General features: G+C 46.0%; 1 protein-coding gene and 4 non-coding genes across 5 annotated transcripts; 3 read left to right on the plus strand and 2 right to left on the minus strand.

Annotated features, from left to right (window-relative positions):
* Positions 1–12,357: 12,357 nt before the first annotated feature.
* Positions 12,358–12,446, plus strand: trnap-ugg (transfer RNA proline (anticodon UGG)). The gene is given in 2 exon segments: positions 12,358–12,393; positions 12,411–12,446. It is a non-coding gene; the product is annotated as a tRNA-Pro (tRNA).
* Positions 12,447–24,923: 12,477 nt separating this feature from the next.
* Positions 24,924–25,006, minus strand: trnal-cag (transfer RNA leucine (anticodon CAG)). The gene has a single exon. It is a non-coding gene; the product is annotated as a tRNA-Leu (tRNA).
* Positions 25,007–25,077: 71 nt separating this feature from the next.
* LOC137360606 (histone H2A type 1-C-like) lies at positions 25,078–25,434 on the plus strand (the record flags this gene model as incomplete). The annotated part of the gene is made up of 1 exon (XM_068025998.1): positions 25,078–25,434. A coding segment is annotated over exon 1 (357 nt), but the record flags the coding sequence as incomplete, so codon positions are not given.
* A 3,924-nt stretch (positions 25,435–29,358) lies between these two features.
* On the minus strand, positions 29,359–29,441 carry trnal-uaa (transfer RNA leucine (anticodon UAA)). Its single transcript has one exon. It is a non-coding gene; the product is annotated as a tRNA-Leu (tRNA).
* Positions 29,442–63,241: 33,800 nt separating this feature from the next.
* Positions 63,242–63,314, plus strand: trnaf-gaa (transfer RNA phenylalanine (anticodon GAA)). The gene has a single exon. It is a non-coding gene; the product is annotated as a tRNA-Phe (tRNA).
* The last annotated feature ends 8,775 nt before the right edge of the window (positions 63,315–72,089 follow it).

A 72,089-nucleotide genomic window follows, 5' to 3' on the forward strand; every position in this document is an offset into this window, starting at 1 on the left:
CCATCTCTTAATTATCCATTATTAATTCCCCAGACACACTTTCCATAGGACCAACACTCACTTTGTTAACTCTTTTCTTTTTAAAATATCTATCCAAACTCTTACTAGTTGTCTTTATATTTCTTGCTAGCTTTCTCTCGTATTCTAATATTACCTTCCTTATCAATCTTTTAGTCATTCTTTGCTGTTTTTTATATTCTGTCCAATCTTCTGACCTGCCTCCCACCTTTGCACAATTATAGGCTTTTTCTTTAAGTTTGATAGTATCTTTAACTGTTTTCATTAAACATGGATGGTGAGTCCCACCTTTGGAATTTTTCTTTCTCGTTGAAATGTATCTATTCTGTGTATTCTGAAATTTTCCTTAAATGTCTGCCACTGCATCTCTGTTGACCTATCCCTTAACCTAATTTGCCAGTTCACTTTAGCTAGCTCTGCTTTCATGCCCTGATAATTGCCCTTATTTAAGTTTAAATACTAGTCTGGGACCCACTCTTCTCTCCCTCAAACTGAATGTAAAATTCAATCATATTATGATCGCTATTACCTAGGGGCACCTTAACTCTGAGGTCATTAATTAATCCTATCTCATTGCACAATGCCAGGTCTAGTATAACCTGCTCTCAGGTTGGCTCCAGAACTTATTTTTCCAAGAAATTATCCCAAAAACATTCTGTGGACTCCTCATCTAGGCTACCTCTGCCCATCAGAATTTTCCAGTCTATATGGATATCAAAATCCACCATAATTATTGCTGTACCTTTCTGACAAGCTGCCATTATTTCTTTTTTTATACCCCATCCTGCAGTGTGGTTAATGTTAGGTGGCCTGTACACCACTCCCACAAGTGACTTCTTGCCTGTATTATTTCTCATCTCAACTCAAACTGCTTAGACATCGTGATCTCCTGAACTTAGGTCATCCCTCTCTATTACGCTAATACCATCATTAATTAACAGAGTTACCCCACCACCTTTTCCAAGCTTCCTGTCCTTCCGAAATGCCATGGAACCTCCAATATTCACATCCCAATCGATGACGCCCTGCAGCCAGATCTCTGTAATGACTATCAGATCGCACTTATTTATTCTATTTGTGCTCTCAGTTCATCTGTTTTGTTTCGAATGATCCTTGCATTCAGATACAGAGCATTTAGTTTTGTCCTTTTATTATTTTTGTCACCTCTAGCCTTATCTGTTGATTTACTCTTAGATTTGTCTGCTCTGTCCCTTCCTGTCACAGTCTGTTTATCATTTCCCATATTTATACCTTTCTCTCTTGCCTTGTCTCTCCTCCTTGGTTCACCATATCTTCCCAAATTTGATCCCTTGCCCCCACTATTCAGTTTAAAACTGTCTCTACTTCCCTCGTTATGTGGCTCGCTGGAACACCGGCACCAGCACGGTTCAGGTGCAGAGCGTCCCAACGGTACAGCCACCACTTTCCCCAGTACTGGTGCCAATGTCCCACGAACCAGAATCCACTACTACCACACCAGTCTTTGAGCCACGCATTAATTTCTCTAATCTTATTTGTCCTATGCCAATTTGCACATGGCTCAGGTAATAATCCAGAGATTATTAACTTTGAGGTTCTGCTACTTAATTTGCTGCCTAGTTCCTCATACTGACTTTGCAGAACCTCTAACCTTGTCCTGCCTATGTCATTGGTACCGACATGGACCACGACGACTGGATCCTCCCCCTCCCATTGGATGTTTCTCTCCAGCCCTGAGCAGACGTCCTGAATCCTGGCACCAGCAGGCAACACAGCCGTCTGGACTCTTGCGCTTTGCTGCAGAGAACAGAGTCAATCCACCTGACTATACTGTCCCCTACTACCACTACATTCCTTTTTTCTCACTCTTTGAGCCGCAAACTTTTTTTTTTATTTCCAAAATATACTTTATTCATAAAAACCTGTAACAATTACATTGCCAAACAGTTTAATACAGCATCAAAAAATACAAACATTTCAAGGGAGATCAGTTTCCTTCAATGCTGTCATGAGTTTCTTCCCAACCCTTCCGTTTCACAATTGTCATGTCAATTACAGTTTTACATTTACAGCAATTGAGAATATTAACGATACTGTTCGAGGGGTTTCCCATGGATCCAGCCCCTCAGTCCAGTTTGGTGGGGGAACCTTGCACTGTGGTCTTTCCCCATTGAGCCTTTGCTGCGGCTGCCCCAAGCTTTAGTGCGTCCCTCAGCACGTAGTCCTGGACCTTGCAATGTGCCAGTCTGCAACATTCGGTGGTGGACAACTCTTTGCACTGGAAGACCAGCAAGTTTCGGGCAGACCAAAGGGCGTCTTTCACCGAATTGATAGTCCTCCAGCAGCAGTTGATGTTTGTCTCGGTGTGCGTCCCTGGGAACAGCCCGTCGAGCACAGACTCCTGTGTTACAGAGCTGCTTGGGATGAACCTTGACAAAAACCACTGCATCTCTTTCCACACCTGCTTTGCAAAGGCACATTCCAGGAGGAGGTGGGCGACCGTCTCTTCCCCACCACAGCCAACGCGGGGGCACTGTGCGGAGGGGGCGAGACTTCGGGTGTGCGTGAAGGATCTGACGGGGAGGGCCCTTCTCACCACCAGCCAAGCTACGTCTTGGTGCTTGTTTGAAAGTTCTGGTGATGAGGCATTCCACCAAATGACTTTGACGGTCTGCTCGGGGAACCATCCGACATGATCCACCGTTTCCTTTTCCCGTAGGGCCTTGAGGACATTCCGTGCAGACCACTGCCTGATGGACCGGTGGTCAAAGGTGTTTTCCCGCAGAAACTGCTCCACGAAGGATAGGTGGTACGGCACCGCCCAACTCCATGGAGCGTTCCGCGGCAATGTGACCGGGCCCATCCTTCGCAACACCGGGGACAGATAGTTCCTCAGCACGTAGTGACACTTGGAGTTTGCGTACTGGGGATCTACACACAGCTTGATGCAGCCGCACACGAAGGTGGTCATCAGGATGAGGGCCACGTTGGGTACATTTTTCCCGCCCTTGTCCAGAGATTTGAACATCGTGTCCCTCCGGACCCGGTCCATTTTAGATCCCCAGATGAAGCGGAAAATGGCTCGGGTGACTGCCACAGCGCAGGAGTGGGGTATGGGCCAGACCTGCGCCACGTAGAGCAACAACGTGAGCGCCACGCACCCGATGACCAGGTTCTTACCCACATTGGAGAGAGATCGCTGCCCCCACATGCCCAAATTTTGTTGTACCTTGGCTGCTAGCTCCTCCCATGTTTTGGTGCACGCCCCGGCCCTTCCGAACCATATCCCCAGCACCTTCAGGTAGTCTGACCTGACGGTGAAGGGGACAAAGGATCAGTCAGCCCAGTTGCCAAAGAACATGGCCTCGCTCTTGCCGTGGTTAACTTTGGCTCCCGAGGCCAGTTCGAACTGGTCGCAGATACTCATCAGTCTGCGCACGGACAGCGGATCCGAGCAGAAAACGGCGACGTCATCCATGTACAGGGAGGTTTTGACCTGAGTGCCTCCGCTGCCTGGGATTGTCACCCCTCTTCTGCTCGCATCCTTCCTAATATACTCAGCAAAGGGTTCAATACAGCAAACAAACAAGACCGGGGACAGAGGGCAGCCCTGTCTGACTCCAGATTTGATCGGGAAACTTTCAGATTCCCACCCGTTGATTGAGACTGCGCTACTGATGCCTGTGAAGAGCAGTTGGATCCAATTGCAGATTCCCTCCCAAAACCCCATTTTGGAAAGCACGTCCATCATGTAAGTGTGCGATATCCTGTCAAAAGCCTTCTCCTGGTCCAGGCTGATGAGGCAGGTGTCCACCCTCCTGTCCCGTACGTCGGCGATCGTATGCTTGAGGAGCGCGAGACTATCAGAGATCTTCCTGCCGGGTGCAGTACAGGTCTGATCGGGGTGAATCACCAACTCCAGAGCAGAATTGACTCGACTTGCTATGACTTTGGACAGAATCTTGTAATCAACATTAAGCAGTGAGATGGGCCGCCAATTTCTGATTTCTGCCCTCTCCCCCTTCTGCTTGCAAATGAGGGTGATGATGCCTTTTCTCATGGATTCTGACATGCTGCCGGCCAGGAGCATACTCTCGTATACTTCCAGCAGGTCCGGGCCGACCCAGTCCCACAGGGCCGAGTACAACTCGACCGGTAAGCCCCGGGAGTTTTACTCGTCTCGAAAGACTGGACGGCCTTTGTCAGCTCGTCCAGAGTTAGCGGCTTGTCCAGTCTCTCCCTCCTGCTGTCATCTAAGACCTCTGTGATAGATGACAGGAAGGACTGGGAGGCTCTGCTGTCTGTGGGCTTCGCGTCATACAGCCCAGCATAAAAGGATTTGCTGATCCTTAGTATGTCGGACTGCGAAGACGTTAGCGAGCCATCTTCTTCCTTCAGGCTGCTGATAACAGAGCTCTCTCTGTGTACCTTTTGGAAGAAGTAACGCGAGCACGTCTCATCCTGCTCGATGGAGCGGACTGTGGACCGGAAGATGATCTTGGAGGCCTCCTTGGCAAAGAACGAGGCCTGCTGGCTCTTCACCTCTTGGAGGTCCTCCTTGACCTCGATCCCCATTGACTGCAACCGGAGTAGATTTTGCATAATTTTCTGGAGTCGGGACACTTCCCTCTGTCTCCCTCTCGCCTTCTGAACACCTTTGTGGATGAAGAACCTCTTGATGTTCTCCTTAATCGCTTCCCACCAGTGAAATGGAGACTCAAAGAGGGGTTTCACGGTCCTCCAACCTTTGTAATCCCTTTTGAGTTCCTCAACGTTCTCTGGGGTCAGCAGTGTCGCATTGAGCTTCCACGTCCCTCTGCCAACCCGCTGGTCGTCCTGTAAGTGACAGTCGGCCAGTAAGAGGCAGTGGTCGGAGAAGAACACTGGCTTGACGTCGGTGGATCCGACCGTGACAGCACGAGACACAAACAGGAAGTCAATCCTGGAACGGGCAGACCCGTCCGATCTTGACCATGTGTATCTGCGCTGCGCTCCGTCTGCAGGTTTGCTGAAGACGTCGTGCAGTTTGGCATCTTTAACTGTTTCTATTAGGAATCTGGACGTAGCGTCCAGTTTGCTGTCGTCACTGCCGGATCGTCCAGCCGCATCGATGATGCAGTTGAAGTCACCGCCTAGGATGACCGGCCTGGACGTCGCCAGCAGCAGTGGGAGCTGCTGGAAGACGGTCAGCCGCTCGCTGCGTTGTACCGGGGCGTACACGTTGATCAACCGGAGCAGAGCGTTGTTGTCCATCACGTCTGCTACGAGGAGGCGGCCGCCCACCACCTCCTTAACTTCGGAGATGGTGAAGTTACCTCCCCGCAGCAGAATACCCGGGCCGGAGGAACGGCAGTCATTACCCCCCGACCAGATCGATGGCCCGTGGGACCACCATCGCGACCACTGCCTGTAGGTGCTGAGGTGTGGTATTCCACACTCCTGCAGAAACAGTAGGTCAGCTTTGACCTTGGCAAGGTAATCCAAGGTTGAACCACATCGCGTAGTAGATTTAATGCTACGCACATTAATGGAAGCAATTCTAACACCCATTTTTTACTAAAGATTAGTTGTTGCTTCCCATACCATTTGTCCTCGCTAGTCCCAGTCCTTCCCCTTCGGGATGTTCCTGCATACCCATCGTATGCGCAAGCAGTTTCACGTTGATTGGGCTCAGAAACCCCTCCTGATTTTTCATGCAGGGTTTGTGCCGCTCGGGTGACATCGGGTGGGGGTCTTGTAGGCAGAGAGGATTGGGTTGTCCTCAGCTGCTTCCATCTGTTCCTCCTCGAAAACATCACAGCTCCCGGTCTCCAGGAGCTCAGGTGCGCCAGACGTGTCTTTGCTCCCGGTGTCCCGGAGCTGAGATGCGTTGGCCACGTCGTTACGTGTGGTGCATTGATGTTGGGGCACGCCGGGCCCATCACAGCTTCCAGTGCTCGGGGGCTGGGATGCTCCATCATCCATCTCGGAGTTCTGCCGCCTCTTTTGAAGGGGCTGTCGCTCCAGCATTTCCCCGTCCAGTGAAGAGGAGTTGTTGCAGTCTGATTCAGAAGAGAGCCTCCTCTTGCCACTGGTTTGGGTGGTGGCTTTGGGATGTTTTTTCTTTGTGGTTTTCCTCTGGACCACTTGCGACTGAGCTGTTTGTCCATCTGCTGCCTCCTCCTCCATTGATTCTGTCTGTGGAGGAGGGGTTTCCGGGCGCTGGATTGGTGCTGGGTCGTTGGTTTCAGCTGCCTCCCCTTCCTTCTCAGGTTGAAGTTCCTCGCTGCGGAGAAGGTTGCGTTTCTCCTTTCGAACAGCGGACGCCTTCGTCGAAACTTCTCCCGGCCTTTCCTTGGACCTTGCCGCCTGAGCATAGCTGAGGCAACGTTTGGGGCAGGTCTTGTAGAGATGGCCTGCCGCACCGCACAAGTTGCAACACTTAGTCTGCTTACAGTCCTTGGTCTGATGGCCTTCCTCCTTGCAGTTCTTGCAAACAACCGTGCTGCAGTTGGCTGCCATGTGACCAGATTTGCCACAGGTGCGGCAAACTCTGGGCTGCCCAGCGTAGACCAAGAAGCCTCGACTTCCCCCGATAGCGAAGCTGGAGGGAGGGTGGATGATGGCTCCACTGGGATCAACCTTCAAGGTCACCTTGACCTGCCGCTTGCTGGTCCAGATCCCAAAGGGGTCCTTGACATCAGTGCTGCTGCCGGCCACCTCGACGCACCTGGCGAGAAAGGTGAGTACATCCACCACCGGAACATGGGGGTTGTAGAGGTGAATCGTCACCACCCGGTCCCGTTGTGACGGAAGCGTGAAGAGCGGCTCCGCTGTGAGGATCGACAGTGGCGCCCGGTCCCCTTTCTCCTTGAACGCCTTCAGAAACTTGATGCATCCCGCCACGTTCCGGAACGTCACGTCGAAGTATCCACTGCTGGGGAAATCCTGCAGGCAGAAGACGTCCGTCGCTTGAAATCCGCAGCAATCGAAGAGAATTTTCTTGATGAAGAAGGTGCGATCGACCGGTGCATCTCCTTTCTTGTCCTTCACGACCACCCGAACAGTGTTGCGCACTCGCTGGCCCGAAACTCGAAAATTGGTTATAGCCATTTTACTCAAAGTTCCCCCAGGATCAAAAGGCAATGATCATGGTCTCTTCTCAATCAAATAAGCACTGATAAGAACAGATACTACACTTGCTGCAGATGTGTTTGCTCTGGATCACACTGGCATCCAGGAGCTCCCACATGCTGCAGCTGTGACACATCACCTGTCCTGTCATCCTTAACGTGTTTCAATTAACTACTTAATTATTTTGTTCAATTGTTTATTTTACTGTATATTTTATTAAGCTTACTACTAGTTTGTTTACTATTTTAAACATTAGGACTAAAATGGACCTTAATCACTTACCAGATACTCATCAAACATGCAGCTTTTTCCAAACCAATCAACTACCTGCTTGCCTGTGATGTCACAGCTTACCAGATCCTCACCAAACAGCTCCTTCCACTGCACCGAAGCAAGAACCAAATCCTGTAAACTCACCCCAGCGGCTCTCTGTTTCCCTGCTCTCACTCTCCATTGTGATGTCACTCCTTGATTTTTTTCCCCCTGCTCCGCTCCTGCTGTGCTCCTCTCTCTCTCGCTCTGTCTCTGAGTCGGTGCTTTTGACACACTTGTTAACTCTCTTTTCCGTTGTGCTCTTCTGCCTCTGGTCCAAAATCTGACGCTGGTGGGATTTGAATCCACAACCTTTCAATGCCTTCTTTATCATTATTTAGCAGTCCAACACACTATCCATTGCGTCACAGAGCCACACATATTTTGAATGATATCACCAAGGCCTTTGATCTTGTCAGCAGAGACTGAATCTTCAAACTGCGATGGAAACTCGGCTGCCCTCCTGAACTCTTGGGCATCATCTCTTCTTTCCACGAGAACATGCACAGTTCCATCAGTTACAATGGAGCAACATCAGACACTTTCAAGATCAGCAGTGGGGTAAAGCAGGGCTGCGCGCTGGCGCCAAATCTCTTAGGAACAGAGGAACATAGGAGTAGGCCATTCAGCCCGTCGAGCCTGATGATCATGGCTGATCATCTACCTCTATCTGCCCCTTTCCCGTGCTATCCCCATATCCCTTGATGTCATGAGTATCAAGATTTCTAACAATTTCTGTCTTGAACATGCTCAATGATTGAACTGCCACAGCTCTCTGGGGCAGTGAATTCCAATGATTCACCACCGTCTGAGTGTAGAAATTCAACCCTATCTCAGTTTTAAATGGCCTACTCCTTATTCTGAGACTTGGTCCCCTGATTTTAGACTCACCAACTAGGGCAAACATCCTATCTACATCCACACTGTCACACCGTGTAAGAATTTTATCAGTTTCAATGAGATCACCTCTCATTCTTCGAAACTTTAAGGAATACAGGCCCAGTTTCAGTCCCACCATCCCAGGGATTAGTCTGGTGACCCTCTGTTTCACTCCCTCTATGGCAAGTATATCCTTCCTTAGATGAGGAGACCAAACTATACACAATACTCCAGCGCGGTTTCACCAAGGCTCTATACAATTGCAACAAGACATCTTTACTCCCGTACTCAAGACCCCTCGTGTGAAGGCCAACATACCATTTGCCTTCCTAATTGATTGCTGCACCTGCACAAGAGCTTTTAGTGTCTCATGAACAAGGACACGCAGGTCCCTTTGGACATCAACACTTCCCAACCTCTCACCATTTAAGAAATACTCTGTCTTTCTGTTTATTCCACCAAAGTGGAAGTGGAGGGTTTTCCGGTATCGAGGCTTCTTGGTCTACGCTGGGCAGCCCAGAGTTTGCCGCACCTGTCGCAAATCTGGTCACATGGCAGCCAACTGCACTTATTCACACTTATTCACATTATATTCCATCTGCCATGTTCTTTCCCATTCACTTAGCCTCTCCAGGTTCCCTGGAAGCCTCTCTGCATCCTTCTCACAGCTCACACTTCACCTAGCTTTGTGCCATCTGCAAACTTGGAAATATTACATTTAATCCCCACATCCAAATCATTTATTTCGGTTGTTAACAGCTGTGGCTCCAACACTGATCCTTGCAGTACCCCAATAGTAACAGCCTGCCATCCTGAGGAGGACGCGTTATTCCTGCTCTCTGTTTTCGGTTTGTTAACCAATTCTCAATCCACACCAGTATATTATCCCCAATCCTATGTGCTCTAATTTTGTTTACTCACCTCCTGTGTGGGACATTACCAAAGCATCCACTGGTTCTCCTTTATCTGTTCTACAGGTAACATCCTCAAAAAACTCAACGGGTTTTTTCAAGCCTGTTTTCCTTTTCATAAATCTATGTTGACTCTGCCCAATCATATCATTATTTTCTAACTGTCTAGTTATCACATCCTTTATAATTGGTGTATTCTTCTCCATGCTGCCATTGTACACTTTCAGTGACTCAGATGGGGGTGTTCACCTGTATATCAGAGCTGACGACAAGCTGTTCATCTTTTGGCAAGACTCCACTTGGACGTAGAGATTTGGACGTAGAGACTCCACTTTCCATCAACATTGACAACCTCACTTTGGAGGTTGTCAACAGTTCACATACCTTGGATCAACAATCACCAGCAATCTGTCCCTTGATGCTGAAATCAGCACCAGGATTGCCAATGCTGCAGCTGTCATGTCAAAGTTGAGAAGACGGGTGTGAACCGACAGCAAACTGACCGAAAATACAAAACTCCATGTGTACCAGGCTTGTGTTCTCAGCACCCTCCTTTATAGTAGAGAAGCATCAACAACTGATACAAGCCAAGAAAAGCAGCTGAACAGCTTCCACCTCCACTGCCTCAGATGGATATTGGGCATCTCCTGGCAGGACAGAGTGCCGAATGAGGAAGTACACCAGCGTGCAGGGATCCGCAGCATGTTTGCCCTCTTGAGTCAGAGGCGGCTCTGTTGACTGGGCCAAATGAATGACAGTCACATTGCCAAATACATGCTCTGTGGTGAGCTTGCTATAAGCACAAGACCAACAGGTCAGGGAAAAAAATCAAGTCATTTGGAGAGGTTTGAGTTAATTAAGGAGAGTGGGCATGGATTTATAAATGGAAGTTCATGCTTGATGAATCTAACTGCATTTTTTGATAAACTATCTGAGAAAGTTGATGAAGGGAATGCAGTGGATGTTGTTTATGTGGATTTTACAAAAGCATTTTATAAAGTACCACATAAAAGGGTGGTTAACAAAATTGAGGTTCATGGATTAGGAGGGTCAGTGTCCATTTGGATAGGAAATTGGTTTAAGGACAGAAAACAGCGAGTCATATGAAATGGTTCTTGGTCAGACCGGAGGATAGTCGACAGTGGTGTTCCCCAAGGGTCAGTGCTAGAACCATTGCTTTTTTTTGCTACAGATTAATGACTTGGATCTTGGAATATCGAGTCGAATCTCAAAATATGCCGATGACACCAAACTTGGAGGAGTGGCAAACAGTGAGGATGATATGAACTGCCTGAAACAGGATAGTTATCGGCTAGTAGGATCGGCAGATAGGTGGCAGATGGAATTTAATAGTGACAAGTGTGAGGTGATGCTTTTTAGCAGAAGAAATAGGGAGAGGCAATATATACTCAATGCTACAGTTCTGAAGAGTGTGCTGGAATAGAGGGACCTGGAGTACATGTCCATCATTCTTTGAAGTTGGCAAGACATATTGCGAGAGTGGTTAGCAAAGCATGTGGGATCTTGGGCTTTATAAATAGAGACATTGAGTACAAAAGCAGGGTTGTTATGCTGAACTCTGGTTAGGCCCCAATTGGAGTGTTGCATCCAGATCTGCTCACCAATCTTTAGAAAGGATGTGCGGATTCTTGAGAGGATGCAGAGGAGATTTACCAGAATAGTTCCAGGGATGGAGGGTTTTAGTTTCAAGGTTAGGTTAGAAAAACAGGGTTTTTTCTGCCTGTATCAAAGGAGATTGAGGGGAGAATGGATAGAGGTGTCGAAGGCTATGACAGTTTTAGATAAGTTGGCAAGGAAAAATTGTTCTCATTAACTATTGGTACAAGGACTAGGGGATTCAGATTGAAGGTTTTGGACAAGAGACGCAGGGGGAATGTGCGGAAGAGCTTTTTTACACAGTGATTGGTAATGATCTGTAACTCGCTGCCCCCGAGGGCGGAGGAAGTGGAGACAATCGTTGGTTACAAAAGGAATTTCGATGGGCATTTGAAGGAAATAGATTTACAGGGCTAGGGGGATCGAGCAGACGAGTGGGACTGACTGGATCGCTCCATGGAGAGCTGGCCTGTACTCGATGGGGCGAATGGCCTCCTTCTATACCACAAATGACCCAATGACTCGATGAGTCTATGTCACTCTCAGAATCAAGACAACAGAGTGACAGATTTAACACAACATTATAACATATGTTTGGTTTGACAAATTCAATAATAACTCGTCTCCACTCCTAGTATTTCTAAATCCCACACATTCACTATAATGTGAACAATTATTTCCTGTTGTGTCTCTCTCACATTTGTGAACTTCACTATATTGGAGAGAGGTGACATCTACTGGCGGGAAGCAAGAACTGCAATCAAGCAGCAGAAACTCCACAGTCTGTCAGGGTTAAAGAAACATTGCAATATGAGGAAATAGTGAAGGGGTTTGATCGGGTTGATGGAAACATGATTGCACTTGTGGTATCGTATGAAGCAAGGGCCGGAAATATAAAATTGTCATTAATAAAAGAAATGAGGAATTCATGAAAAATGCATTTGCTTCGAGAATGGTTAAAGAGATATACAGCACTGATATAGGCCCTTTGGCCCACTGAGTCTGCACTGACCATCAACCACCCATTTATACTAATTCTATGTTGACCCAGAATTTCCTACCACATCCCCACATTTCTCCTATCACCTACCCTGGGGCCAATTTACAACAGTCAATTTATCTATCAACCCACAAGTCTTTCGTTGTGGGAGGAAACCAGAGTACCTTGTGGAAGCCCACATAAACAACTTGCAAACGCCACACAGGCAGTATAGAGAACTGAATCGGGGTCATTGAAGTTGTGAAGCTACAGTGCTCACAACTGCACCACCCTTAGAATGTGGATAGAGGAAAAAGTGAGATTGGATGGACAGAAGCAGTCTGAAAAGATGGCTCAAACAAAAGGTGAAAACCCTGAAATGTTAACTCTGTTTCTCTCTCCACAGATGCTAAGAGGTGCTGAGTATTTCCAGCACTTTCTGTTTTTATTTCAGCTTTGTAGGATATTGTTTTGATCTGAAAAAAATGCATGATCGGCTGTGGGTGCCAGTGAAATTCCACAGGAGCGAATAAAAACTATGCCAACGGTGGCTCGTTGGTCTAGGGGTATGATTCTCGCTTTGGGTATATAAGTGATTAATATGTGAGAGGTCCTGGGTTCAAATCCCAGACGAGCCGTTCTCTGTTGCCATTTTTAGTTGAAGGTCATCGATTGCTTTCAGCCTTCCAGAAAGCGGAATCGATTTCCAAACTGAGCCTGCTTGAGGACAGGGGAACTGGATTCAAAGAGCTTGTCGACAAAATTGAAATGAACAAAATATACAGATTGTCAAGTGGGAATATAAGGTTGCAACAGTAACTAAAGGCCTGCTCGGGTTAGCAAATGAAACCCGACCCAAGCCTGACAGCACCACATCCGACCTGGTCCGAGTCCTTTCATTTTTTTCCCGTGCCCGAACTGACCACCAGAATGTTCAGTTAAACTTGCTTCCATTTTTCACTTTTTAAGCTTGTGCAGGTAAGGCAACAAAAACTGTAACTGGACTTGAAAGGTTATTTAAATGTGCATTAAGATTAGAGCTACGTACCGGATGTGATGAGCTGAAGATTGTTACAATAGAAGTTAGTGATTGTGAGGTCACTAGTTAAAGAGAAAGTCATGGAGTTGAGCCCAGACAGGTTGTCCCACACTGTATTGATTAAAATATTGCCCGAAGGCGAGAAAATATCATTATACATTCCCTAGACTCCTGCTTTACAGGTTGAAATACTTTCTGCAAGTTTATCCAGAGAACAGGTGAGATGCAGAGACCAGGAAGGTCTTGAGTGATTAATTATTATAAAATATACATTCTTATATTAAAGAGATTGTGCTCTACCTTCGATGGAATCGCTCACTGCAGACTAGTGCGGAGTGTTTCCCGCCTTGACGTCCTGGCTGTCACTGGATCTTGAGTCCAGGCCTCTGGATTACTGGTCCAGTAATCTTTGAAATTTCTCCCTTGATCGAATATTTTAATCTGGTAAGTTAGATTTTACAAAAAAAAATTAAATGATTTAAGACTGCTTCATGTTCAGCAGTGCCAAATGAACAAAGAAATTCAAATATATTCTAAATTATATATGAACTATTAAATACTAATGCCCAGCTTTGAATAAAAAAATGCCTCCAATTGTGTTCTGGTCTGGAATGGAATTCTTCAGTGTTTCTGTTTAGCTTGGATTGACTCATCGATTTTCTTGTTTTTCACTTTGTCGATGCCTTTGAATAATTGTGGATCCTTCTTCAGGGAGTCTTCTTTCACCAGGTAGTTCTGACCTCTGATGATGTTGATCGTAATCAGCTTCAATTTGCTGATAGCTTTGGAAGTGAGCAGATTTCCTTTGCTTGAGTTTACAACATGGAACCTAGTCTGACGTGTGGACCCATGGGAGGATTTGAAAGCTGCCCTTGCATTGGAGCATACAGTTGCATCCATCCAAACAGAGGTACAGTAGAAGTGACATATTCAGTTCAGTCTGTCGATCATGGGACTTTTAATCTCAGGGTTGTGAGTTTGAGCGCCATTTAGTTTTTCCATTTTTTAGGCTTCATTAGCAGAGAGTACAAGGAGTGTTTGAAATGAAATTCAACAACAGTATGAGAAACGCTCTCTTTCATTCGGGACTCTTAACTCTCTGCAGCATCTCGCTGTGAAAGATTGAACTTTATCTCATTTCTTTTTCAGCTGGGGGTCAGTGCAGCTCAGTGGGACTTCTGGCTGTCTCCCACCTCACAATTCATCAGTGCTGAGAAAGCAATGGGAAATATTACCCATGGCTGAGTAAGCAGAGGACACCGATTTAAGGTGAATGGGAAAAGAACCAAAGGCAACATGAGGAAAAACCTTTTTTATGCAGCAAATGGTTAAGATCTGATACTTACTGCCTGAGAGTGTGACGGAGGAAGATTCAACCATAGCTTTCAAAAGGATATATGATAATTATCTGAAGGGAAAAAAAATTCAGGTTTTCATGGAATACATGAGGATGTGGCATGAACTGAGTTGCTTGTGCAGAGAGGCAGCACAAGCACGATGAGCTGAATCCCTCCTTTTGTGCTGTAAGTATTCTGTGATCTATGATTCTATACAAAGTGAAACCAACACTCACATATGAGAAACTGACAGGTACAGTGTAAACCCCACACTAACAAACCAGCAAATGCCAGCGACAGAGTAAAACCAACAGTCCTAGACAAGAAACTGACAGATACTGTGTGAAACCCAAAAATCACTTATCAGGATTTGGCAGTTAATGTGTAAAAACCTCTCTTCAATATCCATCCTGCAAGGTACAAAGAAAATTAGGTACAAACCCAGGCTCATACTTCGAAGACTGAGAGATGAAGAGCAAAACACAGACTCACCTACAAGAGGCTGACAAGTACAGAGAATAAAACAGAGGGGGTGCAGATTAAAAACACATGCATGTAACGGATACTGATAGGGATAGAATCAAACCCTTTCTCACACATGACATGAAAATTGGTGGTGTCGTAAATAGTGAGGAGGAAAGCCTTAGATTACAGGCCAATATAAATCGTCCGAGGCAGAGAATATAAGAGCAGGGAGGTAATGACGGAGCTGTATAAAATGCTAGTTAGGCCACAGCTGGAGTACTGTGTACTGTTCTGGGCACCACACTATAGGAAGGATGTGATTGCACTGGAGAGGGTACAGAAGAGAGTCACCAGGATGTTGCCTGGGCTGGAGCATTTCAGCTATGAAGAGAGACTGAAAAGGCTAGCGTTGTTTTCCTTAGAGCAGAGAAGGCTGAGGGGAGATAAGATTGAGGTTTACAAAATTCTGAGGGGCATTGATGGGTTAGATAGGAAGAAACATTTTACCTTAGCGGAGGGGTCAATAACCAGGTGGCATAGATTTAAGGTAAGGGGCAGGAGGTTTAGATGGGATTTGAGGAAAAAAAATTTACCCAGAGGGTGGTTGGAATCTGGAACGCACACCCTGAAGAGGTGGTAGAGGCCGGAACCCTCACAACATTTAAGAAGTATTTACATGAGCACTTGAAATGCTATAGCATACAAGGCTACGGGCCAAATACTGGAAAATGGGATTAGAATAGTAAGGTGCTTGATGGCCAGCACAGACTCAATGGGCTGAAGGGCCTGTTGCTGTGCTGTATAACTCTATGACTCTATATCAGAAACTGATAGATCTGGACAAAAGCTGATGTTCACATACAAGTAGTTGAAAGATATGTGGTGAAACTCACATTTTTTTTTTATTTCCAAAATATACTTTGTTTATAAAAATCTGTAAAAATTACATTCCCAAACAGTTTAAAACAGCATCAAGTCAAAAAATACAAACAGTGCAAAGGTGATCAGTTACCTTCTGTACAATCATGAGTTGCCTCACAACCCTTCCATTTCATTGTCATGCCATATACATTTTTACATTTACAGCGCACAAAATTTCTCCGATACAGTTCGAGGGATTTCCCATGGATCCAGCCCCTCAGTTCAGCTTGGTGGGGGGACCTTACACTGTGGTCTTTCCCCATTGAGCCTTTGCTGCGGCTGCCCCAAGCTTTAGTGCGTCCCTCAGCACGTAGTCCTGGACCTTGGAATGTGCCAGTCTGCAACATTCGGTGGTGGGCAACTCTTTTCGCTGGAAGACCAGCAAGTTTCAGGCAGACCAAAGGGCGTCTTTCACCGAATTGATAGTCCTCCAGCAGCAGTTGATGTTTGTCTCGGTGTGCGTCCCTGGGAATAGCCCGTAGAGCACAGACCCCTGTGTTACCGAGCTGCTTGGGATGAAGATCGACAAAAACCACTGCATCTCTTTCCACAAAGTTAACTCACATAGCAATAGCAGAAACTGTCACAAACCAAAAACTGAAACATACAGAGTAAAAACCCACATTCTCACACCAGAAATTCACGGCTACAAAGTGAAGCTGACTCTCTCCTCCCAGGCACTGACAGGTACAAAAGAAAACACGCACTAACATACCAGGAAATGAAATGTAGGAAATAAAACCTGATTATCATGTCAGAGATTGGCATTAATGACAGTTGTGGTACGCAGAATGCTCTGCGCTCCAGAATTTGCCTTGTCTCTGATAAGGAGCAGGCGCGGTAGTGGCTGAGCTCCATCTGCAGCTGGAGCGGAATATTCACCAAGTGCAGGGAGACCGCGCCCGTAGCGGGTGCACACAGTTGGAGCAGGGCGTCAAGGCCACAATAGGATGGAACAATCCCGTTTGTGTCCCTGCGGGTGGCGGTGAAGCTTTTCCCTGTGAGGCTTCCCGAAACTGCCCGCCAGCAAGGTATTTGGTCAGAGAGCGTCTGTAAATGGATAGGAATTGGGGATTGGGCAGGGAGCGTCTCTAAATGAATAAGATTTGGGGACTGGGCAAGGAGCGTCTGTAAATGGATAAGAATTGGGGATTTGTCAGGGAGCGTTTTTTTATCCGTTCGTGGGATGTGGGCGTCGCTGGCTCGATCTCAGCTACAGTAATGTGTCCAGTTCTGGGCACCAGGTTTGAGAAAGGACATCAAAGCTTTTGAGACAGTTCGGAGGAGATTTACGAGAATGATACCAGAGATGAGGGGTTTCAGTTCTCTGGACAGGGTGGTGAAGCTGGGATTGTTGGCCAAAAATGTCAAGGGGAGGTGAGGAGAGATCTTTTTACCCAGTAACTGATTCGGATTTGGAATGAATTGTTAGACAGGGTGGTGGAAACAGATTCAATTATAACTTTCATAAAGGAATTGGACAAATATTTCAAAGTGAATTTCTCCAGGACTATGGGGAAATAGGCAAGGGGTTGGATTAATTGCATCATTTTTTCACAGATTCAGCACAGGCACAAAAGACCGATTGGCCTCCTTCTGGGCTGTATGATTCTATGAAATAGTGACAGTCAGGGCAAGTCTGTATAAGAAGGAGAAATGGAGACAGGTCAGGGAGAGCACATCACCAAAACTGGGAGATACTACATTGGACAGGGAGGGTCGGAGGGGGAGAGAGCACGTACATACAGTCAGAATCAGCACCTTCAGGGGAGGAGAGAGAGAGGAACCAGTGAGTGTAGAACTGAACCCAGCCAGAGTCAACCTGCTGAAACACCAGTGAGTTCACACTGGGGAGAGATCATTTACCTGCTCCGTGTGTGGGAAGGGGTTCACTCAGTCATCCAACCTCACTGAACATCAACTTGTTCACACTGATCAGAGACCTTTTCAATGTCCTGACTGTGAGAAGAGCTTGAAAAGCAGTAATGATCTGCTGAAACACCAACACATTCACTCTGGGGAGAGGCCGTTCCCCTGCCATGTGTGTGGGAAGGGATTCACTCAGTCATTCAATCTGCTGCAACATCAGCAAGTTCACATGTAACTGCAGGGGTTGGATTCTGCTGTTGTTGCTGCTATTCATCACTTTCAGAGACAAAGTTGGGTCTTACTTTATAACCAGTGTAGTCCAGAGCAAAAGCGTCTTCTTAATGTTGAGATAAACGGGAGAAGAAACCGGGAAGTGGCGGCGAGGATGGGGGAGGTGCTGCACCATCACTTTAATGGTGCACCCTCCCTCCCCCGGGGTCCTTGCTGCACGCCCGCCAGGCCTGGCGGCTCTGATTGGGGTCGTGAGAGCCCCTGAGACTCGGTGCAGCTGAGGCTGCGCTCACCCCCGCTCAGCTCTGTTGTGATATTTAAAATACGAAAGGCCTGTTGGACTGAGAGCTGATCTGGAATTTAGAAAGCAGCATTACTGGAGGCTCATTGCAGCTCAGCACAATCTCACCCCCGATCCTGGGAATTGTTGATTCTACACCCTGTAGTTCAGTTCTGCAATTAACTAGAGGGGGAGATGTGTGAGCAGAAAAACAGAGCAAATTAAAAAACACAACTGGACAGATGTGCAACAGGTCAACCACTGTTACAATAACTCCATCACTGACTCCCTCCTGACAGTAACCAGCCCTTTCACAGAGACTGTGGGTGGCTCTGAAAAGAGCCTTTGGTTTATTAGATGACATTTTGGCCGCCTTACTTTTTCTGGGAGCTCTGAGCCCTGGTTTTCTTGGGCAGCAGCAAGGCCTGGATATTAGGCAGCACCCCGCCCTGAGCGATGGTCACGTTTCCCAGCAGCTTGATGAGCTCCTCGTTGTTGCGGACGGCCAGCTTCAGGTGTCTGGGGATGATGCGGGTCTTCATGTTGTCCCGGGCCACGTTACCGGCCAGCTCGAGGATTTAAGCGGTCAGATACTCGAGCATTTTGCAGCGCCAACATCATCACATTTCCGCAACAAATCCATCTTCGTGCATGCGTGATAAAGCGTCATTGGGTATCTAGCCACCCCATCCCCCCACCACTTGGCTGGAGGAAGTGGCTGAATGGGAGATTTTGAAGCTGTAGCTCTCCCCCCTCGGCAACTCACTCCAGGCCTCGACGATTCCCCCCCTCAGCCGCTCGCTCCAGACCTCGCTGCTCCCCCACCCCATCACTCCCCTGGCCAGTTGTTCCTCGCTTCGCACCACCCCACTCTCTGGCCACTCGCTCCAGGCCGTGCCGCTTCCCTCCTCTCAGCCACTCACTCCTACGTCGCCCTGTCACTCCTTGCGGCCCTCCTGCTTCTACAGGTGGCGCCTGGTGAAGAAATGTGGGAGCGAGTGTCACGGCCAGAGCTAGCTGCTGTGGGCTGGGCTGGGACAGGGTGGGGGGTGGGGGTGCGGAGAACGAACAGCCAGAGTGCGGAATTTCGCCAGTAGGGAGGAGGGGGAGAAAGCGAGTTGCAGAGGGGGGAGAACGGTCAGTGGGGTGGGAGCTAGTAGCTGCGTTCGGGTGAAGTCAGTCCTGGTCAGTTATATAAACAAATCACAATAACGAATTGGCAGCACATTTTATCCTCTGCCCGATTTTCCTTTCCATCGATCGGGGTGCTAATTCACTATCTTCCAATGGAAATTCAATCATAAAATTCCTTTTGTATTTAATAGGATTACTGAAATGTTAAATGGATCTGAGGATTACAGTTAGCATTAGCAAACGCACCCGAGTGAATTAGCACCCCAATCGATGGAAAGGAAAATCGGGGAATGTAGAGAATGTGCTGCCAATTCGTTATTGAGATTCGTTGAGTAATTCAATTCTGCCCAACACTGAAATTGGCGGCTTTTTTGAATTCAACCTTTCTGCCAGGACGACAATTTAAGACAATGATTTGCTGTATTTTCTAATTCGAGGCTCGGCAATTGGTTAAGACATGCGAATGGGAAGAGGGTGACCAATCAGAAGTGGTCTCTGGATAGCGCGGGCTCAAACTGCGGGAATTCCAGGTCCCTGAATGAATGAGCTGAAACTGATCAGTTTCACAAACCCTGTCAGTTTCAGTGCAGGAAACACCGTCTCGGGGGAAATAACATCACAAGTGGGTCTGGTTCCAGTGACCGATTTAACGGCTGCTGCAAAACTCCCGGCTTCCCTCATTGCAGCAAAATCATTTTGAAATTCGATGAAAACAATGAGTGATTCTGGAGGAGTGATGTGGCTTTTCACTGAGGGTGTGTGTGGACTGGGGAAATAACTAATTGTAGAGCCTCGGGCACTGTTTACACAGCCCGTTTAGAAAATCAAATCCACTGCACATCCTTGCTACAAATGAAATGTCAAATTTGGGGATTCTAGTTTTGTATCTCGAACACAGCACAGATTTATTCCAGACAGTTCTAAACAGCCTATCCCAGCTCCCGTTTCCAGGTCACTGCTCTGTCTGTGAGGCGGTGGGTGGCTCTTAGAAGAGCCTTTGTTGTGTTTGCTGGAAAGGGTCGAGTTGTTCAGCCGCTGAATCCGCAGAGAGTGCGGCCCTGCCGTTTCAGAGCGGACACCATGGCAGTGACCGTCTTGCACTTGGCGTGTTCAGTGTAGGTGACAGCATCCCTGATCACATTCTCCAGGAAAACCTTCAACACCCCGCGAGTCTCCTCATCGATCAAACCCGAGATCCGCTTGATCCCGCCACGGCGAGCCAGGCGGCGGATTGCTGGTTTGGTGATGCCCTGGATATTATCAGGAAGCACTTTCCGGTGCCGCTTTGCTCCGCCTTTGCCCAGTCCTTTCCCTCCTTTACCTCTGCCAGAATTTCTTTTATTAATTTCCAAAATATACTTTATTCATAAAAATCTGTTAAAAAAAATACATTACAAAACAGTTCCAAAAAGCACCAAGTCAAACAATACAAAGAGTGCAAAGGAGATCAGTTTCCTTCAATACAGGAGTGAGTTGCCTCACAACCCTTCCATTTCATTGTCATGCCATGTACATTTTACAGCAAACAAATATTTTCTGGCTACAGTTCGAGTGGTTTCCCATGGATCCAGCTCCTCAGTTCAGCTTGGTGAGGGGACCTTACACTGTGGTCTTTCCACATTGAGCCTTTCATGCGGCTGCCCCAAGTTTTAGTGCGTCCCTCAGCACGTAGTCCTGGACCTTGGAATGTGCCAGTCTGCAACATTCGGTCATGGACAACTCTTTGCGCTGGAAGACCAGCAAGTTTCGGGCAGACCAAAGAGCGTCTTTCAACGAATTGATAGTCCTCCAGCAGCAGTTGATGTTTATCTCGGTGTGCGTCCCTGGGAACAGCCCATAGAGCACAGACTCCTGTGCTACAGAGCTGCTTGGGATGAACCTCGACAAAAACCACTGCATCTCTTCCACACCTGCTTTTCAAAGACACATTCCAGAAAGAGGTGGGCAACGTCTCTTTTCCACCACAGCCACCTCGAGGGCCGCGTGTGGATGGGGTGAGACTTCGGGTGTGCAGGAAGGATCTGACAGGGAGGGCTCTTCTCACCATCAGCCAGGCTACATCTTGGTGCTTGTTTGAAAGTTCTGGTGATGAGGCATTCTGCCAAATGACTTTGGACTTCTGCTCAGGGGACCATCCGACAGGATCCACCATCTCCTTTTCCCGTAGGGCCTTGAGGATATTCCGTGCAGACCACTGCCTGATGGATTGGTGGTCAAAGTTGTTTTTCCACAGAAACTTTTCCATGAAGGATAGGCAGTACGGCACAGTCCAACTTGATGGAGCATTACGCGGCAATATGACCAGGCCCATCCTTTGCAACACTGGGGACAGATAGAACCACAGCACGTAGTGACACTTGAAGTTTGCAAACTGGGGATCTACACACAGCTTGATGCAGCCGCACACAAAGGTAGCCAGAAGGATGAAGGCGACGTTGGGTACATTTTTCCCGCCCTTATCCAGAGGTTTGAACATCGTGTCCCTCCGGACTCGGATCATTTTGGATCCCCAGATGAAGCGGAAAATGGCTCAGGTGATCGCCACTGCGCAGGAATGCGGTATAGGCCAGACCTGCACTACGTACAGCAATGTGAGCGCCTCGCACCTGATGACCAGGTTCTTACCCATAATGGAGAGAGATCGCTGCTCCCACATGCTCAGCTTATGTTGTACCCTGGCTACTCGCTGCTTCCAGGTGTTGGTGCACGTCTCAGCCCTTCCAAACCATATCCCCAGCACATTCAGGTAATCTGACCTAACGGTGAAGGGGACAAAGGATCGGTCAGCCGAGTTCCCAAAGAAAATGGCCTTGCTCTTGCCGTGTTTAACATTGGCTCCCAAGGCCAGTTCGAGCTGGTCGCAGATGCTCATCACTCTGCGCACAGACAGTGGATCCGAGCATAAAACGGCGACGTCATCCATGTAGAGGGAGGTTTTAATCTGAGTGCCTCCGCTGCCTGGGATTGTCACCCCTCTGATGCTCGCATTCTTCCTAATAGACTCAGCAAAGGGTTCAATACTGCAAACAAACAAGACAGGGGAGAGAGGACAGCCCTGTCTGACTCCAGATTGGATCGGGAAACTTTCTGATTCCCACCCATTGATTGAGACTGCACTACTTATGTTTGTGTAGAGTAGTTTGATCCAATTGCAGATTCCCTCCCCAAACCCCATTTTGGAATGCACATCCATCATGTAAGTGTGCGATATCCTGTCAAAAGCCTTCTCCTGGTCCAGGCTGATGAGGCAGGTGTCCACCCTCCTGTCCCGTACATCGGTGATCATATCCCTGAGTTGCGCAAAGCTATCAGAGATTGTCCTGTCTGGTATAGTGTAGGTCTGATCAGGGTGAATCACCAACTCCAGAGCAGAATTGAATCGACTGGCTATGTCTTTTGACAGAATCTTGTAGTCAGCATTAAGCAGAAATTGGGCCACCAATTTCTGATTTCTGTCCTCTCCCCCTTTTGCTTGTCGATGAGGGTGATGATGCCTTTCCTCATGGATTCTAACATGCTGCCAGCCTGGAGCATACTCTTGTTTACTGGCAGACATGTTGATTCTTTCCTCAAATCAGTGCACAATAAAAGAGACTGATTCTGTCAGGCTCCTTTTTATACAGGCCACCTGGACCTGGCTGAGAAAGGCAGAGTGAGAGCAGGGAGGGGAGGAGACAAGAGTGAAGATTAAACAGAGAGCTAGATGGAGGAGACACCCAGAGTGACAGACAGAGAGAGAACGGCCCCTCATCTTTCAGCTCCACCTCCAGTTTCCTCCGGGGTGCCAATTTCAAACCCTTTATTAACAGTAGAACCAAAACCCAGCTCTCCACACAAACCCTTCCAGACTCGGCCTTCATAGTCAAGGCTTTCCAGAAAGCCGGAGCTTTTAAATATGGTCCCGATGCAATTAACACTCAGTAATATTCCCACCTAAACACAGTGCATTCTATACTAAGAAACCTCCTCAGTAACATCACCATTTCCTCACACATCCGCTTCCTGCAGTTTACAAACACCTTACTGCAGCTGTTTGGGGAATCTCCTGTGTTGAGATTGGAGTTGGAAAGCGGCCTTTACCCGGCAGTGTTATCGTCTCACATTGAATCTGCTAGACATCCTGTTCTCTTTATTGTGAGAGAGAAAGCACGGATTTAGGAAATGTTCATTTGAAATGATCTCTATTGAGAACGAGCCCGGCCGTGGGACAGGTATTCCAGTGCAAAGAGCTGTCCATGACCGAGTGTTGCAGACTGGCACATTGCAACGTCCAAGACTATGTGCTGTGGGACGGCATTAAAGCTTAGGGCAGCCACCATGGAGACTCAATGGGGAAAGGCTGCAGTCTGAGGCCCTAGTAGTCCATAGTACAGTGAGGGGCTGGAACCTGTGTAAAACCCCTCGGGCTGTTTGCACCAGAGAATGTTTGATGTGTAATGTAAATACTGTAAATATAACCTGTGCAGGCAGGGATAGTGAGATACATCATGTACATTATTGAAGGAAACTGATCTGTATTGTACCTTATGTAATATTAAATTTGAACTGCTTTGCAATGTAATTGCACAAATTATATGAATAAAATACATATTGTGCAAAAGAAAGCAGCTTTCCTGTCAACACACACCTTGTCTCAGGGCACAACTTTCCTGTGATCTTGTCATACCCAACTTCGCTCTATATCTTCTGACACACACACTTTACAGTCTGTCATTTCCAAAAACAAGCATTCTAAAATCAAAAGACCTTTTGTTTATTTCTCCTTTCTTTTCATTTCTCTTCTATTCTTCTCAATCACTCCCTTCAACAGTCCTATTCAGATCAAGGTGGAATGTGAATAGTGTCACAACTCACCTGACACTATTATTACCCTTCTTTTCTCTTGTCTCATTCAATGGGAAAGTTTTATTCACCAGTCTGTTGCTGTTTTACACTCTTGCCATACCATCTGGTATTGCATCCATCTGAATTCTGTGCTTTCATGGCCTTACATATCTTTTCCTCTTCTGGATGATTTGTTTGCTTCAGTTCCATTCAACCAGGCTGGACCACAGGGAAGCTTAGAACCTTTGCCTTGGACGGGTCCACGTTGATCCATTACATTCAGAATCACCTCCTTGAAATAACTCCATAGTACAACTACAGTAACCACACAGAATCTGCTTCAAACACTCCACATTTTATCTGTTCTGACTGTCAACACCTCCAGCTCTTTTGTTTAAGTGGAACCCATCAGGTGTGTATAGGCTCCTTCTATTCTGAAAGCTGTAGCACTGGTTCAGGGAATTCAGCCCTGTTTCTCTACTCGAAAGGATCAGCCATGCTTGATCTGCCTCGTATTTTGCTTTTCTTGCAACGTTACAAGACCTCCAATCCTCTGGCACCACACCTGTATCCAGTGAGGGATTGGAAAATGATGGTCAGACCTTCCACTATTTCTTCCCTGGCTTCATTCAACAGCCTGGGGTACATTTCATCTGGTCCTGGTGATCTATCCACATTCAAGGATGCTCATCCCATTAAGACTTCCTCTCTCCTTACGTTATCACGTCCAATACTTCACACACCTCCTCCTTCATAACAATATCTGCATCACCCTCTCATTTGAGAAGACAGTAATGTATTCATTAAGGATATTGGCAACATCTTCCACCCCGATACAAAGGTTACATTTTTGAGCTTGTATGTGCCCTGCTGTTTGCTTAGTTGCCTCTTACTCTAATGTTTTGTTGCAACATCTTTGGGTCCATTGTTATTTTGTTCGTCCATGTTCTTTCCTGCTTTTTCTTTGCTTTTTGCCGCTGCTCCCAAATGCCTCCAGTTCAGTCAAAACACAAGGTGTCAGAAGTGGGATTCGAACCCACGCCTCCGATGGAGACTGCGACCTGAACGCAGTGCCGCAGACCGCTCGGCCATCCTGACCGCCTACAAGATATTATTAATGCAAAGGAAATTATTCATTCTTTGTGGAAAGTATTTGTGAGATTGTGGAAATGTCTGGAAGAGGAAAGACCAGCGGGAAAGCTCGGGCCAAGGCCAAGTCTCGCTCCTCCCGGGCTGGACTGCAGTTCCCGGTGGGCCATGTTCACAGGCACCTGAGAAAGGGCAACTATGCTGAGCGTGTGGGTGCCGGAGCCCCGGTCTGTCTGGCTGCTGTGCTCGAGTATCTGACCGCTGAAATCCTCGAGCTAGCCGGTAACGCGGCCCGGGACAACAAGAAGAGCCGCATCATCCCCAGACACCTGCAGCTGGCCGTCCGCAACGACGAGGAGCTCAACAAGTTGCTGGGACGAGTGATCATCGCACAGGGCGGGGTGCTGCCTAATATCCAGGCCGTGCTGCTGCCCAAGAAAACCAGCGTTCAGAGCTCCCAGAAAAAGTAAAGCGGCCAAAATGTCATCTAATAACCCAAAGGCTCTTTTCAGAGCCACCCACAGTCTCTGTGAAAGGGCTGGTTACTGTCAGGAGGGAGTCAGAGATGGAGTTATTGGAACAGTGGATTGACCTGTTTCACATCTGTCCAGGTGTGTTTTCAGTGGGGAAGAGACGGCCGCCCACCTCCTCCTGGAATGTGCCTTTGCAAAGCAGGTGTAAAAAGAGATGCAGTGGGTTTTGTCAAGGTTCATCCCAAGCAGCTCTGTAACCCAGGAGTCTGTGCTCTACGGGCTGTTCCCAGGGACACACACCGAGACAAACATCAACTGCTGCTGGAGGACTATCAATTCGATGAAAGACGCCCTTTGGTCTGCCCGAAACTTGCTGGTCTTCCAGCGCAAAGAGTTGTCCACCACCGAATGTTGCAGACTGGCACATTCCAAGGTCCAGGACTACGTGCTGAGGGACGCACTAAAGCTTGGGGCAGTCGCAGCAAAGGCTCAATGTGGAAAGACCACAGTGTAAAGTTCCCCCACCAAGCTGGACTGAGGGGCTGGATCTATGGGAAATCCCTCGAACTGTATCGTTAATATTCTCAATTGCTGTAAATGTAAAACTGTAATTGACATGACAATTGTGAAACGGAAGGGCTGGGAAGAAACTCATGACAGTATTGAAGGAAACTGATCTCCCTTGCAATGTTTGCATTTTTTGGTGCTGTTTGGAAACTGTTTGGCAATGTAATTTTTACAGATTTTTATGAATAAAGTATATTTTGGAAATAAAAAAAAAGTTTTCAGTTCCCTCTCTGGATTTCGCTCTGTTTCTCTGCTCACACATCTCCCCCTCCAGTTAAGTGAAGAAGTGAACTACAGGGTGTCAGAATCAACAATTTAATAAATCCCGCTGCCTTCGATTTGATAAATCCCGAGATTATCCCGGTACATTAACGGGAACTGGTTCGGAGCTGATGAATTAATTTAATAATGGAAGTGTCCGGGTTAATTCTCTGTTTTTCATTTGGACAGTTTGAATTGTGTTTTTTTTTTCTCTCTGGTGATCTGAGCGCCGCTTCTCAATGAGAATCTGCTCCCGGAACAGAGTAAATGCAGGAAGGAAGAGGCCATTCTCGGGCTGTGTGTTTCTCTCCTAACCTGATCTGCTTCGACCGCACTGTTCCCAGAGGACGGAATCAGTGAGAGTTGTGCACACACAGGAGCTGAGTCCATTGCAGCGCTTTAATATGTGCCTTCCCCCCGGCCCTCCCTATTCTCCGGACACAGAGCTGTCTGTTTCCCCCGGCGGCGGGAGAGAGTCGGGGATTCTCTCCCCGCAGTGTCAGGGTCTGCAACCCCGGGGAACTGGCGGTTTCAGTCAGAGTGACCGAGCTGCCTTACATATCCTGTGTACTGATCTCCAATGGATTCAAATATTAGTGAACTCATTGGGTAATGTCTGTAAATAACCCTCATGTGAACGGACCCGGCTCCATTAATGCCTTCCAAATAAAACTAGGATCCATTTCTTTTCCCCAAATGCCAGCTAACGGATCCCAGGAGCGGGGTTGAGATTGTGCTGAGCAGCAATGAGTCTCCGGTAATGCTGCTTTCTAAATTCCAGATTAGCTCTCAGTCCGACAGGCCTTTCGGGAAAGTGATGTGACAAAACAGAAACCATGTGACCGCCCCTCCAATCTCATGGGTTTGATGATGAACAGAGATGGCAGCTCTTTCCTTTGCTGATTTGGTGGCTCTGAAAAGAGCCCTTGTTACACTTGTTACTGAAGCTGGGTTTTAGGTGCGTTCCCCGCGGATGCGGCGGGCCAGCTGGACGTCTTTGGCCATGATGGACCGGGATCATTCTGGTGAATCTGCTAATTTTCCGACAGAAGCATCAGTCGCTGTTTGAACTGTTTAAAGTCAGTGGTGTATTAGCAGCCAGAAAGTGAAGGGCAGTTCATTGCTCCCTGCAGCATTATCCGCCTCTTTCAGGAGAAAAGATCAGAAACCGCTCGTTTCTGTCAGTCCCCGAGAAGCCTGTGAGAAGCGGTTAGTCGCTAATTTGTTCCTTTTACAGAGAGGAAGCTGATATTTGTACCGTTTTAAATTGCAGAACCGGACCTTCCTCCCGCCGCTTACAGTTAACAGATTGACAAATGAAAACGATTCCTAAAATCGCGTCAGGATTTTGTGACGGTAAATACAGTAAAACAGAACATAAAATGAGAGATTTTAAAATTGTTGCCTGAAAATTGAAATTTTCCATCACTTCAATTCCTTCCTGCTCTGGAATTGCCGGGCTTTTTCCAATTGGAAAATTTCAGCCAATGAGAACTTCTATTTAATTTATGTGACACTCCGATTGGTTAAGAATTGGATTGAGAAGCGGGTGACCAATCAGAGACAGAGTCAAACTGTTGGAATTTCAGGCCCCCAGGAACTGAGCTGAAACTGTTCAGATTGACAAACCCTGGCAGCAGCTTCACACATTGGACACTTCACACTGAGTCATTCAAGGGCTGGTGTGAGAGAAGCTTCAGATCCTGTCATTACTCTCTGACTCATTATTCATCTAGAACCAAACAATTAGTAAATGTGAAGCAGTGAAGAGACTTTTCACTCTCACTGCAGAATGTGTCATCTGGGGAAATATGGAACTATTATTTTCGGAGATTCCAGGTACATTCCTCCCTGAACAAATCCATTCCTAACATTCCCGATCACAGCCTATCCCAGCTCCTGTTGTCACCCGACTCCAGCTGAATTGGAGAAACTCGTGTTGGGGTTTGAGTTGTGAGGTGGGGTTTCTCCGCCAGTGTTACTGTCTTACAGACTCTCCCCCTGAATTTGTGAACTGAGACTGCACCGAACACATCCCCAGTTAGAGTGAGGGCCGGGTATCCCTCTGTTTTATTACAGAGAGTGGGGAAAGGGCTGGGTGGAGGGGAGTCACCAGGGATCCTGGATTTACTCCAAATCATTTCCATGTGGAATCTGCAGGCGGGGCCTGGACAGGGATCATTTGATCAAGGGATCAGCTCTTTCCTGAGAGATGTGGGTGGCTCTGAGAAGAGCCTTTGTGTTCAGATGTTTACACGTTTCCCGCGCTTTCACTTCTTTCCAGACCCTGCTTTCTGAGACTTCGCTGCTTTCGTCTTGACCTTGCTCTTCCATGTCTGCACTTTCTTCAGCGCCTTTCCGCCCGCCGCACTCTTGCCTTTTTTGACCTTCTTCGCAGGAGACTTTTTCTGAAGCACTGCTTTCTTCATCGCCTTATTTGGCGTTGCCGCCGCTTTGCTGCTCGTTTTCTTGGCTGTTACTTTCTTTGTTGTCACTTTCTTGTCTGCTGGTTTCTTCACTAAAGATTTCTTGTCTGCTGGTTTCTTCACTAAAGATTTCTTGGCTGCTGGTTTCTTCACCTTTTTTCCCACTTTTCCCTGGGTTTTCCTTCTTGCTGATTTTGAAGGTGCCGGAGGCGCCCTGTCCCTTGCTCTGCACCAGGGAGCCTTTGTTCACATTCCTCTTGATACTTCGCTTGATCTGGGTCTTGAGCTTCTCCTGAGCGGTGGCAGACCTGCAAGGAATCAACTACCAGCTAGCGTATTAAGCGAGACCAAGGCTCAGGGCCTTCAGTGACCTGGAGGGGAGTCGGAGAGGCAGCGGATCCTGTGAGGAACCACAATCAAGGAAGGATGAGAAGGTCATTGTCAGGGTACAGAGGAGATTAAGTTAAAGATTTACCAGTTTATAAGCAAGCGCAGAGCCAAGGAACGGTGCTGGGGCAGATCAAATAATAGGAAGTTGTGATCAATTGGAAGGCAAGAGTGATTAAATGACAGAAGAGATGATGGTGCAAGGCAAAAGTCAGGGACAGAATAAGTAACATTTTGTAAGCACAGATCCCAGGAGTGGGGTTTGAACCCACGCAGGTACATGTCTATCGGATCTTATGTCCAACGCCTTAACCACTCGGCCATCCTGGGACATTAACCCACCACTAAAAATGAAATTTAATGTGATCTGGGTGCCATCTGGCCTTTTACAATATAAAGTTATGACTCCTCTCCCATGCTAAATTGGACCCTTCATTATTTATGAACCTCAATCGGATCACCCCTCAGTCTACGTTTCTCTAAGGTGTAGCGTCCCAACTCTTTTAGTCTAACTTGATAACCAAGATGTCTTATACTGGGAATTTGTCGAATGTCTCTCCTCTGTACCCTTTCCAAAGCCTCAATATCACCCATCATGTGAGGAGACCAAGACTGGATACAATATTCCAAGTGAGTCCTGACCAAGGTTTCATAAAAGGACAAATTCGGGACATCTCAGATACTGAAGGAGTCCGTGTCCAGAAGCAGCAAGACCTGGACAACATTCAGACTTGGGCTGCTAAGTGGCAAGTAACATTCACACCACGTAAGTACCAGGCAATGACCATCTCCAACAAGAGAGAATGTAACCATCTCCCTTTGACGTTCAACAGCATTACCATCGCTGAATCCCCCCACCATCAACATCCTGGGGGTTACCATTGACAAAAGCTTAACTGGACCATTCATATACATACTCTGGCTGCAAGAGTAAATCAGATAGTGGGAATTCTGTGATGAGTAACTCAGCTCAAGGCACGTGGTGAAATGCTCATTAGGAGAGCTGGAGAAATGGACTGGTCAGGTGGGCAGAAAAGTTGCAAATAGAATTCAACTTGGAGAAGTGTGAGGTGATGCCTTTGATGAGGTCAAACACAGCAAAGGAATACACAATTAATGGGTGAATGCTGAGAGGTGTAGAGGAAGTGAGGGACCTTGAAGTGAATGTCCACAAATCCCTGAAAGTAGCAGGACAGGTTGATAAGTTGGTTGAGAAGGCTTATGGAATCCTTTCCTTTATTAGCCGATGTATAGAATATAAGAACAGGGAGGTTATGCTGGAACTGTATAAATCATTAGTTAGGCCACAACTTGAATTCTGTGTGCAGTTCTGGTCACCTCATTCCAGAAAGGATGTAATTGCACTAGAGAGGTTACAGAGGAGATTTACGAGGATGTTGCCAGGACTGGAAAAATGCAGCTATGAGGAAAGATTGGATAGACTGGGGTTGTTCTCCTTGGAATAGAAAAGGCTGAGGGGAGATTTGATTGAAATGTACAAAATTGTGAGGGGTCTGGATAGAATGGATGGGAAGGGTCTATTTACCTTAGTAGGGAGGTCAGTGACTAGAGGGCATAGATTTAAAGTGATGTGTTGAACAATTAGAGGGGAGATGAGGAAAGGTTTTTTCACCCAGAGGGCTGTGGGAGTCTGGAACTCACTGCCTGCAAGGGTAGCTGAGGCAGAAACCCTCAACTCATTTAAAAGGTGTCTGGATGTGCACCTCAAGTACCTGAACCTGCAGGCTACGGTCCAAATGCTGGGCAATGGGATTCAGCTGGGTGGCTCGTTTTTTGGCCTGCCTGTGCTGTAAACTTTCTATGTTCTATGATTCTATGCAGACACAATGGGCCGAATGGCCTCCTTCTGCACTGTAATAATTTTGTGATTTTTGACTCTCCAAAACCTGTCAACCATCTACAAGGCACAAACCAGGATGAGTGCAGCACCAACAATACTCTAGAAACTCGACACTGTTCAGGACAAAGCAGCCGCCTTGATTGTCACCCCATTCACCACCTAAAACATTCACTCCCTTCACCACTGACGCACAGTGGCAGTAGTGTGTACCATCTACCAGATGCACTGCTGCAACTCACCAAGGCTCCGCAGACAGCACCTTCCAAACCGAAGACCTCCACCACCTTGAAGGACAAGGGCTGCAGATGCATGGAAACACCACCATGTGCAAGCTCCCCTCCAAGTCACACACCATCTGATCTGCAAATTTATCGCTGTTCATTCACTGATGCTGGGTCAAGATCCTGGATCTCCCTTCCTAACAGCACTGTGGGTGTACCTACACCACATGGAGTGCAGCAATTCGAGAAGGGAGCTCACCGCCACCTTGTCAAGGACAATTAGGGATGGGTAACAAATTCTGGACTTGTCAGTGTCGCTCACATCCCATGAAAGAATATGCCTCATCTTATACTCAATTGTCCTCTGAATGCAGCCCAACCCTCTATTTGCTCCAGCTATCACTTCACAGCATTGCTGCTGTACCTTTAGAGATCTGTGCACTAGAACATCCAGATCTCTGCTCAAAATTATTTTCTTTTTTCCACCTACTTTAATGTTTTTCCCTGAAGCGTGTATGAATGTTGAGCATTCGCCCTGTCCACATGAATAACACTGCACTTACCCAAATTAAACATCATTTACCAGTCATGAACCCAATCTCCCAACACATTAAGATCAGCCTGAAACAGTCGAGTATCGTCTGCAGTTTAAACACTCGCACAGATCTTCAAATCATCTGTCAATTTACAGATGGTGCCCCCTCCACCTACATCCAGATCATTAATAAAAATAATAAAGAGCAACAGTCCCAACACCGATCCCTGTGAGATACCATTGGTGACTGGTCTCCAAACAGATCCAGATCCATCTGTAACTACTTTCTGCCTACGTCGTGCCAGTCAGTTCCCAATCCAGATCAATATATTACCACTGATACCAGGGACTTTAATCTTATAGAGCAGCCTCTTGTGTGGAACCTTATCAAAATCTTTTGAATGAGATCAGCTAATTGAACACAGGCTGAGGATTAGGCCTAGGCCTGTCCTGCTCTGTGTATGGGTCGCAGGACCAAACAAGGTGAGATCAGCTCACTGAGCACAGGCCCTTCCTGCTCTATATGGTGCTCAGTCCCTCACCAAATGAGAATAACTAACACACCACAGGCCATAGAGCCTCGGCCCATCCTTCTCTGATTGTGGTTCAGTGCCAACCAGGTAAGATCAGCTAATTCAGCACAGGCCGGAGATGGAAGCTGGACCTTTCCTGCTCTGGGGACTCCGTACCATACCAGGTGCGATGAAGTAAAATACCACAGGCCGGGGATGGAGCCTGAGATTTCTCTGTTCTGTGTGGAACTCTGGACAACAATGTGTGAGAAGAACTATCATCCCTCAGGCTGAGGAAGGAGCCTGGGCCCATTCTGTTCTGTGTGGCTCCTACCACACTGAGTGGGATCAGTTAACTCAACACAAGCCATGAATATAACCAGGCCCTTTCCTGCTCCGTGTGGCTCAGTATCAGACCAGGTGGCATCAGCTAACACAGCACAGGCTGGGGCTGTAGCCTGGGCCCGTCCTGCACTGTGGGTTCAGTAACAACCCGGAAGATGAACTTTTTTCAAAAGACTTCAGTGTATTTAACTCTGTCCAACACTGTGAGGCAGCTTTCAGTGTTTATAAAGAGTGTAATTTATTGACTGGTCTCTTGGATCAAACAGGGTAACAGACAGAGGTCTGTGTGCAGAGGGTTTGGAGGTGAGCTCTGATTCCTAACCCTTGCTGGACTGTGAGGAATAAAGAATGAATGAGAGAGAGAGAATGTGGGAGAAGGGATGATGGAAGAATTTGTCCGTGAACCTGATTAAAAGTGGCTCAAACTCAAGATAATATTAAGATATCAAGAGCAGAACATTAACATAATCTGAGTTCCGCGATCTGGTCGGGTCCCATTCCCCTGAAGTGAGGAATGAACGCGTGGGGAAATTCCGCCTGGAGTTATATTTGTCTCCAATGAAGATGAGTTCACAGTGAGGCCGGAATAGCTCAGTTGGGAGAACACTGGATTGAAGAACCAGGATACAATCCCTGGTTTCATCAGTTTTAATTTGGTGTCTCCATCAGTTTAAGTAGAGAGAATCAGAGGGGAGATTTTCCACTCTTGATCCCATGGGCTGAATTTTAAACTAACGGTGCGGCTCTCGGCAGAGGCACCGGAAGCGGGTGTCGTCACCACACGAGTGAAATGTGGCCGACCGACCCCGATCACGGAGCAGCCGACCAATTAATGAAGGGGAGGCGTGGGGCCCATGTAAACAAGGACCAGAGGCAGGGAACGAGGCACCGATGGCACCGACATCTGACACAACGGCAGGTGCTGGCACCATATTGAAAGGGCTGCCAGACCTGCATTCACTGCTGCCTGGTTTAAAGGAGTGTCTTCCTCGGAGCCCTCTGCTGTCCCAGGACCCGTTCTGCTGCCTCTGCTGTCCCAGAACCCCTTCTGCTGACTCTGCTGCCCCAGGACCCGTTCTGCTGCCTCTGCTGCCCCAGGATCCGTTCTGCTGCCTCTGCTGCCCCAGGACCCGTTCTGCTGCCTCTGCTACCCCAGGATCTGTTCTGCTGCCTCTGCTGCCCCAGGACCCGTTCTGCTGCCCCAGGACCCGTTCTGCTGCCTCTGCTGCCCCAGGACCCATTCTGCTGCCCCAGGATCCGTTGTGCTGCCTCTGCTGCCCCAGGACCCATTCTGCTGTCTCTGCTGCCCCAGGATCCGTTCTGCTGCCCCAGGACCCATTCTGCTGCCCCAGGATCCGTTCTGCTGCCTCTGATGCCCCAAGACCTATTCTGCTGCCTCTGCTGCCCCAGGACCTGTTCTGCTGCATCTGCTGCCCCAGGACCCGTTCTGCTGCCTCTGCTGCCTGATAGGTAAGGAGCTGAATGCGAGCCTGCAGTGACCATGGTCCCACAGTTTAGCGATGCCTTCCTGCAGGTTCGCCTCCAGGTGGCAAGCGATAGGTGGAAGATCCTCTTTCCCAGGGATGGGAGGTGAAGACCTGCCCACCTGACCAAATATAGCTGGCTGGAGATAGTAGGTGAAGTCAGCAGCTGTGGGGTCACCCCCAGGACATGGATCCAGTGCAGGAAGTGGGTCAATGACCTGATCCAGGCTGCTCAGGTGAGAAGTCCAAACACTTTGGACCCTTTGGACATTGCATGTGGCAGAGTGAGAGGGAGTGTTTGGTGGAAAGGGAGTGACCACTCAGTCATGTGTATTGTGGAAGGGCAGCAGGACATGCTGCCTGAGGCTTGGCTGCATCTCGGTGAGAGGTGCACGTCAGTCATTGTATAAACTCACACAGTCCCTCGAGAGGGGGCCACATGCAGGAGGAATACGTGTGTCCCCATCATGGACTGCTGGACTATCACCATCAGAGATGTTGGGCTTGTCCCCGCTGGGAGACTAACTTTGTTCATCATAGTGGCTGCAGGAGAAGACAGCCCACAATCGGAAAGAGCGTGTCAAGACTGGCGGTGGAGTGCCTTATCTCCGTGTCCTCATCCCGATGGAGGAGGAGGCCATGGAACAGGCCGGGCAGCAAGGCAGCTGCTCCATAGCTGATGGAGAGACAGGGTCAGCTACCCAAGAGAGTGACTGAACATCTCCTGGGGCACAAGGGAGCATCCGCTGCAAAGGAACCACACTGCACATCTGTTCACCACTGCATCAATGGAGCTGCACAGTAGGGGTGGTTGGAATGTCGCGATGGGCAGACCCTAACCCTTCAATGTCACTGTTTTTTCATGCAGGCTAGGATGAACGACAAGCATGAAGAGCTGGAGAGACTGGGGGACAGCCGGACACCTCTGAGGAGGAGGTGGGAGCCTCAGAGGGTGCACCGTCACATCATTCCCCTGCACCCTCCACCAGCACAGAAACCCTCACTCGGTGGGAATCCACTCGATGTTAGATTTGGTCACACAAGCTGGTGAGAACGTCACAGACAGGCCCGGGCAGCTGACGGAGGCTGTGACAGCCGAGGCCACTGGCAGTTGGGAGTCTGTGGGAGGCCAGGCCCATGCTGAGTCCCAGGCTGATGACGTGCCTCTGGTGTCACCAGCAACACGGGAAATGCTGCAGCTGCAGCAAGAGGTCAGGCAACATCTGGCAGAGTTGCCGGAGGTTATGTGTACCCAAGCTCGGATGATGGAGGAGTCCATCCAGGCCTTGCATGCTGTACTGTCTCCGATGGGGGTGTGTCTGGCTTCCTTCCTTGAGAGATTGGTGACTCTGATGGAGAGCCAGATCCAGCCGACCAATCAGTGGCTGCCGGAGATGTGCGCAGACCTGCACTCCATCACTTTGTCCATGAGCTCCATCCAGTGGTGACAAGGCGAGAGGGGGGACGAGGCACCTGAACTCTCCACCAGGTCCACGTCCCTCTCAGGTCAGCAGGGAGGGACAAGTGTGTCTTATAACTGGGGAGGAGCAGCTGGCTGCTACATCTGGGGTCTCCTCTCTGGGTGCTCCTGGTGTGGACAGTAGCTCTAAAGCCCCTCTGCCAGTGACACCAGTGATGCCAGTGCCTGCCTCCATCACCCTCGATGACAGAGGGGGGTCTCTGTACCTGTGCAGGAGGCCCTCAGTGTGCCGGGGCCCTCCAGGCCTCAGGCAGCAAGAGGACGGCCACCAATGTCATCCCAAGCAAGGTCAGCAGCTTGTCTCCATCTCAGCTGACAGAGCAGGGAGAGCACCACGTAGGAGCACAAGGAAAAGAATTCAGAAGAGCACCTAGATTCACTTAGGGTTCATGGTGAATGTGCATTCCAGATGGATAGGATTGCGTTTGGTGTCACACGGAAGAAAGAAATGATGTTCTCTCACTATGTCTCCTTCCTATTGTTGATGCCCTTTGGGACTTCATTTAAACCCTTCCTCCCAAGGGGCTGGAAGTGAGGGACCAAGCCCTGAGTTCACAAAGCTTCGGCCTTGTCACTGTGCGATGTGTACCTGGACTCTGCAGTGCAGAAGGAAGGAGGCGACAACAGGGCTGCTTAAAGCTAAGACTTTATTGCTGTGGTTCCAGAAGGTGGTAAGGCTCAAAGGAAACTTGAATGTATAAGGGTGTCTCATGTCTCCCTTGTGTGTATCTCATGGCCCCTTTCCTGCTGTGAGTGAGGTTCTTCATCTGACACTGCTTGGGCAGCATCCTCCTCCACATCCTCATCATCAGAGGAGACATCACACTCCACGATATCCTCACTAGTCAACACCTCGCCCCTCTGTAATGCCAGATTGTGCTGTGCACAGCAAACCACCACGATATGCGAGACCCTCGCCGGGACATACTGAAGGGCTCCACTGGATCGATCTAGGCACCTGAATCTCATCTTCAGGAGACCAATGGCCTCCTTGATGGTCGCTCGGGTTGACCCGCAGCAGGTGTTGTACCTCTCCTCTGCATCCGTGCGTGGGTTCCTCACAGACGTCAGTAGTCATGTCCTCAGTGGGTAGCCCTTGTCTCCAAGGATCCATCTCTGAAAGCGGATGGGGCCGCGGAAAGGTTCTGGCACCTGGGAGTACCTTGGTATGCAGGCGTTGTGGCTGCTTCCCGGGATTTGTGCACACACCTATGGGATCCATTTGCAGTGGTCGCAGACCAATTGCACACTGAGCAAGTGGAAGCCCTTCCTGTTGAAGGCTGCTGGCTGGTCTGCAGGAGCCTTGATGGTCACATGGGTGCAGTCAATGACACCCTACACCTGGTGGAATCCAGCGATGGCCCCAAATCCTATAGCTCTCTCAGCTTGACTGTTTGGATCAATGTGCACATAGTCACCGGCCCTCCTGAACAGGACATTGGTGACCTCCTTGATGCACTGATTCACTACAGACTTTAAGATTCCACACATATCTCCAGTGGATCCCCACAATGATCTGGTGGTGCAGAAGTTCAGTGGCACGGTGACCTTCAGTGACACTGGCATCAGGTGCCCACCAAGTCGCATGGGGCACAGCTGCATCATGGCAGAGAGATCAGTGACGACCTCCGTGGAGAGGTGCAGTCTGCGGAGACACTGTCACTCGGACATCTGCAGGTAGTTGAACCTCGGCTGACGTGTTCCTCTGCCTCCTTCTCCAGACTCCTGTTCGAGGCTGGCCTTCATGTGGGCCCCCAAGCTGCTGTGGTGCCCCTGCTGGTGCCTGCGCCTCCCTCCCTTCCTCTCTACTCCTCCTCCTCCTCCTCAATGGGAGCCTCGAATGAGGCCCATGACAGGTTGCCCCTCCCTGAGTGCAAGGCCTTCACAGTAAACAACACCCAGCCACATTTACCTCATTTGTCATCCTCAATGAAGTGGCACTGCCCCAATGGCACCCTGGTGTTGTTCCCTCTGCAGAGCTGGCACATTGGCCCCCACTCCTGACAGTGTTTCCCGATGCCCTTTCCCCCTCCACCCTTGCTGCCAAGTGACGCTGCCTCACCCGATAGCTTCCCAGTGAAGACAACACTCAGCTCCCACCTCCCAGTCACCTCCTTTAACCAGGCGAGGCTCTGAAGCCCCGTGGTTCCCGTGTTCTATTAGTTCAATTGGATCCAGTGAATAAAATTGCTGACAATTGGATTCATAAATACTTTAAATGCCTTCTTGCCGTGTGGATGTGCGAAGTCTGCCCTCCATGTCAGCCGCCGACAGAAAAATCCGGTCCAACGTCTTCCATCCCTATTTTATACACCCCCCCCCCTCCCCCTCCCCGGCCTCCATTCCCGTCTCCAACGGTCCCTTAAAATTTTGGCCCATGTCTCTAAGACTAATGGGAGTGAAACCACATCTGCTCCTTAGACTGAACAGGGAGAGCTGCTCTCTCTGTGTTTAAAGTGAATGAATCTGATCTTTACCTTGTCTTACTGGAACGTTCACTGTCTGGAAATGTCTGTTTGAAAATGTTTTCCTGTTATATTAATGGAGCAGAGGAGCAGATGTGAGGTACTGTTGAACAAAGAGGTTTGGAAGTGGGTGAAGGGGTGGAGTGACGGTGTGAGTGAGAGGTGCAGTGAGTTGGCCATTCTCAATAGAGTGTCAGGAATGAAGGTTACAGGAACAGACCAGGCAGGAAACACAGAAAGAGCGAGGAGAAGCTGGTGTGAAAAACAGAGATTAAACAACGGGCGTGTTCATTTGGTTTGGGTCTGGTGTTTAGAATACCCGGAATCTGGGTTCACTTCCCTTCCAACTCAGCGAATTGTACCAACATTATGTTCATAAAACCATAGAATGATACCCAAAGAAGGAGACCATTTGGTCCATTGTTTCAGTGCTGTCTCCTGTAATCTGTACATTTTTCCTTCCAGTATTTATCCCAATTGCTTTTCAAAGTTACGACTGAAGCTGCTTTCAAGTCCTGATCAGACAGTGCATTCCAGATCACAACACATCACTGTATAAAAAATCATACCTCATTTCGCCTCTGGTTCTTTTCTCAATCACCTGATAAATACATCCTCTGGTTACTGACCTTTTTGCCACTGGAAACAATTTCTCCTTATTTAACTTATTAAAAACCTTCATGATGATGTCACATACTAGACTGCCAGTAAAACTGAAGCCCATGGAATGAAAGGGACAATGACAGCATGCATATGAAGTTTGCAGACTGATAGGAACATAGGAGCAGGAGTAGGCCATTCAGCCCGTCGAGCCCACCCTGCCATTCAATATGATGATGACTGATCGTCCACTTCAATGCCTTTTTCCCACACTATCTCCATATCCCCTATGTCATTTGTATTTAGAAATCTGTCAATCTCTGCTTTAAACATACTCAATGACTGAGCTTCCACAGCCCTCTGAGGTAGAGAATTCCAAAGATTCACAACCCACTGAGTAAAGAAATTTCTCCTCATCTCTGTCCTAAGTGACTTTCCCCTTACGTTGAAATTGTGTCCCCTGGTTCTAGACTCCTCAACCGGGGGAAACATCTTAGCTTCATCTACCTGTCTATCCCTTTAACTATTTTGTAAGTTTCAATGAGATCACCTCTCATTCTTCAAAGCTCTGGAGAATACAGGCCCAGTTTCTCCAGTCATTTGACAGTCCCGCCATCCCGGGAACAAGTCTGGTGAACCTTCGTTGCACTCCCTCTATGGCAATGATATCCTTCCTAAGGTAAGGGGAACAAAACTTCACACAGTATTCCAAAGTGCAGACCAACCAAGGTTATATACAATTGAAGCAAGGCTTCACTACTCCTGTACACAAATCCTCTTGCGATAGAGGCTAACATATCATTAGCCTTCCTAATTGCTTGCTGCACCTGCATGTTAGCTTTCAGTCACTTATTGACAAGGACACCCAGGCCCCTTTGTACATTCACACTCTTACCATTTAACAAATAATCTGCACATCTGTTTCTCCTACCAAAGTGGATAACCTCACATTTTTACACATTATATTTCATGTGCCACTTTCTTGTCCACTCACTAAGTCTGTCCAAATTCACTTGAAGCCGCTTTGCAACTTCCTCACAACACACATTCCCACCTAGTTTTGTGTCATCTGCAAACTTGGAAATACTACATTTGGTCCCCGCATCCAAATCATGTGAACAGCTGGGTCACAGTGTGGTGGTGAACAGTTGTATTTCTGTCTGGAGGAAGGTTTACAGTGGGTTCCCCATGGTTCCTCATAACTTCAGTTATGTGCAGAGACTGGAAAAGCTGGGGTTGTTCTCCTTGGAGCAGAGCAAGTTCAGAACAACCTTGACAGAGTTAGAATCAAGGAATCAAATGGTTACAGTACAGAAGGAGACCATTCAGTCCATCATGTCCTTGACAGCTCTTTGCAAGAGCAGATCAGCTAATTCCACTCCTCTGCCCTTTCATTGTAGCCCTGCAAATTTTCTCTATTCAGGTGTTTATCCAATTCCCTTTTGAAAGCCACGATTTAATCTGCCTCCAGCACACTCTCAGGCAGTGTATTCCAGATCCGAACCACTCACTCTGTCCCACACCCCTGGTACCATTGCAGAAAATCTTTACTGTTCATTTCATCCCTCATAAATAATTGAAATGAAATGTTTATTAGGAAATGCACAACATAAAACGGAGAGAGAAATAAATGCTGAGCAAAATAGAAGTCAATGTTTGGAAGGTAAAAAGAGCAAAAGATGTAACTTTTATTCTGGATGAGTGAGAGGAATATATCACACTTTGGGGCTTTTGTAAGAGGATTTACTGATAAACCTGGGATTTGAGAGGAAGCTGGTTCATGGTTTACAGAACAAATTCAGCCCCTGGGGTGGAGCCAACAGCTGCACCGTCCAATAACAGACAGGACGGGGACACTGTCTCAGGCCTGGTGAGCTCAGTCGATGAAAGCATGAAACTCTGAATCTCAAGTTTTTGAGTTTGAGCCCACGGTGGGTGTTTTCTATTTCCTTTTTAGGCTGATTTTACAGGCGTTATCCAGCTCTGAATTCCTCGGCAGAGAGTTCAAGGAGTGTTTGAAATGAGATTCAACAGCAGGATGAGAAAGTCTCTCCTTGATTCAGGACTCTTACCTCTCTGTAGCATCTCGCTGCTGAAGATTGAACTTTTTCTCATTTCATTCTCAGCTCATGGTCAGTGTGGATCACTGGGACTTCTGGCTGTCTCCCACTTCACAATCCATCAGTGCTGAGAAATCAATAGGGAATATTACTCACATGTTGTAATGTTTTATAAATACTTGAATGTATTTCACACTGTGTCCAACAATGTGAATCTCCCCTGGTATATCAGCTCACCAACACTTCAACAGAACATTCACATAATGTGAGCTCTGAGATCTGTTCAGATCCCATTCCCAAGACCTGGAAAGTGGGATTGGGCTGGATCGCTCTTTTTCAGCTGGCACAGACACGATTGCTAAATGGTCTCATTCTGTGCCATAAATGTTCTCCATTTTCTATTTTCTATGAAGTGAGGTGTGATTGGGAGGGGCAATTCCACCAGGGTTATATTTTCTCCCAAAACAATGACACAAGGGCTACTTCACTTTTTTATTCATTCATTCATGCGATGTGGGCGTTGCTGGCTAGGCCAGCATTTACTGCCCATCCCTAATTTCCCATGAGAAGGTGGTGGTGAACTGCCTTCTTGAACCGCTGCAGTCCATGTGGGGTAGGTGCACCCACAGTGTTGTGAGAAAGGGAGTTCTAGGAGTTTGACCCAGCGACAGTGAAGGAACGGCGATATAGTTCCAAGTCAGGATGGTGTGTGGCTTGGAGGGGAACTTGCAGGTGGTGGTATCCCCTGCATTTTCTGCCCTTGCCCTTCTCGGTGGTAAAGGTCGCTGGGTTTGGAAGGTGCTGTCTAAGGAGTCTTGGTGCATTGCTGCAGTGCATCTTGTAGACGGTGCACACTGCTGCCACTGTGTGCCAATGGTGGAGGGAGAGAATGTTTGTAGATGGGGTGCCAATCAAGTGGGCTGCTTTGTCCTGGACGGTGTTGAGATTCTTGAGTTGGAATTGCACCCATCCAGGCAAGTGGAGAGTATTCCATCACACTCTTGACTTGTGAATTGCAGATGGTGGACAGGCTTTGGGGAGTCAGGAGTCATGGATGAGTGAGAGGAATATATCACACTTTGGGGCTTTTGTAAGAGGATTTATTGATACACCTGGGATTTGAGAGGAAGCTGCTTCATGGTTTACAAAACAAATTCAGCCCCTGGGGTGGAGCCAACAGCTGCACTGTAATTACTCATCTCAGGATTCCAAGCCTCTGACCTGCTCTTCTAGTCACGTTATTTGTATGGCTACCCATGGTAACCTCCATGATGTTGATGGTGGGGGATTCAGTGATTGTAATGGTATTGAATGTCAAGGGGAGATAGTTAGATTCTCTCTTGTTGGAGATGGTCATTGCCTGGCACTTGTGTGGTGCGAATGTTACTTGCCACTTATCATCCCAAGCCTGTGAGACTGAAATAGCTCAGTTGGGAGTGTGTTAGACTGAAGATCCCTGGTTCAATCTGGGGTTTTGGCAGTTCTCCTTTATTCTGCATCGCCCTTTGGTTTTGACTCTTGAGCTGCACAATTTACACTGAAATTATTTACCCAACTCTGAAGGTTGGATTGGAATAGAGAGATATCAAGGATGGGAAATATTTACATTGTCTGCTTTAGCTTATTCTCTATCTCCTTGTGTCCTTTTCCCCAGTTTTTGAATCTTTCGGGGCCGGGTGAACATTTGATTTGCTGCATATGTCCCAAACTGAAGCCTTTTCCACATCTCTGGGCGGTCAGACTTGCTCTGTCTGTTTTTGCTGCTCGTGACCATTAACGAGAACAGGCCACGAGTTCAACGTTTATCAGCAAACGGAAGATAATTGGAAAGAATTCTGTGTTACTCCAGACCAGTGACAAAGATGCAATGGATGTTATTCAAAATAAATTCCCTTTGACATTTGATGTAAACTTGTTTGCATCTAAAAGTTGGATTTTAAGTGTTACAAAAATGTGTCAAATTAATGACTGACCATGTGACAGCACACATGGGGATCAAATCCACAGCCTTGTTGTTCTCAACACTGCGTCCTCACCAACTGAACTAAGCGGCCTATAGACAGAGCCAGGTATGGGTTTGAGCCGCACGCTGTGCGGTTTGTGTTTTATTTCTCACACTGGGTGACAGAGCGATTGCACAAACAATGGACACATCTCAACCCTGAAACATTGTTCTGATATAAAACAGTGTGAAATAAGAACTGAGCATGGAAATGGAACGGAACCAGAAATCAGGACTTTAATCTATTAAAGTTGATCTTGAAATTCTACCATGCACGAACATTCCAAGAGAACGAACTCTCTTCTGATTTCAAATCCAGGAACTTGAACTGCTGTAAAATATAACTGAGCCTGACGTGATTTGAACACACAACCTTCGGATCTGTAGTCAGACGCGCTACCGTTGCGCCACAACCTCACAGATAAAGCAAAATCTTCCATTCCTGGCAGATTTACTTCTTGTTTAGATTGAGTGATTGAATTTAATTCAATCCTCATCTGACCTCCGCTCTGGAAAGGCCTGCCACCCGACCTGAACCCAACGGGACCCGACGACCTGTGTCGGGTCCGGGTCGTGTTGGGTCGCTCTTCCGGGTCTGGCTTTCGGGCTCGGGTCAGGTCGGGCCAGGTTCGGGTCGGGCTGGGTCCAGGTCGGGCTGAGTCCGTGTCGGACACACACAGTAAGTATTACATTTAATTCTGCTGGGAAGTTGAGTTTAATAAGTGTCAAAAGTTGAAAAGCCAACCAAAGCGGGGAGTCCGGGTCATTAAGGAGGGAAACTCTGAGTCTGCTCAGTGAGCAATTGAGCATCTCTATGACGTCATTGCGCTCATGCTGCAGCTTCCTGTCGATTCGGAATCGGGAGGTAGATAAAGTGAACATTCCGGTGGTCGGGTAAGGGTCGGTTCGGGCGCGGGAATAAATGGAGATACTCGGGCCGGCTCGGGCTCGGGTCCAATGTAGTTCTGTCAGGTTCGTGTCGGGTTTTTTTTCCTGACCTGAGCAGGCCTTTGCCGCTCTGTCAGTTCAGTGCCTTATTTAAACTATTACTTGGAGTTCTGTTTTACAGGGTCTCGGCTGTTTAAGTGTTTCCCAGACCCACTACTCTGATTAATCAGACATTTTGCTGCTAACTGCTGCTGCTACAATTTAAATGTAAAAAAGAATTTCCAGTGACCTGCAACCAATGGACAAATACATTTCAGAAAGATAAAACTCATTCACCAATCCACAAATGTGTCTTTCTGCTTATATTTATAAACAACTCCTTCTCTCCACTATGAGAACTATACAATCACTACAGTTATTTGAAAGTTAGTATAAGATGTTCCAGTTCATCAATTTTAAAACTGCAGCAGGTATTTTCCAGAAAACTTCTCTGTTGGAACCTCAGTCCCATTTAGATTGAAAGTGGACAATTAATGTATTCACTTGTTCATTGTGGACAGGTGTCTGACTTAGAATAAATCTCATTAACTTTCAATGAGGTGGCAGTATTTCTGTGCTCCCATTTTACACAGTCTGTCCTGTTCATGCACCATGTTTTTATTCTCCTCTCCCATTCTCCACAGGATACAGATTACAAGCATCATCAATCGAGCTGTTGAAAAGCATTGGAAGAATCTGGTCACACAGGTATTGAAACATTCATTATCTTCCATTTTACAAGTTGGTTGCTTTAAACACAGTACGATGTGTAATCATCTTGAAAATAGATTCTCTTCAATATCCAATACAAATTGAATTACAAACCTGACAGACAAACACAGGAGAACAAGTGACTAGTGAACACAAACCTCGTGGTGCTCATTTCAGATTTATTGCAGTCATCCGACAAAACAAGTGAAAGAATATTCCAATGAAATGATTTGGAAAGTAGGCGTGACTTTTGTTGGTGCCTTTCTTTGCTCTGTTGGTGAAACTTTCTTGCACCTGACTCCTGTTCATGTCTCTGTTTCCTCTATTGAATGAGGAAGGAGGTATTTGATCAGAAATCAACTGGATTGTGTACCTTTGAGAGGGGATTTCTGCATCATCAGGGCTGGAAACAGGAGTGAGTGAAAGACAATGTGTGGAGTTTGATTTTGTACAGAGGGAGAGCAAATCTAACAGGACTGTGAGATATTGGCCTGGATTTTACAGCCCCAATAGCGGTGAACTCTGAGACTTTCACTGCTATTGAGGGTCTGAACAGCACTGCAACTGCCAGTACATGCACACACTAACACCAGCATCTGGAAGTTGTGGTGATGAGAAATGTGCTTAGAAGGAGCCTCTGATCATAATCGCACCAGCCCACTCCTTAAAGTGACAGGGACCTGTAGTTCAGCAATTTGGGCTCATTGCCCACAATGTACCCTGATTTTTACCTGGGTTGGATTAAAGCCGGTACCAACAGGCTCAGGGCTGCTCGGGAAAGACTTTTCTGTTGACACAACAGCTCCACTATTCCAGGAAGAGACCGGCAGCAGCAGTGGTCAACTTTCAGATGCAGTTCAGAGCTTTTAAATGTTGTATTTTATTTCTTAATTGTATGTAACTTTTTAGCATAGCCTGATCAGATTTCTGAAATTTACATCTGACTTTTTATTAACAAGATTGAAGTGCTTTTAAAAGATCTCTAAATGTAAATGACTTTTTATCAAGATTTACTTGGCTTCTTTGTAAAGACTCTTGAGCAAGATTGAAGTGACTTTCAAAAACTACATCTTATCCTTTAAAATCCTGCTTCCATGTAGATGACATTGGAAGATGACTTCAGAATAGCTTAGACTATCTTTCTAACAGGTACTGCAACAAATTAAGACCGACTTTTCTGCAAAAGCTGGTGAATTACCTTCCGGGAGCGGAGAGGAGCGGAGCGGAGCAGACCTATATGGACCGATATGAGGAGAACGTTGAGAGCGGAGCCTATAAATCCAATCCGAGGATCGAGGCCCAGTCTCTTACCTTCCAGGAGTGGAGTGGAGATCTTCCAGTGTGCTGGAGTTTTGAAAAAAAAGAAGCCAACTGTGATGTCAGAGGAGAGCTGCAAGGTGATTGGTTGGTGAGTCACTGCTGTTAGTGTATTTAAATATCTTAAAGAAAAGGGCAAAGTTTTTTTACTTGAAAAAAAACCTCTGCTGATAAGATGAGTACTACTAAAGTGTATTTTTTATTCAGTGTAGCTTATGAAGGACTTTAGATTGTAGTGGGTAGAACAATGCCCCTAGTGTCATTAGTATTTTTTAATTAAGGGAGTAACTAATTAATCTAAGGGTAAGTCATGGCAGGAGAGCTCAGCCCCGTGATATGCTCCTCCTGCGCTATGTGGGGATTCAGGAACCCTCCCAGTCTCCATGACGACCATGTGTGCAGGAAGTGTATCCAGCTGCAGCTACTGGCTGCTCGCATTATGGAGCTGGACCTGCGGGTGGTTTCACTGTGGAGCGTCCACGAAGCTGAGGGCGTCATGGATAGCATGTTTAGTGAGGTGGTCGCACCGCAGGTAATGGATGCACAGGCAGAAAAGGGATGGGTGACCACCAGATGGAATAGTAGGAGCAGGCAGGTAGTGCAGGAGTCCCCTGTGGCCATCCCCCTCTCAAACAGATACAGCGCTTTGGTTACTGTTGGGGGGAAGACCTCCCAGGGGAAAAGAGCAACAGCGCGGTCCGTGGCACCACGGAGGGCTCTGCTGCACAGCAGGGGAGGAAAAGGGGTGGAAGAGCTATTGTGATAGGGGATTCTATCATAAGGGGTGCAGATAGGCGTTTCTGTGGCCGCAAACGAGACTCCAGGATGGTATGTTACCTCCCTAATACTAGGGTCAAGGATGTTTCGGAGCAGCTGCCGGAAATTCTGAAAGGGGAGGGTGTGCAGCCAGAGATCGTGGTCCATATTGGTACGAACGACATAGGCAGGAAGAGGGATGAGGTTCTGCAAAGTGAATATAGGGAGTTAGGCAGAAGGTTAAAGAGCAGGACCTCGAGGGTTGTAATCTCAGGATTACTCCCTGTGACACGTGCTAGTGCGGGTAGGAATAGGAGGATTAGGCAAATGAATGCATTGCTGAAGACTGGCGAAGGCGGGAGGGCTTCAGGTACTTGGACATTGGGATCTCTTCTGGTGCAGAGGTGACCTGTACAAGAGGGACGGGTTGCATCTGAACTGGAAGGGGACCAATATCCTTGCAGAGAGATTTTATAGTAATACACTGGAGGGTTTAAACTAGTCTTGCAGCGGGGGTGGGACCCAAAGTAGTAGTCTCTCCGATGAGATAGTTGAGGCAAATGGAGAGGTTAAAGCAAGCAAGTCCAGTAGGCAGGCCAGGCAGGGGCAGGACAGGGAGCGTGGAAGGTCTGGTGGGCTAAACTGCATTTACTTTAATGCAAGTATCCTTACAGGTAAGGCAGATGAACTCAGAGCATGGATCGGTACATGGGAGTGTGGTATTGTAGCTATTACGGAAATGTGGTTGAGGGATGGGCAGGACTGGCAGCTCAATGTTCCGCGGTACCGATCCTTCCGGCGTGACAGAGGTGGAGGTAAGAGAGGAGGGGGAGTTGCACTATTGATTAGGGAGGACATCACGGCAGTACTTAGAGAGGATATCCCGGGGTGAATGTCCAGTGAGGCCATACTGGTAGAACTTAGAAATAATAAAAGGGTGATCCCTTTGATGGGATTATACTATAGGCCCCCCAATTGTCAGAGGGAAGTGGAGGAACATATATGTAGGGAAATCACAGATAGTTATAGGAATTATAGGGTTGTAATAGTAGGTGATTTTAACTTCCCTAATATTGACTGGGACTGCCTCAGTGCTAAGGGATCAGATGGGGAAGAATTTGTTAAGTGAGTCCAGGATAGTTTTCTGAAGCAGTACGTGGATGGCCCGACTAGAGAAGGGGCTACACTCGATCTCCTCTTAGGAAATGAGAATGGGCAGGTGGTTGATATGGCAGTGGGGGAGCACTTTGGGACCAGTGACCATAACTCTATTAGCTTCAAGATAGTTATGAAAAACAATAGGACTGGTCCTCAGGTTGAAGTCCTAAATTGGGGGAAGGCTAATTTCCATGGCATCAGACAGGAACTCTCAAAAGTTGAATGGGAGAGGCTGTTTACAGGTAAAGGGACGTCTGGCAAGTGGGAGGCTTTTAAAAGTGAGATAGGAAGAGTTCAGGGCCAGCATGTTCCTGTTAGATGGAAGGGCAAGGCTGGCAAGTTTAGGGAACCTTGGTTGACGAGGGATATTGAGGGTCTGGTCAGGACAAAGAAGGAGGCATACGTCAGGTATAGGCAGCTGGGATCGAGCGAGTCCCTCGAGAAGTATAGGGGATATAGGAGTATACTTAAGAAGGAAATTAGGAGGGCGAAAAGGGGCCATGAGATTTCCCTGGCAGATAAGATAAAGGAGAATCCTAAAAGATTCTATAAGTGTATTAAGAGTAAAAGGGTAGCTAGGGAGAGAGTAGGTCCCCTTAAGGATCAGTGTGGCAATCTATGTGTGAAGCCACGCGAAATGGGCGAGGTCTTAAATGAATATTTCTCGTCTGTATTTACCGTGGAGAAGGTCATGGAAGCTAGTGAGTTCAAGGGAGGGAACAGCGATATCCTGCAGCATATCAACATTACAAAGGAGGAGGTGTTGGAGGATTTGAAGCGCATTAAGGTGGATAAATCCCCAGGGCCTGATCAGATGTATCCTAGGATGCTATGGGAAGCAAGGGAGGAGATTGCTGGGGCGCTGGCAGAGATTTTTGTTTCATCGTTAGCCACGGGTGAGGTACCAGAAGACTGGACGATAGCTAATTTGTTAATTAATAAATTAAATAACAAATCATGTCGCCTCTTTCTCTTCTAAACTCTGGCGGAGACAAGCCTAGCTTGTCCAATATTTCCTCGTAAGACAGCCCACCCATTCCATGTATTAGTCTCGTAAACTTTCTCTGTACTACCTCCAATGCATTTACATCCTTCCATAAATAAGGAGACCAGTACAGTACTCAGTACTGCAGAAGAGGTCTCACCAATGTCCTGTATAGCTGAAGCATAACCTCCCTACTATTGTATTCAATTCCCATGGTGATAAATGATAACATTCTATTAGCTTTCCTAATTACATGCTGGACCTGCATACTAACCTTTTGCAATTCATGCCCTCGGACACCCAGATCCCTCTGCATCTCAGAGCTCTGCAATCTCTCACCATTTAGATAATATGCTTTTTTATTCTTCCTGCCATAGTGGACAATTTCCGACTTTCCCACATTATACTCCATTTGCCAGGTCTTTGCCCGATCACTTAACCTATCTATATCCCTTTGTAGCCCCCTTATGTCCTCTTCACAACCTACTTTCCTACCTATCTTTGTGATCAGCAAATTTAGCAACAATACCTTCGGTCCCTTCATCTAAGTCATTTATATAAATTGTAAAAAGTTGAGGCCCCAGCACAGATCCCTGTGGCACACCACTCGTTACTTCTTGCCAACCAGAAAATGACCCATTTATGCTGACTCTCTGTTTCCTGTCAGCTAGCCAATCTTCTATCGATGCCAAATTGTTACCCCCGACACCATGAGCTTTTATTTTCTGCAATAACCTTTGATATGGCACCTTATCCTTCTGGAAATCGAAATACAATACATCCACTGGTTCCCCTTTATCCACAGCACATGTAACTCCCTCAAAGAACTCCAATAAATTGGTTAAACATGATTTCCCTTTCAAAAATCCATGTTGACTCTGCCTGATTACCTTAATTTTTTCTAAATGCCCTGCTATAACATCCTCTGTAATAGCTCCAAACATTTTCCCTCAGACAAATGTTAAGCTAACTGGCCTGTCGTTTCCTGCTTTCTGTCTCCCTCCCTTTTTGAATAAATGAGTTACATTCACTCTTTTCCAATCTAACGGAACCTTCTCGAATCTAGGGAATTTTGGAATATTAAAACCAGCGCATCAACTATCTCACTAGCCAATTCAGGACCTGGCGACTTGTCAACCCGCAGCTCCAACAATTTGTTTAGTACCACTTCCCTGGTGATTGTAATTTTCTTGAGTTCCTCCATCCCTTCAATTTCCTGATATACGGCTAATACTGGGATGTTATTTGTATCCTCAATAGTGAAGACCGATGCAAAGTATCTGTTCAATTCATCTGCCATCTCTTAATTATCCATTATTAATTCCCCAGACACACTTTCTATTGGACCAACAGTCGCTTTGTTAACTCTTTTCTTTTTAAAATATCTATCGAAACTCTTACTAGTTGTCTTGAAATTTCTTGCGAGCTTTCTCTCATACTCTAATTTTACCTTCCTTCTCAATATTTTAGTCATTCTTTGCTGTTTTTTTATATTCTGTCCAATCTTCTGACCTGCCTCCCACCTTTGCACAATTATAGGCTTTTTCTTTAAGTTTGATAGCATCTTTAACTGTTTTCGTGAACCATGGATGGTGAGTCCCACCTTTGGAACTTTTCTTTCTCGTTGAAATGTATCTATTCTGTGTATTCTGAAATATCCCCTTAAATGTCTGCCACTGCATCTCTATTGACTTATCCCTTAACCTAATTTGCCAGTTCACTTTAGCTAGCTCTGCTTTCATGACCTTATAATTGCCCTTATTTAAATTTAAAATACTAGTCTGGGACCCACTCTCCTCTCCCTCAAACTGAATGTAAAATTCAATCATATTATAATCGCTGCTACCTAGGGGCACCTTAACTATGAGGTCATTAATTAATCCTATCTCGTTGCACAATGCCAGGTCTAGTATAGCCTGCTCTCTGGTTGGCTCCAGAATGTATTGTTCCAAGAAATTATCCCCAAAATATTCTATGTATTCCTCATCTAGGCTACCTCTGCCCATCTGAATTTTCCAATCTATATGTAGATTAAAATCCCCCATAATTATCACAGTACCTTTCTGACAAGCTGCCATTATTTCTTCTTTTATATCCCATCCGACAGTGTGGTTAATGTTAGGTGGCCTGTACACCACTCCCACAAGTGACTTCTTGCCTTTATGATTTCTCATTTGTACCCAAACTGCTTCTGCATCCTGATCTCCAGAACTCAGGTCATCCCTCTCTATTACGCTAATACCATCATTAATTAACAGAGCTACCCCGCCACCTTTTCCTAGCTTCCTGTCCTTCCAAAATGCCATGTCACCTCCTATATTCACATCCCAATCTATGTCGCCATGCATCCATGTCTCCGTAATGACTATCAGATCGTACTTATTTATTCTATTTGTGCTCCCAGTTCATCTGTTTTGTTTCAAATGCTCCATGCATTCAGATACAGAGCATTTAGTTTTGTCCTTTTATTATTTTTGTCACCGCTAGCCTTATCTGTCGAATTACTCTTAGATTTGTACATTCTGTCCCTTCCTGTCACAGTCTGTTTATCATTTCCCATATTTATACCTTTCTCTCTTGCCTTGTCTCTCCTCCTTAATTCACCATATCTTCCCAAATTTGATCCCTTGCCCCCACTATTCGGTTTAAAACCGTCTCTACTTCCCTCGTTATGTGGCTCGCTGGAACACCGGCACCAGCACGGTTCAGGTGCAGACCGTCCCAACGGTACAGCCACCTCTTTCCACAGTACTGGTGCCAATGCACCATGAACCAGAACCCACTACTACCACACCAGTCTTTCAGCCGCACATTACTTTCTCTAATCTTATTTGTCCTATGCCAATTTGCACATGGCTCAGGTAATAATCCAGGGATGATTAACTTTGAGGTTCTGCTTCTTAATTTGGTGCCTAGTTCCTCATACTGACTTTGCAGAACCTCTATCCTTGTCCTGCCTATGTCGCTGGTACCGACATGGACCACGACGACTGGATCCTCCCCCTCCCATTGTATGTTTCGCTCCAGCCCTGAGCAGATGTCCTGAATCCTGGCACCGGCAGGCAACACAGCCGTCTGGACTCTTGCTTTTGCTGCAGAGAACAGAGTCAATCCACCTTACTATACTGTCCCCTGCTACCACTACATTCCTTTTTTCTCCCTCTTTGAGCCGCAAACACTTACTGCAGACGTGTTTGCCCTGGATCACACTGGCATCCAGGAACTCCCACATGCTGCAGCTGTGACACATCACCTGTCCTGTCATCCTTAACGTGTTTCAATTAACTACTTAAATATTTTATTCAATTATTCATTTTATTGCATATTTTATTAAACTTACCACTAGTTTGTTTACTATTTTAAACGTTAGGACTAAAATGGATCTTAATCACTTACCAGATGCGCATCAAGCAGGTCGGTTCTTCCAAACCAATCAACTACCTGCTTGCCTGTGATGTCACAGCTTACCAGATCCTCACCAAAAAGCTCCTTCCACTGCACCGAAGAAAGAACCAAATCCTGTCTCCTCACCCCAGCGGGTCTCTGTTTCCCTGCTCTCACTCTCCATTGTGACGTCACTCCTCGATTTTTTTTTCCCCTGCTCTGCTCCTCTCTCTCTCGCTCTGTCTCCGAGTCTGTGCTTTTGGCGCATTTCTTCATTTGTTGTTCCGTTGTGCTCCTCTGTTTCTGGTCCAAAATCGGACTCTGGTGGGACTTGAGCCCACAACCTTTGAATATCATCTTAATCATTATTTAGAAGTCCAACACAGAGCCTCACACATTTTTATTGACATCACTAAGGCCTTTGATCTTGTCAGCAGAGACGGCCTCTTCAAACTGCAATGGAACATAGGCTGCCCTCCTGACCTCTTGGGCATCATCTCTTCTTTCCACGAGAACATGCACAGTTCCATCAGTTACAATGGAGCAACATCAGACGCTTTCAAGATCAGCAGTGGGGTAAAGCAGGGCTGCGCGCTGGCGCCAACTCTCTTAGGAACAGAGGAACATCGGAGTAAGCTATTCAGAACGTCGAGCCTGCTCTGTCATTCAATTCGATCATGGCTGATCACCTACCTCAAAGCCCCTTTCCCATGCTATCCCCATATCCCTTGATGTCATGAGTATCAAGATTTCTATCAATTTCTGTCTTGAACATGCTCAATGATTGAACTGCCACAGCCCTCTGGGGCACAGTATTCCAATGATTCACCACCGTCTGAGTGAAGAAATTCCACCCATCTCAGTTTTAAATGGCCTACTCCTTATTCTGAGACGATGTCCTTTGGTTTTAGACTCACCAACCAGGGCAAATATCCTGTCTACATCCACACTGTCACGCCCTGTAAGAATTTTGTCAGTTTCAATCAGATCACCTCTCATTCTTCGAAACTTTAAGGAATACAGGCCCAGTTTCCTCATCAGACAATCCCACCATCCCAGGGATTAGTCTGGTGACATAAAAACAAGAAATGCTAGAACCACTCAGCAGGTCTGGCAGCATCTGTGAAAAGAGAAGCAGAGTTAACGTTTCAGGTCAGTGACCCATCTTCGGAACTGACATATATTAGAAAAGTCACAGGTTATAAGCAAGTGGGGTGGGGGTGGGGCAAGAGATAACAAAGGAGAAGGTGTAGATTGGACAAGGCCACATAGCTGACCAAAAGGTCATGCAGCAAAGGCAAACAATATGTTAATGGTGTGTTGAAAGACAAAGCATTAGTACAGATTAGGTGTAAATGGACTGAATATTGAATAGCAGGAAGTACAAACCTGAAAAAACAGTAGGTAAGCAAACTGAACAAACTGAGATGAAATGAAATAAATGCAAAAAAAAGATTAGTCTGTTGACCCTCTGTTTCACCCCCTCTATGGCAAGTGTATCCTTCATAAGATGAGGAGACTAAACTGTACACAATACTCCAGTGCGGATTCACCAAGGCTCTAGACAATTGCAGCAAGACATCTTTACTCCTGTACTCATGACCCCTCGTGTGGGTACAGCATACCATTTGCCATTGCTGCACCTGCAGCAGAGCTTTTAGTGTCTCAGGAACAAGGACACCCAGGTCCCTTTGGACATCGACACTTCCCAACCTCTCACCATTTAAGAAATACTCTGTCTTTCTGTTTATTCTACCAAAGTGAATAACTTCACACTTATTCACATTATATTCCATGTTCTTGCCCATTCACTTAGCCTCTCCAGGTCCCCTGGAAGCCTCTCTGCATCCTCCTCACAACTCACATTTCACCGAGCTTTGTGTCATCTGCAAACTTGGAAATATTACATTTAATCCCCACATCCAAATCATTTATATAGGTTGTTAACAGCTGTGGCTCCAACACTGATCCTTGCAGTACCCCAATAGTAACAGCCTGCCATCCTGAGAAGGACCCGTTATTCCTGCTCTCTGTTTTCGGTCTGTTAACCAATTCTCAATCCATATCAGTATATTATCCCCAAGCCTATGTGCTCTAATTTTGTTTACTCACCTCCTGTGTGGGACCTTACCAAAGGAAAATGCAAATACCACACATCCACTGGTTCTCCTTTATCTGTTCTATAGGTAACATCCTCAAAAATCTCAACAGGTTTTTCAAACCTGTTTTCCTTTTCATAAATCTATGTTGACTCTGCCCAATCATGTCATCATTTTCGAACTGTCTAGTTATCACATCCTTTATAATTGGCATATTCTTCTCCATGCTGCTATTGCACACTTTCAATTACTCAGATACAGGTGTTCACCTGCACATCAGAGCTGACGACAAGCTGTTCAACTTGGCAAGACTGTGCGCCAAGACCAAAGTGGGTAAATTCCTAGTCTGTGAGTTGCTATTTGCTGATGATGCTGTGCTGACATCCCATAATGAAGTTCAGTCACAGCAGCTTGTAGATCGGTTCTCCCTGGCCTGCAAACAGTTTGGACTGACAATCAGCATCAGGAAGATGAAAGTTACGGGCCAGGACGTAGAGACTCCACTTTCCATCAACATCGACAACCTCACTTTGGAGGTTGTCAACAGCTTCACATACCTTCAATCAACAATCACCAGCAATCTGGCCCTTGATGCTGAAATCAGCACCAGGATTGCCAATGCTGCAGCTGTCATGTCAAAGTTGTGAAGACAAGTGTGAACCGACATCAAACTGACCGAAAATACAAAGCTCCACGTGTACCAGGCTTGTGTTCTCAGCACCCTCCTTTATAGTAGAGAAGCATCAACAACTTATAAAAGCCAAAAAAAGCGGCTGAACAGCTTCCACCTCCACTGCCTCAGATGGAGACTGGGCATCTCCTGGCAGGACAGAGTGCCGAATGCGGAAGTACATCCGCAGCATGTTTGCCCTCTTGAGTCAGCGGTGACTCTGTTGACTGGGCCAAATGGATGACGGTCACATTGCCAAATACATGCTCTATGGTGAGCTTGCTATCAGCATGAGATCAACAGGTCAGGGAAAAAAATCAAGTCCTTTGGAGAGGTTTGAGTTAATTCAGGAGAGTGGGCATGGATTTATCAATGGGAGTTCATGCTTGACGAATCTAACTGCATTTGTTGATAAACGATCTGAGAATACTGATGAAGGGAATGCAGTGGATGTTATTTATATGGATATTACGAAAGCATTTTATAAAGTACCACATAAAAGGGTGGTTAACAAAATTGGGGTTCATGGATTAGGAGGGTCAGTGTCCATTTGGATAGTAAATTGTTTTAAAGACTGAAAACAGCGAGTCATATTAAATGGTTCTTGGTCAGACCGGAGGATAGTGGACAGTGGTGTTCCCCAAGGGTCAGTGCCAGAACCACTGCTTTTTTTGCTAAAGGTAAGTGACTTGGATCTTGGAATACAGAGTAGAATCTCAAAATATGCCGATGGCACCAAACCTGGAGGAGTGGCAAAGAGTGAGGATGATATGAACTCCCTGCAACAGGACAGTGATAGGCTAGCAGAATGGGCAGACAGGTGGCAGATGGAATTTAATAGTGACAAGTGTGAGGTGATGTATTTTGGCATAAGGAATAGGGAGAGGCAATATATACTTAATGGCACAGTTATAAAGAGTGTGCTGGAATAAAGGGACTTGGGGTTCATGTGCACCGATCTTTGAAGGTGGCAAGACATATTGCGAGAGTGGTTAGCAAAGCATATGGGATCTTGGGCTTTATAAATAGAGGCATTGAGTACAAAAGCAGGGAAGTTATGCTGAACCATTATAAAACTCTGGTTAGGCCCCAATTGGAGTGTTGCTTCCAGTTCTGCTCAGCAGACTTTAGAAAGAATGTGAGGGTCCTTGAGGGGATGCAGAGGCGATTTACCAGAATGGATCCAGGGATGGGGGATTTTAGTTACAAGGTTAGGTTGGAAAAGCTAGGATTATTCTGCCTATAACAAAGGAGATTGAGTGGAGAATTGATAGAGGTGTATAACACCTCTAGAGAACAGGCCATCCTCGACTGGGTATTGTGTAATGAGAAAGGATTAGTTAACAATCTTGTTGTGTGGGGTCCCTTGGGGAAGTGCGCCCATAATATGATGAAATTCTTCATTAAGATGGAGAGTGAGAGAGTTGATTCCGAGACTAGGGTCCTGAATCTAAACAAAGGAAACTATGAAGGTATGAGACGGGAGTAGGCGATGATAGATTGGGGAACGTTACTTAAAGGGTTGACAGTGGATAGGCAATGGCTAGCATTTAAAGAGCGCATGGATGAATTACAACAATTGTTCATTCCTGTCTGTGCAAAAGTAAAACAGTAAGGGTCGCTCAACTGTGGCTTACAAAAGAAATTAAGGAAAGTATTAGATCCAAGGAGGAGAAATATAAAATGCCCAGAACAAGCAGCAAACCTGAAGATTGTGAGCAGTTTGGAATTTAGCAGAGGAGGACAAAAGGATTGATTAAGAAGGGGGAAATAGAGTATGAGAGTAAGCTAGCAGAGAACATAAAAACTGACTGTAAAAGCTTCTCTAGATATGTGTCGAGAAAAAGATTAGTGAAGACAAATGTGGGTCCCTTACAGTCAGAAACGGGGGAATTTATAATGGGGAACAAAGAAATGGCAGACCAATTAAATACATACTTTGGTTCTGTCTTCACAAAGGACGATACAAATTACCTCCCAGAAATGTTGGGGAACATAGGGTCTAATGAGAAGGAGGAACTGTATGAAATCTGTATTAGTAGGGAATGTTTGGGAAATTGATGGGATTGAAGGCCGATAAATCCCCAAGGCCTGATAATCTGCATCCCAGAGTACTTAAGGAGGTGGCCCTTGAAATAGCAGATGCATTTCTGGTCTTTTTTCAAAATTCTGCAGACTCTGGAACAGTTCCAATGGATTGGACGGTAGTTAATGTAACTCCACTATTTTAAAAAAGAGGCAGAAAGAAAACAGCGAATTATATACCGGTTAGCCTGACATCAGTCGTGGGGAAAATGCTGGAGTCCATTATAAAAGATGTAATAGCAGAGTGCAATAATAACTCGTCTCCACTCCTAGTATTTCTAAATCCCACACATTCACTATAATGTGAACAATTATTTCCTGTTGTGTCTCTCTCAGATTTGTAAACTTCACTGTATTGGAGTGAGGTGACATCTACTGGCGGGAAGCAAGAACTGCAATCAAGCAGCAGAAACTCCACAGTCTGTCAGGGTTCAAGAAACATTGCAATGGGAGGAAACAGCGAATTGGTTTGATTGAGTAGATGGAGACATGATTCCACTTGTGGTGGTGTCTGAAGCAAAGGCCAGAAATACAAAATTGTCATTAATAAAAGAAATGAGGAATTCATGAAAAATGTAGTAACGTAGTGAATGGTTAGAATGTGGATAGAATAGAAAGTGAGATTGGATGGACAGAAGCAGTCTGAAAGGATGGCTGAAACAAAAGGTGAGTGCCCTGAAACGTTAACTGTGTTTCTCTCAGCACAGATGCTGCCAGAGCTGCTGAACATTTCCAGCACTTTCTGTTTTTATTTCAGCATTTGCAGGATGTTGCTTTGATCTAAAAAAAAATGGATGATTGGCTGGGGGGTTCCAGTGAAATTCCACAGCAGCTAAATAAACCTGACTGTTCAGTGGCTCGTTGGTCTAGGGGTATGATTCTCGCTTATGGAATGTACTTGATTAACATGTAAGAAATCCAGGGTTCTAATCCCAGATGAGCCCTGGCCTGCTGGCATTTTTAGATTAAGGTTATCTATCGGTTTCAGCCTTGCAGAAGGTGGAATTGACTTCCAAACAGAGCTGGCTTGAGGACCAGACAACTGGATTCAAAGAGCTTGTCGACAACATTGCAATTAACGAAATGTACAGATAGCCAAGTGGGAATATAAAGTTGTTGCTGTAATTGTGACCTGACTCCAAAAACAACAGGACTGGGTTCTGGATTGGAATGGAATGGAATCCTTCAGTGTTTCTGTTGTTTGGCTTGCATTGACTCATCGATTTTCTTGTTTTTCACTTTGTCGATGCCTTTGAATAATTGTGGATCCTTCTTCAGGGTGTCTTCTTTCACCAGGTAGTTCTGACCTCTGATGATGTTCATTGTAATCAGCTTCAATTCGCTGATAGTTTTGGAAGTGAGCAGATTTCCTTTGCTTGAGTCTACAACATGGAACTCAGTCTGACATGTGGACCCATGGGAGGATTTGAATGCCACCCCTGCCTTGGAGTTGCATCCATCCAATAAGAGACCGAGTAGAAGTGACAGTTCTGTCAGTCGAATATGAGACTTTTAATGGCAGGGTTGTGAGTTTGAGTGCCATTCTGTTTTTCCCTTTTTTAAGGCTTCATGAGCAGAGAGTACAGGGAGTGTTTGAAATGAGCAAGTCTCGCTTTGATTCAGGACTCTTACCTCTCAGCAGCATCTCACTATGAAAGATTGAATTTGATCTCATTTCATTCTCAGCTCGGGGTCTGTGCGGCTCAGTGGCACTTCTGGCTGTCTCCCGCTTCACAATCCATCAGTACTGAGAAAGCAATGGGGAATATTACTCACATGTTGTGTTCTTTAATTTTTTGGAAAACTTGAATGTATGTATTTTCTTCCAAAACAAGGACACCAAGACACTGTTGATGTCGGGCTGAAATAGCTCAGTTGGGAGAGCGTTAGATTGAAGATCTGAGGTTTCCTGGTTCAATCCCGGGTTTCAGCAATTTCGCTTCCTGATGCGTCCCTTTCCTTGGTTTTGATTTTCCAGTTGCACAATTTACGTTGAGATTATTTCCCAAGCACCAGTGGATTGAATTTGAGAAACAACACAGAGTCATTTGCAACACAGAGAGTGGTCCTTTGGCCTATCACGTCCATGCTGGCTCTCCCCGGAGCAATCTCGTCAGTTCCACTCACCAGCTCGATCCCTTTCCTCCTGCAAGTTTCTTTCCTTCAAGTATCCATCCAATTTCCTTTTCAAATCATTGATTGTCTCTGCTTCCACCACACTCGTGGGCCAAGACATTACCACCCACAACATAAAAAATTCCACCTCATCAAGGATGGGAAATACTTACATCTTCTATATTTGCTTATTCTATATTTCTATGAGAATAGACTGGCAGTCAACATGAAAGGAAACCCAAAAATCTTCGAGCAGCATGTAAATGATAAGTGTGTAGTAAGAGGTTGAGTCGGGCCTATTAGGGACAAAAAGGATAATATAAGCTTAGAGGTGCAGGGCAATGTTAATGTACTTAATGAGTACTTTGCATCAGTGATCACTAAGGAAGTGGAATTTGACAAAATATCAGTTGAAGTGAAGAAAGTAGAGGCAATGGAGAGAGTACAAATTAGGAGAGGGAGGTACGAAAAAGGCTGGCTGTGCTTAGGGAAGATAAATCACCTGGTCCGGATGACTCACATCCCAGGTTGCGAAAGGAAATGCGGATGCAGATAACGGAAGGGCTTGCTATAATCTTCCAATCTTCCCTGGATACGGGGGAGGTGCCAGAGGATTAAACAGTGGCAAATGCGACACCCTTATTCAAGAAAGGGTGTAAGGACAGTCCGGGTAACTACAGGCTAGTTAGATTAACAGCAGCGGTGGCTAAGGTTTTAGAAAGAATAATCAGGGTAAAAAATCAACAGTCACTTGGAGAGGTTCGAGTTAATTAAGGAGAGTGAGCATGGATTTATAAATGGGAGTTCATGCTTGACTAATCTAACTGCATTTTTTGATGAACTAACAGAGCAGGTTGATGAAGGGAATGCAGTGGATGTTGTTTATATGGATTTTAAGGAAGCGTTTGACAAGGTACCACATAAAAGGGCGGTTAACAAAATTGAGGTTCGTGGTATAGGAGGGTCAGTGTCCAATTGGATAGAAAATTGGTTTAAGGACAGAAAACAGCGAGTCTTATTAAATGGTTCTTTGTCAGACTGGAGGATAGTCGACAGTGGTGTTCCCCAAGGGTCAGTGCGAGAACCACTGCTTTTTTTGCTCAAGGTAAGTGACTTGGATCTTGGAATACAGAGTAGAATCTCAAAATATGCCGATGACACCAAACCTGGAGGAGCGGCAAACAGTGAAGATGATATGAACTGCCTGCAACAGGACAGTGATAGGCTAGCAGAATGGGCAGACAGGTGGCAGATGGAATTTAATAGTGACAAGTGTGAGGTGATGTATTTTGGCATAAGGAATAGGGAGAGGCAATATATACTTAATGGCACAGTTCTAAAGAGTGTTCTGGAATAGAGGGACTTGGGGTTCATGTGCATCAATCTTTGAAGGAGGCAAGTCATATTGCGCGAGTGGTTCGCAAAGCATATGGGATCTTGGGCTTTCAAAATAGAGGCATTGAGTACAAAAGCAGGGAAGTTATGCTGAACCATTATAAAACTCTGGTTAGGCCCCAATTGGAGTGTTGCTTCCAGTTCTGCTCAGCAGACTTTAGAAAGAATTTGAGGCTCCTGGAGAGGACGCAGAGGCGATTTACCAGAATGGATCCAGGGATGGGGGATTTTAGTTACAAGGTTAGGTTGGAAAAGCTAGGATTATTCTGCCTTTCTCAAAGGAGATTGAGTGGAGAATTGATAGAGGTGTATAACACTTCCAGAGAACAGGCCATCCTGGACTGGGTATTGTGTAATGAGAAAGGATTAGTTAACAATCTTGTTGTGTGAGGTCCCTTGGGGAAGTGCGCCCATAATATGATAAAATTCTTCATTAAGATGGAGAGTGAGAGAGTTGATTACGAGACTCGGGTCCTGAATCTAAACAAAGAAAACTATGAAGGTATGAGGCGGGAGTTGGCTCTGATAGATTGGGGAACGTTACTTAAAGGGTTGACAGTGGATAGGCAATGGCTAGCATTTAAAGAGCGCATGGATGAATTACAACAATTGTTCATTCCTGTCTGTGCAAAAGTAAAACAGGAAGGGTGGCTCAACTGTGGCTTACAAAAGAAATTAAGGGAAGTATTAGATCCAAGGAGGAGAAATATAAAATGGCCAGAACAAGCAGCAAACCTGAAGATTGTGAGCAGTTTGGAATTTAGCAGAGGAGGACAAAAGGATTGATTAAGAAGGGGGAAATAGAGTATGAGGGTACGCTAGCAGAGAACATAAAAACTGACTGTAAAAGCTTCGATAGATATGTGTAGAGAAAAAGATTAGTGAAGACAAATGTGGGCCCCTTACAGTCAGAAACGGGGGAATTTATAATGGGGAACAAAGAAATGGCAGACCAATTAAATACATACTTTGGATCTGTCTTCACAAAGGAGGATACAAATTATCTCCCAGAAATGTTGGAGAACATAGGGTCTAATGAGAAGCAGGAACTGTATGAAATCTGTATTAGTAGGGAATGTTTGGGAAATTGATGGGATTGAAGGCCGATAAATCCCCAGGCCCTGATAATCTACATCCCAGAGTACTTAAGGAAGTGGCCCTTGAAATAGCAGATGCATTTCTGGTCTTTTTTCAAAATTCTATCGACTCTGGAACAGTTCCAATGGATTGGACGGTAGTTAATGTAACTCAACTATTTAAAAAAAGAGGCAGGAAGAAAACAGCGAATTATATACCGGTTAGCCTGACATCAGTCGTGGGGAAAATGCTGGAGTCCATTATAAAAGATGTAATAGCAGAGTGCAATAATAACTCGTCTCCACTCCTAGTATTTCTAAATCCCACACATTCACTATAATGTGAACAATTATTTCCTGTTGTGTCTCTCTCAGATTTGTAAACTTCACTGTATTGGAGTGAGGTGACATCTACTGGCGGGAAGCAAGAACTGCAATCAAGCAGCAGAAACTCCACAGTCTGTCAGGGTAAAAGAAACATTGCAATGTGTGGATACAGCGAAGTGGTTTGATTGGGTAGATGGAGACATGATTCCACCTGTGGTGGTGTCTGAAGCAAAGGCCAGAAATACAAAATTGTCATTAATAAAAGAAATGAGGAATTCATGAAAAATGTAGCAACGTAGTGAATGGTTAGAATGTGGATAGAATAGAAAGTGAGATTGGATGGACAGAAGCAGTCTGAAAGGATGGCTGAAACAAAAGGTGAGTGCCCTGAAACGTTAACTGTGTTTCTCACAGCACAGATGCTGCCAGAGCTGCTGAACATTTCCAGCACTTTCTGTTTTTATTTCAGCATTTGCAGGATGTTGCTTTGATCTGAAAAAAAATGGATGATTGGCTGGGGGGTTCCAGTGAAATTCCACAGCAGTTAATAAAGCATGACTTGTCAGTGCTTCGTTGGTCTAGGGGTATGATTCTCGCTTTGGGAGTATGGTTAATTAACATGCGAGAGATCCCGGGTTCAAATCCCGAACGAGTCCTGATCTGCTGGCATTTTTAGATTAAGGTTATCTATTGGTTTCAGCGTTGCAGAAGGTGGAATTGACTTCCATCCGGAGCTGGCTTGAGGACCAGACAACTGGATTCAAAGAGCTTGTCGACAAAATTGTAATTAACTCAATGTACAGATAGCCAAGTGGGAATGTAAAGTTGTTTCTGCAATTGTGACCTGACTCCAAAAATGACAGGACTGGAATGGAATGGAATTCTTCAGTGTTTCTGTTGTTTGGCTTGCATTGACTCATCGATTTTCTTGTTTTTCACTTTGTCGATGCCTTTGAATAATTGTGGATCCTTCTTCAGGGTGTCTTCTTTCACCAGGTAGTTCTGACCTCTGATGATGTTCATTGTAATCAGCTTCAATTCGCTGATAGTTTTGGAAGTGAGCAGATTTCCTTTGCTTTAGTCTACAACATGGAACTCAGTCTGACATGTGGACCCATGGGAGGATTTGAATGCCACCCCTGCCTTGGAGTTGCATCCATCCAATAAGAGACCGAGTAGAAGTGACAGTTCTGTCAGTCGAATATGAGACATTTAATGGCAGGGTTGTGAGTTTGAGTGCCATTCTGTTTTTCCCTTTTGTAAGGCTTCATGAGCAGAGAGTACAGGGAGTGTTTGAAATGAGCAAGTTTCGCTTTGATTCATGACTCTTACCTCTCAGCAGCATCTCACTATGAAAGATTGAATTTGATCTCATTTCATTCTCAGCTCGGGGTCTGTGCGGCTCAGTGGCACTTCTGGCTGTCTCCCGCTTCACAATCCATCAGTACTGAGAAAGCAATTGGGAATATTACTCACATGTTGTGTTCTTTAATTTTTTGGAAAACTTGAATGTATGTATATTCTTCCAAAACAAGGACACCAGGCCATTGTTAACGTAGGGCTGAAATAGCTCAGTTGGGAGAGCGTTAGACTGAAAATCTAAAGGTTCCTGGTTTAATCCCGGGTTTCAGCAATTTTGCTTCCTTATGCGTCCCTTGCCTTGGTCCTGATTTTCCGGTTGCACAATTTACTTTGAAATTATTTACCAAGCACCAGTGGATTGAATTTGAGAAACAACACAGAGTCATTTACAGCACAGAAGGTGGTCGTTTGGCCTATCACGTCCATGCTGGCTCTCCCCGGAGCAATCTAGTCAGTTCCACTCACCAGCTTGGTCCGTTTCCTCCTGCAAGTTTGTTTCCTTCAAGTATCCATCTAATTTCCTTTTCAAATCATTGATTGTCTCTGCTTCCACCACACTCGTGGGCCAAGACATTACTACCCACAGCATAAAAAATTCCACCTCATCAAGGATGGGAAATACTTATATCATCTTTATTTGCTTATTCTCTCTTTCTTTGAGAATAGACTGACAGTCAACATGAAAGGAAACCCAAAAATCTTCGAGCAGCATGTAAATGATAAGTGGGTAGTAAGAGGTTGAGTCGGGCCTATGAGGGACAAAAAGGATAATATAAGCTTAGAGGTGCAGGGCAATGTTAATCTACTTAATGAGTACTTTGTATCAGTGATCACTAAGGAAGTGGAATTTGACAAAATATCAGTCGAAGTGAAGAGAGTAGATTCAATGGAGAGGGTACAAATTGAGAGAGGGAGGTACTAAAAAGGCTGGCTGTCCTTAGGGAAGATAAATCACCTGGTCCGGATGGCTCACATCCCAGGTTGCGAAAGGAAATGCGGATGCAGATAACGGAAGGGCTTGCTACAATCTTCCAATCTTCCCTGGATACGGGGGACGTGCCAGAGGATTAAACAGTGGCAAATGCGACACCCTTATTCAAGAAAGGGTGTAAGGACAGTCCGGGTAACTACAGGCTAGTTAGATTAACAGCAGCGGTGGGTAAGGTTTTGGAAAGAATAATCAGGGTAAAAAATCAACAGTCACTTGGAGAGGTTCGAGTTAATTAAGGAGAGTGAGCATGGATTTATAAATGGGAGTTCATGCTTGACTAATCTAACTGCATTTTTTGATGAACTAACAGAGCAGGTTGATGAAGGGAATGCAGTGGATGTTGTTTATATGGATTTTAAGGAAGCGTTTGACAAGGTACCACATAAAAGTGGGGTTTACAAAATTGAGGTTCGTGGTATAGGAGGGTCAGTGTCCAATTGGATAGAAAATTGGTTTAAGGACAGAAAACAGCGAGTCTTATGAAATGATTCTTTGTCAGACTGGAGGATAGTCGACAGAGGTGTTCCCCAAGGGTCAGTGCTAGAACCACTGCTTGTTTTGCTAAAGATAAAGGACTTGGATCTTGGAATATTGAGTAGAATCTCAAAATATCCCGATGACAAAAAACTTGGACGAGTGGCAAACAGTGAGGATGATATAAACTGCCTGCAACAGGACAATGATAGGCTAGCAGAATGGGCAGACAGGTGGCAGAAGAAATTTAATAGTGACAAGTGTGAGGTGATGTATTTTGGCATAAGGAACAGGGAGAGGCAATATTTACTTAATGACACAGTTCTAAAGTGTGTGTTGGAATAGAGGGACTTGGGGTTCATGTGCATCAATCTTTGAAGGTGGCAAGACATATTGCGAGAGTGGTTAGCAAAGCATATGGGATCTTGGGCTTGAAAAAAAGAGGCATTGAGTACAAAGCAGGGAAGTTATGCTGAACCATTATAAAGCTCTGGTTCGGCCCCAGTTGGCGTGTTGCTTCCAGTTTTGCTTACCACACTTAAGAAAGAATGTGAGCGTCCTTGAGAGGATGCAGAGGAAATTCACCAGAATGGATCCAGGGATGGAGGATTTTAGTTACAAGGTTAGGATGGAAAAGCTAGGGTTGTTCTACCTGCATCAAAGGAGAGTGAGGGGAGAATTGATAGATGTGTTTTCGGCTATGACAGTTTTAAATAAATTGGCAAGGAAACATTGTTCCCGTTAACTATTGGTACAAGGACTAGGGGACACAGATTGAAGGTTTTGGACAGGAGATACAGGAGGAATGTGCGCAAGAACTTTTTTACACTGATTGGTGATGATCTGCAACTCGCTGCCCACGAGGGCGGTGGAAATGGAGACAATCGAGGATTACAAAAGGAATTTGAATGGGCACTTGAAGGAACTACTTTTACAGGGCTATGGGGATCGAGCAGAGAAGTAATAACTCGTCTCCACTCCCAGTATTTCTAAATCCCACACATTCACTATAATGTGAACAATTCTTTCCTGTTGTGTCTCTCTCAGATTTGTAAACTTCACTGTAATGGAGTGAAGTGACATCTACTGGCAAGAAACAAGAACTGCCGTGATGAGATCAGCCATGATTGTATTGAACGGCGGAGCAGGCTCGAGTGGCTGACTTGCCGACTCCGGCTCCTCGTTCTTATGTTCATAGAATCATACAGCACAGAAGGAGGCCATTCGGCCCCATTGTGCCTCTGCTGACTCTGACAAAAAGATGCAATTAGTCCAACCCCCTGCCTATTTCCCCATAATCCTGAAGAATTTCACTTTGAAATATTTGTCCAATTCCTTTATGAAAGTTATAATTGAATCTGTTTCCACCACCCTGTCAGACAATTCATTCCAAATCCGAATCAGTTACTGGGTAAAAAGATCTCTCCTCACCTCCCCTTGACATTTTTGGCCAATTATTTTAAATCTGTGTCCTCTGGTTACTGACCCCCAGGACAGTGGAAACAGTTTCTCCCTCTCTACCCTATGAAAATCCTTCATGATTCTGAACACCTCTATTAAATCTTCCCTTAACCTTCTCTACTCTGAGGAGAACAATCCCAGCTTCACCAGCCTGTCCAGAGAACTGACACCCCTCATCTCTGGTATCATTCTAGTAAATCTCCTCTGAACTGTCTCAGAAGCTTTGATGTCCTTTCTAAAGCCTGGTGCCCAGAACTGGACACGTTACTCGAGCTGAGATCGAGCCAGCGACGCCCACATCCCACGAACGAATAAAAAAACGCTCCCGAACCAGTCCCCAATTCTTAAGCATTTATCGACGCTCCCTGCCCAGTCCCCAAATCTTATTCATTTAGAAACGCTCCCTGCCCAGTCTCCAACTCTTATTCAATTATCGACACTCCCTGCCCAGTCCCCAATTCTTATCCATTTACAGACGCTTCCTGACCAGTACCCAAATCTTATTCATTTAGAGACGCTCCCTGCCCAGTCCCCCAATTCTTATCCATTTGCAGAAGCTCCCTGCCCAGTCCCCAATTCTTATCCATTTACAGACGCTCCCTGCCCAGTCCCCAATTCTTATCCATTTATAGACGCCGTTTCGGGAAGCCTCACCGGGAAAAGCTTCACCACCGCCATCCGCAGGGATACAGATGGGATTGTTCCATCTTATTGTGGCCCTGAGGCCCTGCTCCAGTTGTGTGAGCCCGCAAAGTCTTCTCGCACTTTGTGAATAGCCCGCTCCAACTCCGAACCCGCAGCTCCTGCTGCTGACAAAGCTCTCTACCGCGCCTGCGCGCCCCGCTCCTGTCACAGATAGGGCGGATTCTAGGCCGCTGAGCATTCTGGGTATCACATCTGTCATTAATGCTATTCTTTCAGCTGAAAGGTTTTATTCCGTAGATTTCATGACCTGGAATCGTCGTGAGTGTTTTCTTTTGCACCTGTCAGTGCCTGGGAGGATAGAGTCAGCTTCACTTTGCAGCCATGAGTTTCTGGTGTGAGAAAGTGGTGCTTAACACAGTATATTTCAGTTTTTGGTCTGTGACTGTGGGTATTATTCAGTACTTGTTTGTTTCTGCTATTGCTCTGTGAGTTTCACCACATATCTTTCAACAACTTGGATGTGAGCATCAGCTTTTGTCTATATCTATCAGTTTCTGAGAAGTGAGAAAGGGTTTGATTCTATCCCTATCAGTTTCTGTTACATGCATGTGTCTTTAATCTGCACCTCCTCTGAGTGTGTCTTCGTCTCTGTACTTGTAGGTGAGTATGTGTTTTGCTTTGTATCTCTCAGTCTTTGAAGTGTGAGCCTGGGTTTGTACCTAATTTCCTTTGTACCTTGCAGTTGGGATATGAAAGAAAGATTTTTACACGTTACCTGCCAACTGCTGCTACGTGACTGTGGGTTTCACACTGTATCTGTCAATTTCTTGTCTGGTAATGCGAAGTTTACAGTGTACCTGTCAGTTTCTTGTATGTGAGTGTTGATTTCACTCTGAAAAGAATCATAGATCATAGAATAGTTACAGAACAAAAGGAAGTCATTGTGCTTGTGCTGCTTCTATGCACGAGCAACTCAGCTCATGCCACAGACTCATGTATTCCATGAAAACATGCAATTTTTCCACTTCAGATAATTATCTTATACCATTTTGAAAGCCATGGTTGAATGAGCCTCCATCACACTCTCAAGCAGTGCATATCAGATCTTAACCACTCGCTGTGCAAAAGAAGTTTTTCCTCATGTTGCCGTTGGTTCTTTTGCCATTCACCTTAAATCAGTGTCATCAGGTTACAGAGCCGTGAATAATATTCCCCATTGCTTTCTCAGCACTGATGGATTGTGAAGCAGGAGACAGCCAGAAGTCCCACTGAGCCGCACTGACCCCGAGCTGGGAATGAAATGAGATGTAGTTCAATCTTTCACAGCGAGATGCTGCAGAGATATGATTCCCGAATCAAAGTGAGACTTTCTCATACTTTTGCTGAATTTCATTTCAAACACTCCTTGTACTCTCTGCGAATGAAGCCTTAAAAAGGGGAAAAACAAAATGGCACTCAAACTCACCACCCTGAAATTAAAAGTTTAATGTTTGACTGACTGAACTGTCACTTCTACTCGGTCTCTTATTGGATGGATGCAACTGGATTCTCCAACGCAGGGGTGGCATTCAAATCCTCCCATGGGTCCACATGTCAGACTGAGTTCCATGTTGTAGACTCAAGCAAAGGAAATCTGTTCAGTTCCAAAACTATCAGTGAGTTGAAGCTCATTACGATCATCATCATCAGAGGTCAGAACTACCTGGTGAAAGATGACAATCTAAAGAAGGATCCACAATTATTCAAAGGCATCGACAAAGTGAAAAACAAGAAAATCGATGAGTCAATGCAAGCCAAACAACAGAAACACTGAAGAATTCCATTCCATTCCAGTCCAGAACCCTGTCCTGTTGTTTTTGGAGTCAGGTCACAATTACTGCAACAACTTTATATTCCCACTTGGCTATCTGTACATTTAGTTAATCAAGCTCTTTGAATCCAGCTCTCTGGTCCTCAAGCAGGCTCCATATGGAAATCAATTCCGCCTTCTGCAAGGCTGAAACCAATCAATGACCTTAAACTAAAAATGCCAAAGAAGAAGGACTTGTCCAGGATTTGAACCCAGGATCTCTCACACATTAATTAATCACTCACCCTAAGCAAGGATCATACCCCTAGATGAACATGCCACTGATATCAGAACTTCCTTTTAGCTCCTGTGGAATTTCACTGGCCGCCAAAGCCGACCATCCATTTTTTTTTCAGAGCGAAGCAACATATTGCAAATTCTGAAATAAAAACAGAAAGTGTTGGAAATGTTCAGAAACTCTGGCAGCATCTGTGGAGAGAGAAACAGAGTTCACCTTTCAGGGCGTTTACCTTTTGTTTGAGCCATCCTTTCACACTGCTTCTGTCCACCCAATCTCACTTTCTATTTTATCTAGATTCCACCCACTCACTACCGAAATACATTTATCATGAATTCCTCATTTCTTTTAATAATGACAATTTTATATTTCTGGCCTTTGCTTTGGACTCCACCACAAGTGGAATCATGTCTCCACCAACCCAATCAAACCCATTCACTATTTCCTCACATTGCAATGTTTCTTTCACCCTGACAGACGATGGAATTTCTGCTGCTTGATTGCAGTTCTTGCTTCCTGCCAGTAGATGTCACCTCACTCCAGTGCAGTAAAGGTGACAAATCTGAGAGCACACAACAAGAAGTAATTGTTCACGTTGTTCATTGTTCAGTGAACAGGTCCCTCTATTCCTGCACACTCTTTAGAACTGTGCCATTAAGTATATATTGCCTCTCCCTATTCCTTCTGCTAAAATGCATCACCTCACACTAGTCACTATTAAAATCCATCTGCACCTGTCTGCCCATTCTGCTAGCCGATCACTGTCTTGTTGCAGGTGGTTCATTTCATCCTCACTGTTTGCCACTTCTCCAAGTTTGGTGTTATCGGCATATTTTGAGATTCTACTCTATATTCCAAGATCCAAGTCATTTATCTGTCGCAAGTAAAAAGCAGTGGTTCCAGCAGTGACCCTTGGGGAACAGAACTGTCGACAACCTTCCAGTCTGAGAATGAATCATTTATTACGACTTGCTGTTTTCTGTCCTTAAGCCAATTCTCTATCCAATTGGACACTGACCCTCCTATTCCATGAACCTCAATGTTGTTAATCATCCTTTTATGTGTCGTTTCTTAAAATCCATATAAACAACATCCACTGCATGTCCTTCATAAACCTTCTCTGTTAGTTCATCAAAAAATGCAGTTAGATTAGTCAAGCATGAACTCCCATTTATAAATCCATGCTCACTCTCCTTAATTAACTCAAACCTCTCCAAGTGACTGTTGATTTTTTCCCTGATTGTTCTTTCTAAAACCTTACCCACCACTGCTGTTAATCTAACTGGCCTGTAGTTAGCCGGACTCTCCTTACACCCTTTCTTGAATAAGGGTGTCACATTTGCAACTGTTTAATCCTCTGACACCTCCCCCGTATCCAGGGAAGATTGGAAGATTATAGCAAGCCTTTCTGTTAGCTGCATCCACATTTCCTTTCTCAATCTGTGATGAAAGCCATCCGGACCAGGTAATTTATCTTCCTGAAGCATAACCAGCCTTTTCAGTACCTCCCTCTCTCAATTTGTACCCTCTCCATTGCCTCTACACTCTCCACTTCTCCTGATATTTTGTCAAATTCCACTTCCTTAGTGATCATTGATACAAGGTACTTATTAACTAGATTAACATTGCCCTGCAGCTCTAAGTATATATTACCTTCTTTGTCCCTAATGGGGCCCACTTCACCGCTGACTACCTGCTTATTATTTATATACTGCTCGAAGATTTTTGGGTTCCCTTTCATGTTGACTGCCATTCTATTCTTGTAGAGATAGGGAATAAGCTAAATATAGAAGATATAAATATTTCCCACCCTTGGGTGAGGTGGAATTTTTTTATGCTGTGAGTGGTAATGTCCTGACCCACGAGTGTGGTAGAAGTAGAGACAATCAATGATTTGAAAAGGAAATTGGATGGATACCTGAAGCAAAGGAACTTGCAGGAGGAAAGGGATCGAGCAGGTGAGTGGAACTGAGTAGCAGGCTCCGATAATTGCTGTAGTCACTGCGATCCCCCTTAATTTTGTACAAGGTGACAATGTTTGCATCACACATGTTTTGAGCCCTTGTTGAGCTCGACTATGGAGGGCTCATTGTCCAGTTCCTCCATGACAGGGAAGTCTTGAATGGAACTGAGAGCTACTTCAATGACAATGTTCTCCGTTATGTCGAGTTCAAGATAATGCTCCACTCACCTTTCCATCTGCTTGTTAGGTTCAGTGATGATCACCCCTCTCTTTGTCTTCAAAAGGTGCTGATTTAGTTACTACTGGGCCCATTGCTTTCTTAATTCCTTCATACATCCCTCTAGCATTCCCGGATTCATCAGCAGAGTTTTAACCAGTATTGATTGGTGCAGTGCCGAGCAGTCTGCAGAGACTTGTTTCTGGCAGCTCTGAGAGCATTTAGATGTTGTTTGCTGGGGACTTGTTTGTAGTTCATGAGGGCTCTCCTCTTAGTTACAGTAACTGACTCCATTTCAGTCCAAAAAGCCTCAAACCAGTCAGCATTCCTCCCATCTCTTTTCCTATACACAGTGAGTGCAGAGTTATAGATGGTGGTGTGCAGATGTTTCCACTTTGACACTGCACTGAGGCCTTGAGCATTGTTGTCTGAAAGAGCCTGATCGAGGATGTTGATGAACTCCTGGGTCCTTTCTGGGTCAGTTGTTCGGCAAGTGTTGATCAGAAGACGAGCTTTTATCATGGATGGATGAAGCTTCCTTGGCTGAAGCCTGACCTTGTTGCACACCAGGGAGTGATCAGTGTCACAGTCAGCGCTGTGATAGCTGCGAGTGATGAGGACACTGCTGAGGGTGTTATGTCTGGTGAAGATAAGGTCTAGCTGGTGCCAATGGCATGATCTCGGATGTCTCCAGGACTCGTTGTAGCACAGCTTGACCTGGAAGTAGCTGTTCATCACACAGAATCCATGGTGACAGCATAGCTCCAAAAACCTCTGTCCATTTTTGTTCATCTTGCCAATCCCCTGGTGCCCTATGCACATTGGCAAAGCTGTGTAGTCAGTACCCAAGCTTGTGTTGAAGTCTCCTGGAAGGTACAGTCCCTCAGTGCTGGGAATTCTACTGATGGCCGTGTCAAGTGTCTCATAGAATTGATCCTTGACATCTGGGGTGGAGGTGAGTGTTGGGACATAGATGCACATGAGATTAACTGGGCCCACACTTGTTGACAAGTGAAGAGTAAGAAGTCTCTCTGAGCCTACTGTGGGTGGTTCACTCATTTGAAGTGGCGTGTATTTTACTGTGAAACCCACGCCATGCTCACGAGTTGCCTCTTGGGCTTTCCCCTGCCAGAAGAAGGTGTAGTGTTTCTCTTTGAGGGATCCACTTTGAACGAGTCTAGTTTCTTGCAGCACAGCAATGTCCACAT

Source organism: Heterodontus francisci, unplaced genomic scaffold (assembly GCF_036365525.1).
Source record: "Heterodontus francisci isolate sHetFra1 unplaced genomic scaffold, sHetFra1.hap1 HAP1_SCAFFOLD_59, whole genome shotgun sequence".
Classification (NCBI taxonomy): domain Eukaryota; kingdom Metazoa; phylum Chordata; class Chondrichthyes; order Heterodontiformes; family Heterodontidae; genus Heterodontus; species Heterodontus francisci.